At 43.3% G+C, this 72,089-nt stretch overlaps 2 protein-coding genes across 2 annotated transcripts; both read right to left on the reverse strand.

Annotated features, from left to right (window-relative positions):
* Positions 1-3,953: 3,953 nt before the first annotated feature.
* Positions 3,954-6,768, reverse strand: MRPS24 (mitochondrial ribosomal protein S24; the record flags this gene model as incomplete). Its single annotated transcript, XM_079711941.1, has 4 exons — positions 3,954-4,375; positions 6,330-6,441; positions 6,574-6,642; positions 6,730-6,768. The coding sequence occupies 4 exons, from the start codon at positions 6,766-6,768 to the stop codon at positions 4,092-4,094; spliced, it is 504 nt and encodes a 167-aa protein (XP_079568067.1). The 3' UTR covers positions 3,954-4,091.
* Positions 6,769-14,671: 7,903 nt separating this feature from the next.
* URGCP (upregulator of cell proliferation) lies at positions 14,672-17,958 on the reverse strand (the record flags this gene model as incomplete). Its single annotated transcript, XM_079711940.1, has 1 exon — positions 14,672-17,958. The coding sequence occupies one exon, from the start codon at positions 17,956-17,958 to the stop codon at positions 15,388-15,390; it is 2,571 nt and encodes an 856-aa protein (XP_079568066.1). The 3' UTR covers positions 14,672-15,387.
* Positions 17,959-72,089: the final 54,131 nt, after the last annotated feature.

Raw genomic sequence — 72,089 nt, forward strand, 5'->3', positions numbered from 1 at the left:
AAAAAAAAAAACACCCCTCAGCAGATTGGGTATAGAAGGAACATACCTAACATAATAAAGGTCATATACGACAAACCCACAGAGAACATTATACTCAACGGATAAAAACAAAGAGCGTTTGCTCTGAGATCAGGAACAGAATAAGAACGACTACTTTCACCAAAAAAACTGAAAGCTTTTGCTCTGAGATCAGGAACAGAACAAGAATGGCTACTTTCACCATTCTTATTCAATATAGCATTAGAAATCCTAACTAGAGCAATTAATCAAGACAAAACAAAAGCATACAAATTGGGAAGGAAGAAGTAAAACTGTTGCTATTTGCAGATCATAGAACTCTGTATATAAAATAATCTCTGAAACTCAACCAAAAAACCATTGGAACTAATCAACAATTTCAGTAAAGTTGCAGGATACAAAATCAACATACAGAAATCAGTTGCATTTCACACACTAAGGATGAAACACCTGAAAAAGAAATAAAAAAAACGATTCTATTCACAACAGCATCAAAAACAACAAAATACTTAGGAACAAATTTAACCAAGAAAGTGAAAGATCTGTATGATGAAAACTCCAAGCCTTTCCTGAAAGAAACCAAACTCACAAACAATTCAGAAGACATCCTATGTTTATGAATTGGAGAAAGTAATATTGTTAAAATGTCCATATTACCCAAAGCCACCTATAGATGCAATGGAATCCCCATCAAAATACCAATGGTATTTTCCCCAGAAACAGAAAAAACAATTCTAAAATTTGTAGGGAATCATAAAAGACCCCAAATAGCCAAAGCAATCCTAAGGAAAAAGAACAAAGCTAGAGGTATCAAATTTCCTGATTTCAAACTATACTACAAAGGTATAGTAATAAAAAAAAAAAACACAGTATGGTACTGGCACAAAAATAGACACATAGACCATTGGAACAGAATATAAAGCCCAGAATTAAACTGCTACTTATATGGTCAACTAATATTCAACAAGGAGCCAAGAGCACCCAGTGGGGAAAGGATAGTCTCCTCAACAAATGATATTGGGAAAACTGGAGAAACACATGTAAAGCAATGAAGCTGGACACCTATCTTACACCACTCACAAAAACTCACTCAAAATAGATCAGACTCAATACCTGATACTATAACTCCTCTAAGAAAACGTAGAGAAAAAGCTCCTTGACATTTGTCTTGACAATGATTTTTAAAATACGACACCAAAAGCACAAACAACAAAAGCAAGAATCAACAAATGGGACAACACTAAACTTTAAAGCTTCTGCACAACAAAAGAAACAAAAATGAAAAGGCAACTTGTACAAGAAAAAATGTTTGCAAACCATATATCAGATAAGGGGTTACTATCCAAAATATATAAAGAACTCACAGCTCAAAATCAAAAAAGGAACAACCTGATTTAAAAATGGGCAGAAGAAATAAAGCCATCTTTCCATAGAAGACATTCAAATGGCCAACAGGTAAATGAAAAGATGCTCAACATCACTAATCATCAGAGAAAATGCAAATCAAAACCACAGTGAGGCAACACTCACACCTGTTAGGATGGCTATCATCAAGAAAAGAACAGGTAACAAGTGCAGGCAAGGATGTGGAGTAAAGAGGACACTTACGCACTGTTGGTGGGAATGTAAATTGGTTCAACCACAACGGAAAACAACATGAACCTTCCTCAAAAAAAATTAAAAATAGACCAACCATATGATCCAGCAATTCCACTTCTGGGTATATAGCTAAAGGAAATGAAAACAGAATTTCAAAGAGACATCTGCACTCCTATTTTTATTGCAGGATTATTCACAATAGCCAAGACATGGAAACAATATAAGTATTCATCAAATGGATAAAGCTCTCTCTCTCTCTCTCTCTCTCTCTCTCTCTCACACACACACACACACACACACAGGAATATTATTCAGCCTCGAGGAAGGAGGACATTCTGCCATTTACGACATGGATGGACTTGCAGACATAGAAAGAGTATGACATCACTTACATGTACAATTTAACAAAGCTGAATTTTTAAAAATAAAAGTGATTAGCAGGGGATGAGGGAGTGGGGGGACAGACATTAAGAGTACACATTTACAAGTAGTATATAAGCCCTAGAGATATAATGCTTAGTACCGTACAACAGGGACAAAAATATTATAATCATCAAACTTGCTGAGACTATAACAATTTTTCCAACTACTAAAAAGAAAGGATAATTTTGTAATGAGATAGAGGTGCTAATTATTGCTACAATCACATTAAAATATAACAATGTCCTTAAATTAACATGTTGTACACCTTGAACTTATATAACTTTACCTGTCCAATGTATTTTGATTAAAAAAAAAAGGATCAGGGTCAAGGTCTGGATGAGTCACTATCAAGGCAAGGGTGAGCCTAAGGGTCACAGTCAGGTACAGGATTGGGCCAATGTCAGGTTGAGGATTTGAATAAGATTCAGTACGTGGGTGGATCTGGGTCATGAGGGTCAGGGACATAATCGAGTCCAGCTGTAGTTCAGTCAAGGTCACAGTCAGTGTAAGGGTGAGGGTCAGAACACCTTCTGGTCAGTCAGTATTATGATGCAAACGTGGAACAGGGTGAGGGTCAAATTCAGATGAAAAGCCAGGTCCAGGATCAGACTGAGTGTGAGGGTCAGTGTGAGAGTGAAGGTCAGAAGGGTCAGGGTGAGGATCAAAGTCAGGTTCAGGTTGAGGTTTGTCGTCAGGGTATCAGGGTGAGTCTCAGGGCCTGAATGACAACTTCAGGATTGTTGAGTCTAAGAATACGGTCATGGTCAGGGTCAAGAGTAGGGTCAGATCTGTGTGAGGGACAGGGTCTGGGTGACGGCTGAGTTTCAACGTCAAGGTCATAGTCTGGTTTAGTGATGAGTGAGGGTCAGGATTAAGGTCGGATTTAAATGACTTTCAGGTTCACAGTCAAGGTCCTATGAGTTTGGATGAGAAGCATAATCTGTCAAAGCGAGCATCAGTGTTACCAGTTAGGATGAGTTAGGGTCACCATAAGGGTCGAGACAGTGTTAGGATGAAGTCTTCAATCAAGTTTCTGACTGAGTCAGGGTTACATAAATGTAAGGGACACAGGGTCAGGGTCATGGTGAGTCAGTCAGTTAGCACTGGAGACAGGATGGGGCGGGGTGGGGCCTGGTTGGCACCCTCGGGTAAGAGTGAGACTGAGGGCAAAGGTCAAGTTGTGGGTAGGATCAGGGACATCAAGGGTTAGGATTAGAGTGGGTGTGTTAAAGTTCAGGGTCAAGTTAAGGGTACCAGGATCATGGTCAAGGTGAAGGTCATCAGTGTCAGGGTGAAGTTGAAGGTGAGCAATCCCTGTCCCATTTCCCAGCACCATGTGTGGCTTTTGCAGATGCCACTTTCTGAAATGTTCTTCCTCCATTTACCTGCATATCTATATTCCTCACCTGCTTGGAGTCTTCAATGCGGCCTAACCCTACCTGTCCCCTTCCGCTGGGATACAAGTATTATGAAGGCAAGGATCTTGGAATGGAATGTTTTGGTCATTGATGGGTTCCAAGCTACTCAGAAGAGTGTCTGGCACAGACTAGGTGCAGTTAAGCTTGTTTAATAGATGACTGTTTGCTACATTATTTCTGGGGGAATAAAAGTACACCTGGAATTACAACAAACTGTTCACAGTAGCTTTCTCTGGGGTAGAAGTAAGCTTCACGGCTGATGTAATACATGTCCATATTGTTTTATAATCTCCAAAAATGGCTCTTTCCATTTTAAGAGAAAACAAAGAACTTCAGGTAAAGTTCCTGACACAGTGATGGGCACAAGATACTCACTGAACCATAGCTATTACCTAAACCTCAGGAACTGGCAGCCTTCCTGGGAACCCTGGAGCACCCTCAAAGAAACCCTATTCTAGTTCTCTAGGCAGACCAAGAAGCAAGACAACATGGAGAGTCTATTTATTCAACAGCCAACTTCAAAGACAAAGCCTCAGTAGTCTGAGGGGATGCATTTCCCCTGTTTCGACTTCAGTCCTTTTCCACAAGTTTGTCCTTTGCAGGCTACAGTTTGATGCAAACAGGTTGGTTGTCCTAGATATACTTATACACAACCTTTGAGGGCACAGTTTGCAGGTGCAGATGCACAGGACACTTGTAAAAGTGGGACAGCAGAGTCTCACTGTAGCCCACAAGGAAGTAGAACTTATGTGCAGGTAGCTGCCTCAGGACCAGGGCACAGATCTCCAGCTGGTTAGCCCGGCGCTTTAGAACAAGCTGGTCGGCCAGGCAACCTGGGAAGGTGCCCAGCATAAATTTACGAAGGAAAACATCTTCCACTATTCTCTCTGCAGCATGGTCCTCCCCATCCAGGTTACCTGAAGAGAGAAGGGCACCATGGTGAGTTGGCCAAAACTCCAGAGGTTAACATCCAAGAGCACTGGGCACTCAGGTCCACACCCCACTCCAGCCTCTTCTCCTTTCTTCCGTAAGTGGAATAACACTCTAGAGTTCAAAGAACATTATTCCAATAATCCCCAAACAAATCCTGTGAAGTACGTATTATCATTATCCTTGTTTCACAAAAGAGAAGAATGAGGCCTTAGCAAGGGCACAAAACTCAGATGATTCTTCTATGTAGACATAGAGTGCCCCTCTCCTTCTTTCTTGACTGCCTTATAGAAGCACTGGTCATCCCACGGACCAGAGAGATGAGGCCACCAGCTACTTTTTTTTTTTTCTTAATTTATTTATTTTTGGCTGAGTTGGGTCTCCGTTGCTGCTCGCGGGCTTTCTCCAGTTGCGGCTCTTCGTTGTGGTGCCCGGGCTTCCTACCGCAGCGGCTTCTCTTGCTGCGGAGCACAGGCTCCAGGCGTGCAGGCCTCAGTAGTTGTGGCTTGCGGGCTCCAGAGCGCAGGCTCAGTAGCTGTGGCGCACGGGTCCAGCCGCTCCACTGCACATGGGATCCTCCCGGACCAGGGCTCAAACCCGTGTCCCCTGCATTGGCAGGCGGATTCTCAACCACTGCGCCACCAAGGAAGCCCTACCAGCTACTTCTGACACGAGGGATGTGAGCTCTCTCACTGACTATAGAGCCACGGCCTCAACCAGTGGATTCTCACTGTGGACCACGGAACCTTTGCACCTCTTACAGTATCTGTTAAGAGTCTCCACACTCACACCCAGACCTTAGTACTAGAACTTGAAAAGGTTGGGGGACAGAAATCCATATTTTAAGGTAGTTCTCTAGACAGGTGTATCTCAAACATTCAAGTTGAGAACCCTCAGAGTGAACAAAATACTGTGGATCCTCATCAACTCACAGTAGTTATGTTCTAGAACGTCACTCGTTATGTTCTATAAAATCACCATGAACAACGAATTAGCAAATGCTAAACCACTGCTCCTGGTGGAAATACAGTTAGGTTTCTGCAAGCCTTTGGTTACAATATTTTTATCAACAAAGTGATGTGTAGCCTTATTTTCTTTTTCTGCACTCTCTCCCAACAGCTCTGTAACTCATGCCTGAAGGAAGCTTTTCTAACAATCATGCCATGTAAGGTACATCACAGTCTTCTTGAAATTAGGAACACGAGACAGCACTTCAGCATTACAGGCTATTTCAAGGCAGTGGAATCACCAACAAAAAGTACAAAACTTGAAAACACGGCACTCATAGATCTCGAAAAGGGTACTTGTTTACAGCAAGCGGGCTGAAACTAGAAGGCAGGGCCTTGCTCAGCCACAGCTGGGAAGGTGCATGTGGGGTGCTTGCTCTGCCCACGTCTGAGAATGAACGTGAAAGCACCCAGAGTAGGCAAATTCACAAACATGGAATCTGCAAATAACCCGGGCAAACTGTACATACCTGTAGTGAAAGATTTGTGCTTCAATATTTACAACAGCCTTCCGGGTCATCGAATTCCAAGGGGTTTCACTCTCTTCACTGCCTCTGGGCTATTTTACATCCCTAAATTACACATAACGGGCAGCGACGCAAAACAACTGTCTTTAGGCATGCAAACAATTTCTGTGGAAGTTCAACCGAACCCTTGAACCCTGGACCCCCATGGAAAAAGCGTTTTGCATCCCTTTCAAATATATTTCAACGATCCTGACCACATACGTCTGTCTCTTTTACTCCTCTTTTGAAAGCGTCTGACTGATTTCTGAACCTCGCGTTGAGTACCGAGTTAAACACAATCTCCGACACGTGTTCACGTCGTGTTTATGTGACAGTCACGACTGAGAACGCCTTCCCTGGGGCCAGGGGTCGGGCCCACAACACGTCCTCGTCCTCTCCCGCCACCGCGACAAGCATCGCCCCCTCACCTGTGTGCAGCGACAGCCAGCCCTTGCGATGGGCGATGTGGTGCGGCGCGTGCGCCTCCTCGTAGGTCACTGGTTTGTCCCCCTTGCCCACTCGGACTCGGGCCGCCCGGTTCTGGAAAGAAAGAGGGCCCGTGACTCTCCGCGACCACAGACCCAGGGCGCGGCCTGGATCACACCCTCGCCCGCAGGTCCTACCCTCCGAGGCCGCGGGCGCCCAAACCCCAGGCCTCCACGCCGCACTTACCTTGGCGCAGACCGCGGAGGTGTGCAGGGCGCGCCAGACGCACGGCAGCTCCCGGTTCCAGGACAGGACCTGTAGGGAGAGTGGGGCATAAGACCGAAACTAGGGCTCCCCGCGCCCCGCCTCCAACCGCCGGCCCCGCCCGTGCCCCCCACTCACCAGCGGCCGGAGCCTCAGACCGCAAACGGGCGCCGCCATCTTGGGCCGAGAGGAGAGCGGGGCGGGGCGGCGTCGGGTTAAAGGTCAGGCGCGGGCGAGACCACACGCGAGACAGTGCAGGGGTGCGAGCCTCTCGGCCGGGCGGGGCCGCATGCAGTCCGCGCCGACCTGCTGTGGGTGGCGGTGGGGGTCCACGCTCCGGGCTTGCGAGGAGGGCGGTGTGGGGCCGGGAGGTGGGGGGAGCTGAACTCTCCGCCTCCCCCCGCAGCCCTGGACACGTCTTGCACCCCTCCGTCCTGCCCCAATCGTGGTTTGCGTCGTGTTTCAGATCCGGAAACTGGATGATGCGCAACGTGAGGTTTCGCGGTCCGAGAGCTCGCAGCGGCCGGGCGAAGAGTGTTTTGGCGGGGGGCGGGCCGGGGGAAGGGGGCGCCCACCGCCCCGCCCCTCCCGGGCGGCGGGGACTGTCGGGGGAGCGGAGCGTCTCACCACGTCCTAGAGATTAGGCTGCTGAGTTCTGTCTCCAAATAATATCCTTTAAAAAACAGAAGAAAAGAAAAGAAAGAAACACCCTGACTTTTATCCACAAATAGAGAGGAAATATGTTTTGGTTAAAACTTTACCTAGGGCTTCTCTGGTGGCGCAGTGGTTGAGAGTCCGCCTGCCGATGCAGGGGACGTGGGTTCGTGCCCCGGTCTGGGAAGATTCCACATGCCATGGAGCAGATGGGCCCGTGAGCCATGGCCGCTGAGCCTGCGCGTCTGGAGCCTGTGCTCTGCAACGGGAGAGGCCACAACAGTGAGAGGCCCGCGTACCACCAAAAAAAAAAAAAAAAAACTTTACCTAGTTCTTGGGAGGGGCAAGATAGGGGTAGGGGATTAAGGAGCACAACCTGCAATGTAAACAGAAAGAGGCTACAAGAAAATACTGTGCAACGCAGGGAATATAGAAAATTTTATTATTTTATAGTAAGTGAAGTATAATCTATAAAAATATTGAATTACTGTATCGTACACCTAACATAATATTATAAACGAATATAATATTGTAAACTCACTGTACTTTAAAAATCAGCCAGTTCTTCAAGGATGGGTTATGCAGAGGGTAGTGTTTCACATCTGACCATACCCTAGTGTCTGGTCCTTGGGGAAGGAAAATTTTAAGGGAGAAAGGGCTGATGGTCGCTTAATTCCTGGAGATGTTACAGAGCTGCTGTACTCAAACCAAAGCTTTGCCACTGTAATTTGTATCCAGTAATTATTTTCAGAGGGCAAAATAGCAGCACTGGATATCCTAGTTCAGAACTCACACATAGTAATGGAAAAAAGTGGACTCTGGATTTAGGCTCAGGTGTAACAATCTTTGTGCAATTGAGCCTCAGTTCCATAATCTCTATAATGGGTTTTGTTAATAATACCACTCATAGAGCTGTTATTCTGTTAGGTTGAATCATGTGAAATTGCCATGTGAAATTGGCCATTTTGACTGAATCATCCACCCTAATGCTCCTTACGTACTGCTGTGGTTTTCTATGGAAGGGAGGACTAGATTATCATCTATGTGGAAGGGAAATGGAGGCAAAGGCAGACAGTGAGCCGCCTCACATCACACTGGGGAAGGTCCAAGAGGGACTCTTGGCTTCAGTGCAGTACATTTTCCATGGTCAAGATTCCTCTGACCATTTGGAGATGATTTCTCCAAAAAGGGACAGCGTCTTTCATGTCCACTCTACTAGGAATATTTTATTTCTAAAATTTAAACTGTGGCCTCCAGCTGTTCTGCATATTGGATAAGGGGACAAAACAGGAATAAGATGTTCTCCAATCACAATACTATCCAAATATAAGAACTTTCAACTTTAACTGAAGGACCCTTTTTTAAAAATTTATTTTATTTATTTATTTTCGGCTGCATTGGGTCTTCGTTGCTGCGCGCGGGCTTTTCTCTAGTTGCAGAGAGCAGGGGTTACTCTTCATTGCGGTGCGTGGGCTTCTCATTGCGGTGGCTTCTCTTGTTGCAGAGCACGGGCTCTAGAGCGCAGGCTCAGTAGTTGTGGCGCACGGGCAGAGTTGCTCCGCGGCATGTGGGATTTTCCCGGACCAGGGCTCGAACCGGTGTCCCCTGCGGATTCTTAACCACTGCTCCGCCAGGGAAGCCCCTGAAGGACCCTTTTAAGCTGGTAGTCTTTTTTTCTTTTTAAAGTTTCCATAAAGTTTGATAATTTGATAATTTTATATAATTTTGTGGATGTGCTCCAAAGTGGTGAGGAACATGGGATCTGGTATCTGAAATACAGCTTCCTGGCTTTGCAATTTCAGCAAGTGACTTGACCTTGCTGAGCCTCAGCTTCTCTCATCTATAAAATGGGGACCATAATGATTGTTGTGAAAACCACACTGTAAAATGCCTGATGGAGTGAGCAGCTAATGAATGTTTTTTTTAAAAAAGGATCGAGTCCCTGCTATCTGCCTCCTCTTAGGGAGATGAACCAGCCATTGAGGGTCCATGAGAACTCACTGGAACACCACCAGAGGAAAGGAGAAGAGGCTGGTTCTCCATGCAGGTGACAATGGCATGGACTTCTATCGGAGCAGCAGCAGGCGGTGCTGTCCAGCTGAGCAGGGGCTGTTGTGCTTGGGGTTCAAGTTTTGCCACTCTTCCTTAGGCCTGAAGAGTCTCCCAGGAATTCCAAACTGATCTAGATCTTTCATTGGCCTTTTGTTTATTATCTTTGTTTTATACTATGCCTTGTTGCAAAAAGGGTTTCACCTGGTTCCTTGAAGGGGGGGGTGCAGAATGGGGGAAGGGTGTCACGTGAATGTGTTTGCATGATTTAAATAACTTAAAAGTGCATTTTAATGCATTCGTATGAACTTACATTGTTTTAAATCACCAACAGAAAAATTTTAGTAGGATATTTATTTCTATTTAAGAAAACACTAACAGTGTTTTGATGCACTTTTTGCGTCTCCCATCAATCCTGTAAAGGAGGCAGTATTGTCCAGGTTTGGCAGATCAGAAGATGGAGGCTCCGAGACTCCCCTGGGGTTCCAGAACTAGCCAAGGGTAGCAGCCTTCTTGTTCCAAAGCACGTGCACGTTCCACATCTGAGGTTCCACTGCACCACGGGGTGGGAGTGAGTGTTCAGAGCTGTGCAGGATGGAGGAATGGGCTGTGTGTCTGTGGCTGGACACAGACCACTCAGGACTGGCCCTGGGGGGACTTCCAGGGCTTGGAGAAGCCACATCTAGGAGCAAGGGACTCACATGAAGAGGCTGCCTGCTCCCCTGCTGGGGGCTCCAGACCAGAGCCTTGAGGAGACAGGGATGTCCAGCTGTTTATTCTCACACATGAGCCCCTGTGCTCTCCTCATGATAACCAGGAGGGTCCAGACTCCCTCTTTTGCTCTCAGAGCAGCGATTCTCCACGCCGGCTGCACATTAGAGCCCATGGGTCCCACACCACAAGGACAGTACTGGACAGGGCATGGCACCCGTCCTTTTTCAGTGCTCCTTAGATAATCCCAATATACAGCCAAGGTTGAGAACCAGCATCCTAAACTCCAGGTTTATGTCAGAGACCCCCAGAACCTGATCCGTAGAGACCCCTTTGCAGGAGAGGGATATTGGATGGTCCTTACAGCCCTTTCCTACCACCAGTCCTGCAAGGCCATCACAGCTCTTAACTCTGAGGGGACTGGGCCACAAGACAAATAGGGGGCTGCAGTGTGGTCTGGATTTTTTTGAAGACGGTCTGTCCCGAGGGCTCACCTGTATCAAAGGAGAGAACACTGGCCAGGCCGTGGGGTGACACTGTGCAAGAGGGAGACTCTGGGCCTACCTGGACTTGCAGAGCACAGTCCGGTCTAGAACATAGTGTTTGTTTCCTGGAACTCACCAGAATCCAGCCTCAGGGAGAGTTGCCCCAGGCAGAGACGTCTGCCTTCCTGTTGGCTGTGGGATTAGCGGAGACAACTCCACTCATGTTGATGCTCACAAGACGGACTTATTCTGATTCAGAACTGCTGACACTTCACATTTTGTAATCCTATGGTTTTTATATTACTCTTGCTAATTCGTTTTCTCCTAATAACCAACCCATTCACCAAGAAGAATCCCAGAGGTTCTCGCAACCTCGATTCCGGGAACTAAGCCAAACAACCACTGGGACCAAAGCAGAGTCTTGAACTGTCTTCTCTCTTGCATAGGCAGCCAGGGGGCTCTTACCCCATGTTTCCCTTGAGCTCCTGCTGCGTTCTCCTACCCCCACTCTGCTTCTGCTGAGGCGCAGGAAGAAGCGTCAAGTCCCAAGCTATAATTACGGACTTCAGCTTTGGGGCGCTGAGGAAGTCCAGTCTCCCGATAGTGGAACCAATTAGAAGCACCCTTTGCCACACCGGTACCCTGGGCTGAACGTCAGAACTCCAGGGCTTGGAGTAGATGGATAGGAGGAGTGGGCCTCATGTGTGACAGCCATGGAGACCTCACTCCCTGATTCTCAGATGCTGTGCTAGACCTGGACACAAAAAAAATGGGCTTGATACCCTTCCTTCCGATGGGGAGCACAGAGAAGCAGGCAAGCAAAAGGAGCTTAGATAAGGACCATGACAGGAACACATAAAGGCCCCTGACCCCCTCAGGTGGTAGAATGGAGGTGGGGCTGCCATCAAAGTCCGTCCTGAAGAAGTGCCAGCCTAACCAAGAACAGGTGGAAGGAGGCCCCAGGCAGACAGAGCATGAATGAAGCCACAGAGTCCAGAGTGTGTGGGTCCTGTGGGTGAGGGGTGGAAAGTCACAAAAGCCAGGACCAAGGGCACCTTGGCTCTCTCTTCTGTGGTTCTGACTTACTGGTACTTGTAAGGCTGCACTCTGATGTAATTTTGTTGAAGTTTTAGGAACTCAGGATAGGTGTGTAGCGAAAATCATTTTTTTATTACTGGCTCAGAAAGAAAGGATTTTTCTTTACTGTGCTAATTCACATCTGAGGAGCTGGGGAGAGCTACCAGATCAAGTTTACATTGGTACACATTTCTCAGCACCAGCCCTGCTAGATAATGTGTTTCAGAAAATCTAAGATAACATCGATTAGAAGACATTACTTGATATACCATTAAGAAAGACAAATGGACGCAAATTAATTTTAAGATACCACTGATCAATTACAAGATGAATCCTGTTTGGCCTGTTAAAATGTCTGAGGTCGATGTAGAAGGCACACAGCTTCCTTTGCATGAGCCTCATGGGTGCATAGACCGGTGTAGGCACAGCTTCGGGTGCCTTACTTATGTGCACAGGCTGGCTCCTCCAAAACCAGCTTTTGTGCACTCACCACAGAGCAGGTGCTAGTAGTGGGAAGTAAGGCTTAGAGAAGTTGAATGACTCGCTCAAGGGCCGTGTAATTAGCAGGAAGCAAGACCAAGTTCAGAACCAGGCCTCGAGTTCTGTATGCTGAGGGAGCTACTTCCCATCTCCAGGGAGAGGGACAGGGGCCCTTGTGCCCAGTCTTAGACTCCCAGGCCCATTTACTCCAAGATCACTGACGTGGTTCCTGCTTTCACCAAAGTTCCTGATCCCCCTGGGAGCAGCCCAGCCACCCTTCTCTCTCTGAGAGGCTGTCACATCACTAAGCTGGGCTCCAAGGACACTGCTGCCCAGTAGCCCCATAGCAAGTTCTGTGACCTCTCAGACCCTAAGATGTCTTCAGGTCTGATGTAGGGGGGCCCTCTGGCTGTGGTGAACACAGGAATGGCTAGGGTAGACTGATGTCTAGTGTTCTGGGCTCCAGGGCACCAGTCAAGACCCGGGTATTGTGGAAATTTAATTACAAGAGCGACACTGACTTCAGGGTCTGAAGGTGAACCCCTCTCTCAGGTCATGGAATTCCACATCAACCCCTAAAAACGGGTGATGGCAGCACCATAACTGACTCTGGAAAAATCACTTGCTCCAGGGCAACCTGTCCTGTTCCTGCACCTGAGAGAGGCAATGGTCTGTGGACACTGCCCAGGCAGTTGCAGAATACCTCAGTTGCTTGACTGTGAGTCCTCCAAGGCAGTCCTGCCTGGGGCTGCCCGAGGGCAACCTCTTGTTCAAGAGGTTACATTCAGTCTTCAGACTGGTCTGTTTTCAGAACTTTAAATACACTGGGCAAATGTTTGATGTGATTTCGTAGTTTCTTAGGTCCTAGGGATATATGGAATAACTTTCCTGATTACTAAGCAGTTATTAATCTATCTTGGATCCTGCATCCTTTTGAAAATCTGTTGAAAGCTATGAACTCTTCCTCCCCTCTCCCTTCCAAAAAAAGCACACACCTAATTTTCAGGAACTGAGTGACTGAACCTTATGTTTGGACAACGGACAGACCCAAAGTAAAGAATCCTCAGGAGCCACTAAAATAGGGAGCCACTAAAGCTGGCTTCCCTGTTTCAGATTTCAGCAATAGCTTGAATCAATTTTTAAAGGAACTGGTTGATAGTCAACAATTGTGAGAGAGATTTCCAGTGCCTGAACTTGGGGCCCAGGAATATCCTGGGTGAAATTCCTACAGTGCTAGAGAGGCAACTGGGTAGTTTTCATGGCTCTAGGGGGAAAAAGGAGAGGTATTGGTATTTCCAGGTGATCCAACATCTTAATATTTGTGTTATTTAATGATCCACGAAGAAATAAATTTGTAGTGCCTGAGGATTAGACACTTTTTGAGTTTCAGAAGTGAAAAGGTTTAAAGTGAATTTATTAGCAAAAGATTAGGTTTCGGGCTTCCCTGGTGGCGCCGTGGTTGAGAGTCCGCCTGCCGACGCAGGGGACGCGGGTTCGTGCCCCGGTCTGGGAAGATCCCACATGCCGCGGAGCGGCTGGGCCCGTGAGCCATGGCCGCTGAGCCTGCGCGTCCGGAGCCTGTGCTCTGCAATGGGAGAGGCCACAACAGTGAGAGGCCCGCGTACCGCAAAAAAAAAAAAAAAAAAAAAAAAAAAGATTAGGTTTCCTGAGTTCCAGCACTTCTTCCAGCCTCCGTTTCGCACATCAGAGCCAGGTTCCCGGAACACAGGGGCAACTTTCTGGACATCAGGGGAGCAGTAGGTGGAGCATCCTGGGGCCAGAGAAGGGGCTGAGAGCCTTGGAACCCAAAAAAGGGTTACAGTCCAGAGGGCTCCGTTTTCGAGTCTGGGAGGAGGAGTTCAAGGAATAGAGAGAAGCTCCTGGTTACCACCCGGGGGGCCTGATTTTCCTGGAATCACAATATACAGAGGGGAGGAGGCCCTAGGGCCCAAGCAGAGATTCCCAGAACTAGTGACACAGCTGGGATTGGGGTCTGAGGCCAGAGAGGTGACCCTGGCCCTCGGTAAGGGCCAGCACAGACGAAGGTTCCAGCTGGAGACTCAGCAGAGGAGGAGCTCCACGTTCCGGCTCACGGTGTCAAGTGGGCCGCGGATGATGCCAGGGAGGAGGCCTGGCGCTGGAGGCACGGAAGTGAGATGAAGGGCTGACACCCGGGGGCAAGGCTGGGGGTGAGCCTGGAAGCTGTGGCAGTTTGGGGAAGATGAACGGCCGGGCAGCAGAGGCGCAGAGCTGAGGGCACTGGCGTCCCCATCAGCTCCGCTCTACCAATGCAGGTCTGTGGGCTGGGCAAGCTGCTTAACTGCTCTTGGCCTCCTTGCCTCGTCTCTAAAACGGGGTAAGGATGGAGCTGTTTTGGAGCCACTGTGAATATCCTTAGTTCGGTTTTCCAGTAACAGCCTGAAGAATGGATCTCTGCTTAAAGAGAGGGGACGTGGTGGCATTTTTAAAGACACCTCTCTCAGGTATCCACTATTTCAGATGTTCTAGTAAGCAACCCCCTCAGACACTGTGATCCTCTTGGAGGAAACAGAAAAATTAAGGCACAGAGTGGAAGCCGCCTGTTACTATCATTTGTGCATTCACTAGTTTCATTCATTCAACACACATTTATTAAGTGCCTGCAGTGCGCCAGGCCCTGGGGGTACAAAGTTGGGTAGTGTACAGCCCCTGCTCTCAAGGAGCTCACAAGTCTAGGGGAGAGGCAGACACGTGCACAGGTAAGTCACGCTGCGCGTGCTCAGTGTTGCGGCAGAGGTGTGAACGGAGCGCTGTGGGCGCGCAAGAGCCCACAGGAACCCCTCCTGAGGCAGGGTCGGTCAACACAGAGTATCACGGTAGCCCTTGCCTACGGCGGGCCCTTTCCTCAGTGGGCAGGACCAGGTCACCGAGGCCGATGCTGAGGTTCGCTGGAGGGAAGGCCTACCTCTGCCTCCTCAGGGCAATGCCCCAACCCTGTCCCCGGTACCAGCTGCCTGGGCTGCAGTGCTCAGGAGCCACTCTCCACTCCAGAGGCAGAGAATGGGGCACAGCTGTACGAAAGGCCAAGCCACCAGGGGCCTCGAACTTCAGAGACAAAGGACAAGTTACCGCTTGTGTCTACACCTCCTGCCCCAGGGTTCTTATACTCCCGAGAGCATCTCTGAGCTGATCTGTGAGGTTACATCCTTCCCTGACACTGTGTAGGCAACTCCAGACCTGGGCCCCGTCCGTCACTTTGCTCCCCTCTCAGAAGCTGGGCACAGCCCCACGTGGACACCCCCATCAGAACAGGCTGCTCACGGCGGGCCTCTGGCAGCTGGACTCCTTTTCTTTCGATGCTTCACAGCCGTCGTACCAGCTCGATGAGCTGCTGAATGTTTTTGTTTTGGTTGGACAGGCCATTCCGGATGTTTTCCAGCAGGCACCTCTTCAACTCAAAAATGGCCTCACTGTAGCCCAAGCTCACAGCGGCCATGGGGGGCACTCCATGCCACAGGCCAGGGATGTGCCAAACGTGCTGCTTCTCAGGGTCACAAAAGGCCAGGCCCGCCAGCGTCCGGATCCCGCCGCCCTGATCCTCCATGTGCACCGTGGCTCTGCTCGCATCCCTGGGCTCGTCCGGGAACTGCTTCCTGTCTCTCGGCTTGGAGCCGGGGGCAGACGCATCCTGAAGGCTCTGGTACACAAACTGATAGTTGGGCATGTGCCCTGTTTTCTCCAGCCTCAGGAACGCATGCAGGATAGCCGGCGGGATGTCCCTCGTTTCGGCTAAACTGACCACGGTGACGTCGCTCAGCCCCATGATCAGAGTGGCCAGGGAAGCCTCCTGCTCCAAGCTCTCCCCTGCCTCAGTCAGGGCTCCACCTATCAAGCCCCCGGAGTGTATGACCAGGATGTGGTCACAGCCCAGGTCCTGGCTGAAGCTCTCGGCCACCGTCAGGAGCTGCATGAAGGCCCCTCGAGGAGCACGGCCCCTTCCCGTGGCAAACCGCAGCCCAAACATGGTGTTGAGGAGGGTGGACTTGCCTGTGCCCGGCACGCCGAGCACTGACAGGACGACCAGGCGCGACCTCCTGTCCAGGCGGACGTGCAACTCCTTCAGGAGCCCCGTGACCCAGCGCAGGGGGGCGCTCAGGGTGTTCCCGTCGATCAGCTCCAGGGGGAGCCCCTTCAGCAGCAGTTCCAAGGCCAAGCCTGGGAAGTGCGCGAACCGCCTCTGCCCTGCCGGCAGCTTCCCGGCCTCCACGAGACAGCTTTCGGCCTCGTAGAACTGCCCCATCTCCCGCAGGAAGTGCTCCACCCCCAGGGGCTCCGGCCAGAGGGGCTCGCTGACGTCCACGGCCCCACGGTGCTTTGCTCTCAGGGTACGCATCGTCTCCGGAGACGGTCTTGGCCTTGGCTGGGCCGCCCGGGCCAGTCCCCACTCCATCCACCTCAGGAAGTACTGCTTCTCGCCCAGAGAGGGGCTGCTGATGCCCGAGATGAACTCCTGAAGCCCCCAGGCAGGGTCGTGGCCGTTCTGCTGCGTTCGAAGTTCCAGCAGCCGATGCCTCAGCTCAGCCCTGCACCTCTCAGGGGGGTCCCCAGCCCACTGGGCCTGGCCGAGCTCCCTCTCCACCTGGGCCGCCTTTCTCCACGGGTCCCCCTGCAGCCGCAGCTCGGCCCGGCGGTAGGCGTCCGAGTCCTGGATCTTCCTGGTGATCTGCTCCATCCGGTCCTTCGCCCGCTGGCACTCGTCGCAGTCCTCGTCGACCTTCAGCCCCAGCTTGCGGGCCGCGTGCGCCATGTCCTCCACGGAGACCCTCCTGCAGGGGGCCCGGGTCACGTGCGCCACGATGGCGCGGACCCGGCGCACGAAGCCCGCGCTGTCCGTGCTGCTGACCTTCACCAGGACGTGCGAGGGGTCCATCTTCAGCACGGGGATTAACCTGTTGAGAAGCCGCAGGTTTGTGTTTCGCTTCCCGCGGTAGGGGCTCAGGATGAAGTAGTATTGCGTGGCCGACCCCTTCATGGAGCACAGCAGCTTGTATTCTTTCTTGCTGATGTTGTCGGTCAAGATGAACACGGCCGAGGAGATTTCCGCCAAGAGCTTAAACTGCAGCCAGTGAGAGCCGATGTCACCTCTCAGGTTGAGAAAGGCCACGGGCTCTGGGAAAATGTCCAAGTCCTCCCTGCCACTGGGAAGAAACCAGGAAATCTCCACCAGCCCATCCGCAATCTCCCGAGGGTTGGTGCCCAAGTTCAGATCCCGATGCCAGAAACAGTCCCGCTGCCTGTGGCCAGGGCTGAGCACGGCGTTGAGAAGCTGGGACTTGGAGTTGCTGCTGACCTCCATGCGCACGAAGGCGAAGGCGGGCGTTCGCGACAGGACCACGCTGTCTTCTCTGAAGCTGCCCACCGCCCTTGGGGGCTGTGACCCCCATGTCCGCACAGTCCCCCTCATGGCCCACAGCAGAAACGTGTGGTAGTGGTTTTCTGGGTCGGGCAGAACGAGAGGGAGTGCAAACTGGCAGAGGGACATTTTGAGCACGATTTCTTGTTGCAGGAAACTATCCGAGGAAAGCAGAAGGGCACAGAGAAGGTCCAAGGGGTTCACAGGCGTATCGGGTGTTGGCAGCTCGGAGAAGGAATAGATGTCCGCAGAGATGTCGTCGGCCGTGTCCCAGTAGATGATCTCCTCTTCCACCTGGCTCTCCTTCTCCACAGGCCTGGTGTCCGGGGGTACGTCCAGCACCATGGTGGTGTTCCTGGCTTCGGCGTTGAGCGCCTGCAGCTTCCTGAGGAAATTCCAGGGCAAGTCTTTGGGAGCCTGTGGAGCCCAGTTCTTCATGCTGTCACTACTGATCTGCAGGGAGTCCTGGAGGCTGAGTTTCTGTGCCTGGTATGTCTCGAGTCCCAAGAGGGACAGCATTTCTTGTAGTCTGCTCCTCTCCACTGTGGGGAGAAATGAAGATGTCAGCGCTTAGCCTGCGTGTCAGGGACCCAGGTTAGAGGTGGGGAGGGAAGAGCCCAGCCTGGCGTGTAGGAGGTGGCCTCCTTCAGGGTAAAATGCAGGCACCCCCAGGCCACCTGAGACCAAGACAGAAGTAACATCACCCACCCCAGATTCAAGTGGGGTCGGCAACATGTGACATGAGAGAGGGAAGAGAAAAGGACGTCTGGGGCAACTGTTAAGAATTGGGAGGATCTATGTAAAAAAATGTCTGGTTTCTCTTGAAACCTCCGAGACTGAGCAACACCAAGCCCAAATTTAATTGGCTGGAGTGAGCAGCTGTGCACCCTAGATGTGGAACACAGGCCCCATTCTCTGGCCACGCCTCCACTCCCTCCAAGTATCCCTCCAAGATACTCCTGTGCTTCTGGCCCAGCAGTGGATTCCCTAACCCTGTCACCAGGAACTCCCCATAGGGCACACAATCACTGATTCACTTTGGTTCTCTGGTTAATGTTCTTTGCTCTTTACAGACAAGTTGGAAAATGTGTAAAGGAAACAGGGAGTTACTACTGGGTACAGAGTAACAGAAATCACAGATAAATAACATTTTGCAAAACTGAGGTCAATAATATGGTTTTAAATTCTCACTGATAAACATATTTGGTAGAGATTATCACAAGTCTGTACTTATTTGTTCAGATTTTCAACCATAACATCCAATACAGTGTGAATTCTTACAAGAACTAGATGCTCAGGACAGTAAGGCCACCTGCAAAGGTTTCATCCACCGACCCCGTTCTTGGCCACGGCCTCTTATCCATTTTCATTGCATATAATTTCCTGCATATAATTGGTAAACTTTAAATGGTAAGTCTATTAACAAAATAAATCAATACAAATCCTGCTGAGCTCCAGGATTCTCTCCATTCTTTTCTCAAAAGAGGAAGCTACTATGTCTGTGATGCTACCTTAAATGTGGATATAAACCACAGGAGGAAGCGCAGGTGATCAGCCCTCTTCTTGTTTCCCAGGAAGTCATATGATGGGTTCAGGACCATGCCTGGTGAACAGCAGGACTCAAAGCACTGGAAAAGAGGGGTCTCATTCCCCTGTAGGGGTCCACTTGCTGCCTAATGTATCTCTTCAGAAACTCCACCCTCCACAGGGGCTGAGAGAGTTCTGTGGGCTGTGCCACCACCCCAGAGAGTACAGGAGCTGGCAAACTTGTTGCAGAAACAAAAGAACTCTATGGGGAGAGAGACTGTAGTAGAAATCCATCATATACGTAACTCGGGTTTCTGAGTGTTGCCTGAATGAAACCAGGGACACTGTTTTTCTTATCCAGACAGAGAACAACTGTTCTTCAGTAGCATGGTAGCTAAGTGCGACAGGGAAAAGCCAGAGCAAACAAACCTATTAATATATGCACTCATGCCCAGTCCAGGACCCTTGGCAGATCTATTATTGAAATCACTGGATCAGACGAAAGATTCCCAAACTTGGATGTGCTTTAGAATCACTTTGGGAACTTGTTAAAAATAAGATTTCTCGGCTTTACTTCCAAAGATACAAACTCTCTGTGTTAACTCTGTATCGTAACAGGTCCCCGGGGAGTTGTCTGTCTGGCAATATTATTTATGGCACATAAAGGGTTAATGGACTAGCAGTGATTTTGATGCAGTCAGGGGTTGGAACTACCAGCCCAGATGATGTCTTCCTTCAATAGGACAGGCAACGAGAGCAGAGAGAAGAAACATACCTGTTGGAAAGTCACTGTCCTGAGCCTCATTCGGACCATCTAAAAAAAAGCAAAGGAAAATGAAGTGTCAATCAAATCAGGTGGCTTGAATTGACACAAATTAATTTTGTGTCAGAACCCTCTCTCTTCCTTACTAAGATAGCAACTTCTTCCAATTGTTCAAAATCTAAAATCCCAGTGATTGTTCACTTTGCCCTCTTTCCCCAATCCAATCTGTTGCCAGATCCTGTAGTTTCTCTCTCCATAATGAAACTCACCATCATCTCCTTCCATTTCTCTCCATTCCAAATCTGGAAGAAAAAAACATACACACACAGTTAGTTTCATCAGCAAGTTAGGACCCTTCTACCAAAAAGTTCAAGTGAAGAGCTGGTAGCTAATGTTTATTTTGAATACTATTATTAGCTTCGGTTTTTCCTACATAAATTTCATTTGTTTACAACCCCAAAAATGACACAAAGTTGTAATAGCTACACACAAAATAATGATTTGCTCTATGATATACTCCTTGTAAAATTTACTAAATTTTGTGAAAATAAAATATAAATAACTTCATGAAACATACATAGATTAATCTTTGATTTTAGAAACTATTTAAAATATAAGTTGATATAAATTCTTTGGTTTAATTTCAAGATTACCTCCTACAAACTTTATTTTTATTCTAGCATAAGGAGTTCCTGTTATCACTTAAAATGATGCACATGTATGGGGGGAGGGCATAGAGTGGGGAATAGCTACAACTTACAAGTAGACATACTTGTTCAAAGTCTCTAACAGCATAATGTATTCATCAACACTAAGTACTTTTAATTACTGAATTATTTAATTTAGTGCTATTCAGATATTTACATTGGGAAAAAAGACCGTAAAACTCTAGATTTGCTAGCAAAAGGGGAATGATGGGAGCAAGACTTCTCTGTACATATTTTTATTGTTTCAACTTTTGATCAAAGTAAAAGTATCACCTATTTCAAAATTAAAATTTTATTTTTATTTTTTATTTTATTTTTTTTTGGCGGTACGCAGGCCTCTCACTGTTGTGGCCTCTCCCGTTACGGAGCACAGGCTCCGTACGCGCAGGCTCAGCGGCCATGGCTCATGGGCCCAGCCACTCCGCGGCATGTGGGATCCTCCCGGACCGGGGCACGAACCCGTATCCCCTGCATCGGCAGGCGGACTCGCAACCACTGCGCCACCAGGGAAGCCCTAAAATTGTATTTTTAAAAGCTTATAAATCAGGAAAAAATTATGACAGTTCCAGATTTATTCTCTCATGATTTCCATATAATCAGATAGATAAACAATTCAGTCTTCTTTAATCATATCTCTGGGAGATACACATGAAGAGCTGGAAAGAGAAAAACAAGAGAAGAGGAAGGGGGCTTTGGAGAGCATGAGCATGAACATACTAGAGAAAACACAGATGATTCATATAGATTGAACCATAGTGTTGAGCAGTCAAAAGGTTATTTTATTCACAGCGGACAAAAGACATCAGAAGAATACTTCCAAGGAGCCTAAAATGCCATCTGAGAAGGTACAATGGTTAAAGATGAGAACGGGACACCTAGAGAAGCCTGAGATGGGATCAAGGTGGCTCTGAGAGAGTAGTTTTGAGCTGGAAGCAAGGAATAAACTTCAGACCCAGAGAAGACAGGGCCTTGCTTTGCTAGTAACAGGAGATAGCTCTGATTTGGAACAGAGAGATAATAGGTGGATAAAGTCAAGGTGGATAAAGGTGGATAAATAGGTGGATAAAGTCAAGCACAAAGTGGCTGAAGGTCACGCTGTCAGACGAAGGAAATTGCTGATGAGGCATGGGAGGGCTTCTGAGTAGAGAACACTGGAAGCCAAGATAACCATTGGTCACCAGCAGACTACAGAAGAGGCAGAAGAGGAGGCACAGGGCTTCAGCCAAGGACACAAGTCAGCAGCAAATACAGGAGGCCAGCAAGGGCTTGGTACTGTGGGCCAAGGTCTCCACTATATTTTCTGTTGGACAAGAACTGGTCAGGGTGGGACAGGCTTGGGTTCCAACCCAGTGGGGATGTTGGGCTCAAATAGAACACAAGGGGCAGAATGTGGACAGGACCTACCACTGAAATGAACTCTAAGTGGGGCAATTAAAACCATCTCAGCCATCAAATTGAATGACTGTTTTTTTTCAATTATTAAAGTAGCCAGTACTCATGCTGTAGAGTTTTTCACCACATTTTGGAATGTTTGTTATTGGGCAGTAAATGGATATTTAAGACACTATTTGACACGTTGGGGCTGTTAGTGTTAAGAACGAGCTATGGACACCGACATGCAAAAGAATGAAGTTGAACTCCTACCTCACACCATATATAAAAATTAACTCAAAATGTATCAGTGACCTAAATATGAGCTAAAACCATAAAACTCTTAGAGGAAGACATGAGGGTAAATCTTCATAACCTTGAATTTGGCAATGGATTCTTAGGTATGACACCAAAAGCACAGGCCACAAAAGAAAAAACACATAAAGTGGACTTCATTAAAGTAAAAATCTGTATGCATCAAAGAACATTATCAAGAAAGTGAAAGACAACCTACGGAGTGGAGAAAATATGTGCACATCATATGTGATTGGGTCTAGTATCTAGAATACATAAACAACTCTCACAACTTCATAACAAAAAAGACCAAAAAAACTCAATTAAAAAATGGACAGGGCTTCCCTGGTGGCGCAGTGGTTGAGAGTCCGCCTGCCGATGCAGGGGACGCGGGTTCGTGCCCCGGTCCGGGAAGATCCCACATGCCACAGAGCGGCTGGGCCCGTGAGCCATGGCCGCTGAGCCTGCATGTCCGGAGCCTGTGCTCCGCAACGGGAGAGACCACAACAGTGAGAGGCCCGCGTACCGCAAAAAAAAAAAAAAAAAAAAAAAAGGGCAAAGAACTTGAATAGACATTTCTCCCAAAAGATATACAGATGGCCAACAAGCACATAAAATGATGCTCAACATCATTACTCACTAGGGAAATCAAATCAAAACCACAGTGAGATACCACTGCACACCTACTAGGATGGTGATTTTAAAAAAAGGATGGAAAATAACAAGTATTGACAGGATGGGGGAAAACTGGAACTCTTGTATCTTTCTGGTGGGACTGTAAGTGGTGCAGCTGCTGGGGAAACAGTTTGGCTCTTCCTCAAAAAGTTAAACACAGACTTACCATTTGAGTGAGTAATTCCACTCAGAGGTGTATACCCAGAAGAACTGAAAACAGGGACTCAAACAAGTACAGGTACATGCATGTCCATAGATAGCATCACTGTTCACAATGCCCCAAATGTGGAAACAACCCAGATGTCTGTCAACAGATGAATGGATAAACAAAATGTGGTCTACCCATGCAATAGAATATTATTCAACCTTAAAAAGGAACAACATGGACGAACCTCAAAACACAATGCTGGGTGAAAGAAACTAAACAAAAGAGGGCCCATATTGTACGACTCCATTTATAGGAAAATACAGAATAGATAAACAAAGGCTTAACATAGATTGGTGGTTCCTATAGGGACTGGGAGGAAGGGGGGATGGGAGAAACTGCTTAACGGATACCCAGTTTTACTTTCAAGTGATGGAAATGTTTTGGAAATGAATAGATAAGTGGTGATTTCACAACTTTGTGAATGTACTAAATGTCATAGAATTATTCGCTGTAAAATGTTTTCCCAATATTTTTCCTTTTTAAAAATTGTGTTAAGGGCTTCCCTGGTGGCGCAGTGGTTGAGAGTCCGCCTGCCGATGCAGGGGATACGGGTTCGTGTCCCGGTCTGGGAAGATCCCACATGCCGCGGAGCGGCTAGGCCCGTGAGCCATGGCCGCTGAGCCTGCGCGTCCGGAGCCTGTGCTCCGTAATGGGAGAGGCCACAACATTGAGAGGCCCGCGTACCGCAAAAAAAAAAAAAAAAAAAAATTGTGTTAAAATACACATAATATAAAATTTACTATCTTAAACATTTTTAAGTGTACAGGTCAGTGGCATTAAATATATTCACATTGTTGCATAGCCATCACCACCATCCATCCCCATAACTCCATTCATCTTGTACATATGAAATTCTATACCTATTAAACAATAACTCCTCAATCTCCCCTCTCCCCAGCTCCTGGCAACCACCATTATATTATACTTTCTGACTTTATGATTTTGACTACTTAACTCACATAAGTGGACGCATACATTATTTATCTTTTTGTGACTGGCTTATTTCACTTAGCATAATGTTCTCAAGGTTCATCCATGCTGTAGCACGTGTCAGAATTTCCTTCCTTTTAAAGTCTGAATAATATTCCATTGTATGTATATACCACATTTTGGTGGTCCATTCATTCACTGATGGACACTTAGGTTGCTTCCATGTTTTAGTTATTGTGATTAATGATGCTATGAACCTGGGTATACAAATATCTCTTTGAGACATTGCTTTTGATTTTTTGGGGTATATACCCAGATGTGGAATTGCTGGATCATATGGTAGCTCTATTTTTAATTTTTTGAGGAGCCTCCATACTGTTTTCCACAGTGGTTTCACCATTTTACATTTCCACCAACAGTGCACAAGGGTTCCAGTTTCTCCACATCTTTGCCAACCCATGTTCTTTTCTGTTATTTTTATAGTAGCCATCCTAATGGGTGTGAGGTGGTACCTCATTGTAGTTTTGATTTGCATTTCCCTAATGTAATTAGTGATGTAGAACATCTTTTAGAGTGCTTATTGTCCATTTGTATATCTTCTTTGGAGAAATGTCTATTCAAGGACTTTGCCCATGTTTGAATCAGGTTTTTTTTTTATTGTTAAGTTTTAGGAGTTCTCCATATATTCTGATATTAATCCTTTATCAGATATATGATTGCAAATATTTTCTCCCACTCTGTGGGCTGCTTATACTCTGTGGATAGTGTCTTTTTTTTTTTTTGTGGTACACGGGCCTCTCACTGTTGTGGCCACTCCCGTTGCAGAGCACAGGCTCTGGACGCGCAGGCTCAGCGGCCATGGCTCACGGGCCCAGCCGCTCCGCGGCATGTGGGATCTTCCCAGACCAGGGCACGAACCTGTATCCCCTGCATCGGCAGGCGGACTCTCAACCACTGCGCCACCAGGGAAGCCCGATAGTGTCTTTTTGATGCACAAATTTTTTAAATTTCCATGAAGTCCAATTTGTATATTTTTTCTTTTGTTGCAGGAGCCTTTGGTGTTACATTCAAGAAACTGTAGCCATATCCAAATTCACGAAGCTTTTGTCCAGTGTTTTCTTCTAAGACCGAGTTTTCAGTCTTACATTTAGGATTACATTCATCCATTATGAGTTAATTTTTGTATACAGTTTTAGGTAAGAGTCCAACTTCATCTTTAGCAAGAGAATACCCAATTTCTCCAGGACTATTTGTTGAAAAGACTGTCCTTTATCCATTGAATGGCCTTGGCACCCTTGTCAAACATCATTTGACTGTATATGCAAAGGTTTATTTGTGACTTCGTATTCTGTTCCATTGGTCTGTATATCTGTCTTTATGCCAATATCACATTGTTTTGATTACTGTAGCTCTGTAGTAAGTTTTGAAATCAGAAATTGTGAGCCTCTAGTTTGTTCTTCTTCAAGATTGTTTTGGCTATTCACTGTCCCTTCAGATTCCATATGAATATTAGAATGAATTTTACATTTTTGAAAAAACTGTCATTGGGTATTTGATAGGAATTGCACTGAATCTGTAGATTGCTTTGGGTAATATTGACATTTTAACAATGTTAAGTCTTCTGGGGGGAAAGGCAAGATAGGGGTAGGGGATTAAGAGGTACAAACTACTATGTATAAAATAAATAAGCTACAGGGATATATTGTACAGCACAGGGAATATAGCCAATATTTTATAATACCTATAAATGGAGTATATAACTTTTAAAAATTGTGAATCACTGTTGTACACCTGAAATTTATATAATATTGTAAATCAACTATACCTCAATAAAACAAACAAACAATATTTAGTCTTCCAGTCCATGAACTTGGTAACTCTTTCCACATATTTATATCTTCTTTAATTTCTTTGAAAAATGTTTTATAATTTTATTGTACAAGTCTTTCACCTCCTTGTTTAAGCTAATTCCTAAGTATTTTATTCTTTTTGACACTATTGTAAATGGAATTGTTTTTTTAATTTCCTTTTCAGGTTCTTCATTTTAGTATAAAAATGCAATTGATTTTTGTGTGTTGGGTTTGTATCCTGCTACTTTGCTGAATTCATTTATTAGTTCTAATAACTTTTTTTGTGGATCTTCAGGATTTTCTATGTATAAGGTCATATCATCTACAAAGATAATTTTACTTCTTCCTTTCCAATTTGGATGCCTTCTTCTTGCCTAACTGCTCTGGCTAGAATTTCCAGTACTAGATAGAATAGAAGTGGTAAGAGTGGGCATCATTCCCTTGTTCCTGATCTTAAAGGAAAAGCTTTCTGTTTTCACCATTAATGTTGTTCATATATGTCTTTTATTATGTGAAAGTAGTTTCCGTCTCTTCCTACTTTGTTGAGTGTTTTTTTTTTTTATGATGAAAGGACATTAACTTTTGTCAAATGATTTCTCTGCATCAGTTGAGATGATCACATGGGTTTTTTTCTCCTTCGTTTTGTTGATGTGGTATATTACATAGATCTATTTTCATATTGTTAAATCATCCTTGCAATCCAGGAATAAATCCCACTTGGTCATGGTGTATCATCCTTTTAATATATTGCTGAATTCTGTTTTAATATTAGTGTTTTGTTGAGGATTTTTGCATCAATGTTCATGATGGATATTGGTCTGTAGTTTTCTTTTCTTGTAGTGTCTTCATTTCGGCTTTGGTGTCAAGATTATGTTGGCCTTAGGAATGAGTTAAAAAATGTTCCCTCCTTTTCAATTTTTTGGAAAAATTTGAAAAGGGTTGGTATTAGTTCTTCTTTAAATATTTGGTAAAATTCACCAGTGAAGCCATCAGGAGCAGGGCTCTTCTTTGTTGCAAGGTTTTTTGTTTTTTTTTTTTTAATTATTGTTACTGATTCAATCTGCTTACTCCTTATAGGTCTATTCAGATATTCTATTTTTTTGTGATTTAGTCTTGTTAGGTTAGGTCTATTCAGATTTTCTGTTTCTTTGTAAATTTTGTGTTTCTAGGAACTGTCTATTTCACCTAGGGTTATCCAATTTGGGGGCATACAATTGTTCATAGTACTCTATTTTTTATTTCTAAATGTCCCCACTTTCATTTCCGATTTTAGTAATTTGAGTCTTCCCTATTTTTTTCTTAGTCCACCTAACTAAAGGTTTGTCAATTTTGTTGATCTTTTCAAAGAACCAACTTTTGGGTCACTGATTTTCTCTATTCTCTATTTCATTAATCTCCACTCTAATCTTTATTATTTCCTTCCTTGTGCTAGCTTTGCATTTAGTTTGTTCTTCTTGTCCTAGTACAACTTTAAGTTGTAAAGTTAGGCTGTTTATACGAGATGTTTCTTGTTTTTAATGTAAGCATTTATAACTATAGATTTCCCCCTCAGTACCACTTTTGATGCAGCCCATAACTGTTCACATGGTGTGTTTACATTTTCATCTATCTCTTCTTAACTATTTTCTGATTTCCTTGTGATTTCATTTTTGATCCACTGGTTGTTTAAAGGGATGTTGTTTAGCCTCTGCAACTTTGTGAATTTTCCAGTTTATGTTATTGATTTCTAATTTCATCCCACTGTGGTCAGAGAAGATACATTGTGTGATATCTGTCTTTTAAAAAACCACTGAGATTTACTTTGTGGTCCTACATATGGTCTATCCAGGAAAATGTCCCACGTGCACTTAAGAAGAATATGTATGCTGCTGTTGTTGGGTGGAGTGTTCTGTATAAGTCTATTAGATCTAGTTGGTTTATTGTGTTGTTGAAGCCCTCTATTTCCTCGCTTATCTTCTGTCTGGTTGTTCTATCCATTATTCTGAGTGGGGTATTGGAATCTACAACTATTATTGTAGAACTGTCTATTTTCCCCTTCAATTCTGTCAGTTTTTGTCTCATATATTTTGATGGTCTGACATTAGGTGCATAAATGCTTATAATTATTATATCTTCTTGCTGTTTTGAAATATTTGTTAACATGTAATGTCCTTCTCTGTCTCTTGTAACTGTTTTCGATTTAAAGCCTATTTTGTCTGAAATTAGTATAGCCACTGCCATTCTGTTTTGGTAATTATTTGCATGTAATATCTTTCTCCATCCTTTTACTTTTACAAGTTTGTGTCTTTGGATCTCAAAAGTGAGTCTCTTATACACTGCATATAGTTGGACCATGTGTTTTTATCAATTCTGCCAATCTCTGTCTTTTGATGGGAGAGTTTAATCCACTTACATTTAAAGTAACTACTGATAAGGAGGCACTTATTTCTGTGTTTGTGCTATAGAAACAAATTTTCTATAGACCTATAGCTTTTTGTCCCTCATTCCCTGCATTCCTCTCTTCTTTTGTGTTTAGTTGATTTTTTTTTTTTTTTTTTTTTTTTTTTGTGGTATGGGGGCCTCTCACTGTTGTGGCCTCTCCCGTTGCGGAGCACAGGCTCCGCATGCGCAGACTCAGTGGCCATGGCTCATGGGCCCAGCCGCTCTGCGTCATGTGGGATCTTCCCGGACCGGGGCACAAACCCGTATCCCCTGCATCAGCAGGTGGACTCTCAACCACTGCGCCACCAGGGAAGCCCTAGTTGATTTTTAAGTAGTGAAATGTTTGAATTCCTTCTTGATTCCCTTTTGTGTATATTCTATAACAATTTATTTTGTGGTTGCCATGGGGATTACATTTAATGTCCTAATGTTGTAACATTCTAATTTGAATTTATAGCAGTTTAACCTCAACAACATACAAACACTCTGCTCCTTTACACTCTGTCCCCACTGCTTTTGGGTTTTGATATCACAAAATTACATCTTTATATAATGCATGCCCCCAAACACAAACTAATAACTCTTTAAATGCATTAGTCTCCTAAATTACATACAGAACAAGATTTGCAGTTATAAACCAACAGTAATGCTAGCTATTACATTGATTTTTTAATTTAAATATATTGGTCTCTTAAATCATTTAGAAAACAAAAAATGCAGCTACAAACCATTGTTACAATAATACTAGCTATTATAATTGCCCATGTATTTGCCTTTACCAATATCTTTATTTCTCCGTACAGCTTAGGGTTATGGTCTAATGTTCATCTTTGCAGCACACCCTTGAGCACTTCTTCCAGGGCCAGTCTAGTGGTCACAAACTCCCTCAGCTTTTGTTCATCTGGGAATGTCTTGATTTCTCCCTCATTTTTCTTTTTTAATGTATTTATTTATTTTTGGCATTGGCAGGCAGATTCTTAACCACTGCGCTACCAGGGAAGTCCCTCTCCCTCATTTTTGAAGGACAGTTTTGCTGGATACATGAATCTTGGTTGACAGGTTTTTTTTTTAAAGCACTTTGAATATATCTGCCTACTATCTTCTGGCCTCCAAAGTTTCTAATGAGAAATCTGCAGATAATCTCTTTGAGGATCACTTGTGTGTAATGATTTGCTTCTCACTTGCTGCTTTCAAGATATCTTCTTTTTCTTTTTCTTTTAAAAATTTAATGATAATGTGTCTTGGTGTAGGTCTCTTTGAATTCATCTTACTTGGAGTTCATTGAGCTTCTTGATGATTACATGTATGTCTTTCTTTAGATTCAGGAAGTTTTCAGCCATTATTTCTTCAAATATTCTCTCTGCCTCTTTCTTTTCTCCTTCTGGGACTCCCACATGAGTATCTTGGTCCTTTTGATGATGTCCAGTAGGCTCTATGTGCTTTTCTTCAATCTTTTCTCTTTCTGTTCCTCAGCCTTGATCATTTCCATTGTCCTATCTTCAAGTTCCCTGATTCATTCTTCTGCCTGCTAAGTCTGCCTTTGAATCCTGCTAGTGAATTTTTCATTTCAGTTATTGTACTCTTCAGCTCCAGAATTTTGTTTTGGTTTATTTTTAGGTTTTCTATCTCTTCATTGATATTCCCATTTTGTTCACTCACCGTTCTCCTGACTTTCTCCATATCTTCCTTTAGTTCTTTCAGCATCTTTAGGATTGTTGTTTTAAAGCCTTTTTCTAATATATCTGCCATAGTCTTTTCAGGGACACATTTTGTTGATAGATTTTTTTCCTTTGAATGGGCCATACTTTCCTGTTTGTTTGTATGCTTTATGATGTTTTTGTTGAACACCTCTGAATGTAATAATGTAGTAACTCTGGAAATCAGATTCTTCCACCTTACCCAGGGTTTGCTATTGTTATTTTTTGTTTGTTTTTTGGTTTTGATTGTTGTTGGCTGTCTCTGTGCCGAGGATCAGCCTAAGGTGTAAACTTAAGGTCTTCTCTGGTCTTTTCTGAGCATTTTCCTGGGAATGCACAATCACTTTCTAATTTTCCCCATATATGCAGTTGTTTCTTGGGGGGGGGGGTGTTTTTTTTTTAGTTATTTATTTTTATTTTTGGCTGTGTTGTGTCTTCATTGCTGTGCATGGGCTTTCTCTAGTTGTGGCGAGCAGGGGCTACTCTTCATTGCGGTGAGCGGGCTTCTCATTGCAGTGGCTTCTCTTGTTGTGGAGCGAAGGATCTAGGAGCGTGGGCTTCAGTAGCTGTGGCACGCAGGCTCAGTAGCTGTGGCTCGCAGGCTCTAGAGCACAGGCTCAGTAGTTGCAGCGCATGGGCTTAGTTGCTCCGCGGCATGTGAAATCTTCCTAGACCAGGGATCGAACCCGTGTCCCCTGCATTGGCAGGCAGATTCTTAACCACTGCACCACTAGGGAAGCCCCTATGCAGTTGTTTTTGAATGTTCTAGTCTTTAATGTGTGGCTTACAAAAGAGGAATAAGCAAAAAATGATGCAGAGAAGGTGTTGGCCTTTTAATTCCCCTGTAAATCACTTCAGCTGGAGGGGGAGAGGCTTGCAACAATGTTTGGAGGTGTGACAACTGCTGCCCCCCTCTTTGTCTTCACTTCTGTGATCAGAAGCAGCAATCAGCAATTAGAGCATAGATACCTGATATTTGGAGGGCAGGGGTTTTTTGCCCACCCTCATTCCCACAATCTGTGTCAGGTTGCTCTAAGATCATGTGCACAGCTGCCTGCCACTTGGCTGGGAGTGGGAGATGGGTAGCTGCTACTGTGTTTAGAGCTGAAACTGACCAAAATTAACTGCAGTTTACCCTCTAATTCTTCCACTGGAAGTTGCAAGCCTTCAACAGACTCTAGAGTTCCAGAATAATTACATAGACAGATTCTGCCAGCACAACTGCTGTCCAGGTGGGGAGAGGGATTCCTGGTGCTTCCTGTGCCATCTTCCAGAATTCTCTTTAATGATTTAAAATAAATGTTTTAAAAGAATGAGTTATGAAGTAATTAGAGTCCTCAGACTTGAGATAAGGCAAATACATTCTATAGGATGATTATATAAAGCACAAACCAGGCAAAACTAACCCTACATCTATGCTTTTGAAAGTCTGGAGAGTGGTTACCCCTGGCAGAGGCAGGGTAGGAAGTGATTAGAAGGTGGACTTCTTAGGTGATGTTTTCGTTTGGCTTCTTCTCCTGGATGCTGGTTAACATAGGTCAGTTCACGTTTGTGAAACTTTATCAAGCTATGCACTTACAGTATGGGCACTTTTCCATATGTATATTATACTTCAATACAACTTTTTTTTAATCTTATAGGTTGAAGAGCTTACTTTAAGTCTTAAAAATAAAATATGTACTGAAGAGGAATTCACATACCTCAGGAAGAAATTTTTTAAAAATAATTACACAAGGCTTATTCACTGGAGAGACACACAAAGATAGAATTTGGGGGAAGGACCAGAAGGTCTCTGAGCCTCAGTTTCCTCAAATGAAACAAAGGACCAATAATAACTATCTTATGAGGCTGTTGTAATAGGGCAACCTAGCTCACAGTATACCAGTAAGGTCGTTTCTTTTCCTCAGCCCACTCTCAAATTTTCTTTCCTGGTTTTCTATAGCAATGCCCTCTAATAGAACGTCTTGTGATGGAGCAAATGTTATATTTCTGCACTGTTAAACATGCAGCCACTCGCTGTATGGCTACTGAGTACTTGAAATATGGCTAGTGTGAATGAGGAAGTGAATTTTTAATTTTGTTTAATTTTAAAGTGTGTGCCTAGTGGCTACTGTATTGAGTAGCCAAGATCTTGAGACACTGAAGGGCTCTGGGCAATTACTGCTTGATCCCAACTTTGCTATGAGCCTTGACCATGAACTCCCATAGTGCCAACCTTCTAGAATTTAAGTTCCATGAAGACCAGGACTTTTGGCCATTGTATTCACTATTGTTTCCTATATTCACAAGCCCTACAACAAGGCCAGCACATGGTGAATAGTCAATAAATATTTGTTTGAATGAGTAAAATAAAATTGGATTAACCCAAACGTATTTGCATATTTTTGTGGGGTTATTTTTGCATAACGCTATTAATATCCAATAGAACACATTCATTTTGAGAAGCACCAAACTAATGAAAGATAGATGAAAGATAGATCCAAAATGATATGAAAGATAGATCCAAAATGAGTTATTAAGAGAAATTAAGATGTCTAGAGTGTGGTCACCACACCTTAAAGCTGAAGTCATGAGGGGCAGCTACAGCCCCACCCCTCCAAATCCCCAAAGAAAGAAAAAACAGCTTATAAGGACCATGATCAGGAAGACTATAAGTCCCAGTCCCCTAGGGACAGTCCCAATTCATACCTCTTGTCCCAACAAAACACACTGTTCACTCTCAGGTGTGCCCAGTTTAGAAACTAGACAGTTGCCCTCAACACAGCTCAGAATGGCAGGAACAGCAACGTGCTGAAATTGGAGTGATGTGTTCCCGGTAAAACTGTGTGGTAAATACCTTTTTAAAAGTGAATCCTATTTTGAATATATGAGGGAAGCTTAAAAGACCCCTAAATGGGTCTTCTTGTAAAAGGGAAAATAAAAACCTTATGCTTATTTATTTTTGAGGTCCACGATCCACAGCCCAGGGTGGTGCTAGAATCTAGAATCCCAATGGGCCAGAAGAAACAAATCTGCTTCCAAATAGACACAAGCCCAACTTTACCTGCAATGGCCACAGCTGTTCGTCTCTCAGATGCTTTTATTTCTGGGACCACTCCTCCCAAATCTGAGTGTCTGAAACAATTTCAGAAGAAAATTATAATTAAATTAATGAAATACCACTTTCACCTATCAAATTGGCTGCACATCAAAATCTCTTGAGGAGCCTTTGGAAACTACAAATCCTGGTTACACTCCAGATCCTCGAAACTAGAATCTCAAAGCCAGGCCTGGGCATCTCTACTTTGAAAAGTGCCCACACTGGTCTAGAAAAACCAGCACTCTCAAAAACTGTGAGACAGAGCAAACAGCCATTCAGAAAAACATAAAACTATACGTATCCTTTGACCAGTAATTCCACGTCTACCCTAAGGAAATAATTAAAATTTAGTTACAAATATGTGGATGACAACTTTATATATAATAGTGAAAAACTGGACGCTTTTTTTTTGGCCATGTTGGGTCTTCATTGCTGTGCACAGGCTTTCTCCAATTGCAGCGAGCGGGGGCTACTCTTCGTTGCGGTGCACGGGCTTCTCATTGCGGTGGCTTCTCTTGTTGCGGAGCATGGGCTCTAGGCGTGTGGGCTTCAACAGTTGTGGCACGTGGGCTCAGTAGTTGTGGCTCGCGGGCTCTAGAGCTCAGGCTCAGGAGTTGTGGTGCACGGGCTTAGCTGCTCCGTGGCATGTGGGATCTTCCCGGACCAGGGCTTGAACCGGTGTCCCCTGCATTGGCAGGCAGGTTTTTAACCACTGCGCCACCAGGGAAGTCCCCTGGATGCCTTTCAAATCAAAGTACAATAATAGGAATTATGGTACAGTCTTATTCTGCAATCATTAAAAAATATTCTATGGATCTCATTTTGTGGACAAAAAGATGTTGTATGATATGTTATGGAATGATGTTAATGATATGTTCATTAGTGGGGGAAAGTCAGGTTATAGAAGAGTATGTACAGTGTGATTACTATTTAATAAAACTATGTCTGTTTATCTATACGTGTATACAGGGAGATCTAGAAGGATGTTCATCAAAGTTAATAGTGTGGGCAGGGAGGGATGATCCTGAATTAATTTAAGTAGGCTTGATAAGTACAGTCTATTTAAGAATAAACTATTTTAGGTATATCATAGGAATGAGTAAATGTGTTGATTTCATCAGAAGTCAGGGTTCCATTGTTGAAGAAAGGGTGTACAAATAAGGAATGGAAGAAGTTAGAAAAAGAATTCACAGAGCTACACTGGAACTGGAGGTCCTGGTGTGTACTCGTGATTTCTATATGCATGCTCGTTGTATACATGTGTATCCATTTGTGTAAACGTGCATACATTTCTTAGCTCTGTCTGAAAGGGCCACGAAGCAAAGACACTATAGTACCAGTGAGCATACCAAGCACCCTTTAATATCATTCCACACTAACAGATACCAGGTCTCCTTGGAGAAATTACAGATTCCAGGGCTGGAGCAGCAAAAGAACAAGATGAGCCTGAGCATCTTATTTCAGAAAATTAGGAAGTGCTCAAAAAAAGAAAAAAGAAAATGCTGGGGCATGTCACAGGACACAGGAGCCAGCTTGAAGGGGCTCCCACTACCAAGTGTGAGTCAATTTGGGCCTGAATATAATTAAATACAGTAATTAATTTAACACCATTGAAAAACAGATATTAATGAGCCTGTATAGATAACAAATAGATAAACAAATGGGGGGGGGATGAGGGCTCTTGTTTATAACAGAATGCTAATGTGAAGGGTGCTGCAGCTGGCACGGCATCACTTTCAGAATCATCCTAATCAAGAATGGTTCAAGCTGGCAACACCAATGAATGCCAATTCTTGCAGTAAAATGTTGACAAGGAGCAAGATACTTGCCCAGGCTCAAAATGTTTCCTCACAGATTGCTTAATAGGTGCTGGGAGAAAAATAAAACCTAGCAATTATACTTGGCTGGGTAATCAAAGCCAGTGACCATGAGGACAGATGGCTATGTGTGCCCCCAGCTGTGGTACCCTGAGGAAGGACACATCATCACCTATACAGCATTCTGGCTGAGAATGTAGAACCCTGATGTCATCATAAGGACAAACCCAAAATGAAATGTTATGCTAGAGGGGGAGAACAATATTATCTCAAAGTATGAATGTCACAAAAGAAAAAAGAAAGATTGAGGAAATGTTCCAGATTAAGGGTGCTAAAGAGACAAGAAAAAATGCAATACCTAACCCTAGACTAGATCCTGAACTAGAAGGAGGCAATTTGGGGTCTACTGACTAAATTGAAATATAGGTGCTGTCAATGTCACATTTACTGATGTTGATAACTGTACAGTGGTTATGTGAGAGAATATCTCTATTCTTAGGAAATAAGACACTGAAGGATTTAGGGATAAAGGGTGATGATGTATGCAAGTTACTCTCTAATGGTTAAGAAAAAAATTATATACATGTGTATTTATGTGTGTGTGTGTATACACATGCATACACATAGAGAGAGACAGCAAGAGAGAAAGAATGGTAGATGAGAATGGTAAATGAGCTAAAATGTTAAGAATAGGAGATTCTGTATAAGGGGCCTTTTTCATTTTGTAATTTATCTCTAAGTAGAAATTATTTCCAAATAAAGTGTTTTAAAATTAATAGTGGTTAGTTATTTCTGGGTAGTATGATACCCGTTTATTTTGTCTTATTTGAATTTTTTAAACAGAAGAGGCATGTATTGATTTAATAAAACTAAATGAGCTATTAAAGTAATGCTGTTAGTCAGGGTCAGGGCCAGAATCAGATATGTGTGTGCCCCAAGAAAACTTGGTAATCGGGCACCCCTTCAAACCAATGTTCTTCCAAGAGTGTACAGGTTTAAACTTTAGTTTGTGGCAGGCCCCCTCAGAGACAAGCAATCCAGTTCCATTTAATTCATCAGAAAGAGAACTGTTTTGTGTTAATTGAATCCACCCTCCTAGAGGAAAGAAGGATTTCAGGACGCTTGGTTGTTATTCCAGCATGTTCCCTGAAGGTCTCATCCTCAGCCCTCTCCGAAGGGAGTTCCAGTAACCTCAGTGGTCACTGTGTTCACGGCTGTTTTAGCCACTTTATCAGTGCAGAGTACTAGGCAACTCTCTGACTTAATCTGACCCTGATGCTGATAAAAATGGGACTTTTCATTGTCTTCTCTTCGTTTTTCTGAAACGAACATATATTGCTTTTGTAATAAGAAAAAAAGGTAACCTTAAAAAAAGAAAACATGACTGGTTAAAAATAGTTTCCCAGAGGGGAAGAAGCAGGCCCGCCCTGGTGGTGGCATGGAGCCCTGTGCTGAGACCCAGGTAGGACAAGGGCAGAGGACAAGTAGTTACACCCAGGGCGTTGCCTGGCCTCTTCCCACTGCACACAGGCTCTCAGGACACACTCGCCAGAATTTCCCAGGAAGGGAGCTTAACTCCAACCCTATATTTTCCATGCAAGAAAGTAGAAAACAAGAGTGAAATGATCACAGGGACAACCCTGAGTTTGTGCTAATTTCTGAAAATATACATATAAATCTGTTCTTCATTCTTGCCAACAAAGTTCACACCTAATTGAGTCTCTGTGTTGTAAACTGGAAGCAGAGGCAAGTCTTGCAAGAGAGAACAGCAATAGAATGTCACCTTTGTGCAATGCTTTTTAATTTACAACTCTGCTTTCAATACCTGTGTGGCCTGAATTGTGTCCCCTCAAATTCCTATGTTGAAACTCTTTTGGATATATGGCCTTTAAGGGAGTAATTCAGGTTGAATGAGGTCACAAAGGTAAGGCCCTGATCTGATGCGATTGGTGTCCTATGAGAGGAGGAGACCCCCAAGAGCTTGCTCTCTCTCTGCAGGTGCACAGAAAAAGGCCAGCTGAGGACACAGTGAGACAGTGGCCATCTACAAGCCAGGGAGAGACACCTCAGGAGAAACTGAATCTGCCTGCACTGGGATCTGGGACTCCCAACCTCCAGAACTGCAAGAAACGAATGTCAAGTTACCCAGACTGTGGTCCTTTGTTATGGCAGCCTAAGCAGCCCAACATCACCAAGCTAGGAAGCACAGGGCCAGAACCCGAACGTGAATCTTCTGGTTCCCTTTTGGCTCACTATTTGTAAGGCTCAGATAGGTTTTAGGTAACTTATAATTATAGCTGGTAATTACAAAAACCACAAAAAACAGCCCATCTGCCAACTCCAAGTCTTGCCAAGCCTGCTCTTGCCTCCACAGGCAGACAAGACCAAGGGAGTGAAAACAAGCAGTGCTTCCAATGGCCCCAGACGTGAGCAGAGCGGCCTTCTACAAAGCAGTTTTTGCAAACTGCTAATGTCTTTTTCTGATTCCAAAAATAAGACAAATATACAGAAAAGTACCAAGAAAATGCCTTTGCTCTTTTGAACAATTACTCAATATGTTAACCGATCCTCCCCGACCCCTGCCTCCTACTTCTGACCTATTCATGTTGCTGTAGCTCATTGCATTAATTGATATATAGGACTACATTCTCTGCATCCCGTTTTACTTCCTCATTAAGGGTTATTTAGATTTTGGTCTTCTCCTGAGGCCCATGTGGGTCCTTTCAAGACCCCAGGGCATCCAGCCAAAAGTGGAACCCAGCTCAGGCCCTGCCTGGGGGCCACCAGCACAGAGGTCCGGCCCAGGCATGGGCTCCTGGTCTCCATGCTGCCCAGGCCTGTAGCCTCGGTGCCGTGGCATCACGGCTCAACTTCCCTTCTGGGGGCACCTCCCCACACAGACTTCTCTCCAGGGCAAGAAGTGATCTGAATGCCACCCTGAGGGCCAAGCGTGTCTAACAGTTCTTTCTCACGAAGTTAGGAAGCAGACATCCTGGTTTGTGCACAGGGCTCCCTTCAAGTCTGGCAGGCAGAGTCAAGACCCTGACAACCCTAGGCCATCCGCCTCACTGGATGTCAGTCCTAGGAGACAGGGCAAGGCACACTTTCTCTGTCCTTCATTCTCTTTTTCCATTGCACAACAGAATTACCGGAGGAGCTTTTCTATTTATACCTGGAGATTCTGATTCAGGAGACCCATCTCTGAAAGGGAGATGCCTGCTACCACCTCAGAGCTGGGCACTCCTTGGACAGTGCCCCTCAAGGCCAAGAATAAACTGTCCAAACCTTGCGAGCAGGGCTAATTCCTAGCAACAAACCTGGCTCCTTCATTGGGTGGTGCCAATAAAACAAGATGGCATAGAAAATCTAACAAAAGGAGACTAAAAATGGGGCAGCTGCTTACCATAATGTAGTTGACAGTATATTATTAATAACTTTGGATAATAGTTTGACCCAATTTTTGCTGTTTGATGCTAATAGCTTTCAAGATCTTCCACTTCCTGACCTGCCCCACATCTGGGCCAGCAGACAAGAGAGCCTGAGGGCTCCTTTCTTTGGTGTTAGCTAGGGACCCTCACCCCATTACAACACCCCAAACAAAACAAAAAACAAAACAAAACCTGAGGCCAGTTGCTCTACCCAGAAAGCCTCACTAAATTAGTAATAAACTTTTTCAAACCCTCTTGGTGGGTTGAACTGTGTTTCCCCAGAACATATGTTCAGGTCCTAACTCGCTACTATGAATGGGACCTTATTTGGAAATGAGGTCTTTGCAGATCTAATTAGTTAAATTAAGATCATGTCATACAGGGGTAGGGTGAGCCCCTAATGCAATGAATGGTATTCTTATAAGAGGAAAATTTGGATACACAGGGAAAAAAACATGTGACGATGGAAGTGGAGACTGGAATGATGCATCTACAATCCAAGGAACACTGAGGATTGCTGGCAGCCACCAAAGGGTAGGAGAGGGGCTTGGGATAGACTCTCCCTCACAGCCTCCCAAAGGAACCAACTCTGCTGACACCTTAGTTTCAGACACCCGGCATCCAGAACTGTGAAAAAAAAGATTTCTGTTTTTTTTAAGCCTCCCAGTCTGTGGTACTTTGTTTTAGCATCCCTACCAAATGAAGACAATGGATGTGTGGCTCTTGACAGCTGTATTAGTTTCTGCCTCTCTTGACATGGGTTCTCCCCTGTATGTGTCCACATATCACTCTTTTTGAAAATATTTTTATTTATTTATTTTTTTGGCTGCATTGGGTCTTCGTTGTGGCACGCGGGATCTTCTTTGCAGCACGCGGGATCTTTTTGTTGTGGCGTGCAGGCTCTTTGTTGCGGCGCGTGAGCTTCTCTCTAGTTGTGGCGCATGGGCTTCAGAGCGTGTGGGCTCTGTAGTTTGCGGCACACGGGCTCTCTAGTTGAGGCACATGGGCTCAGTAGTTGTGGCACGGAGGCTGAGTTGCCCTGCGGCATGTGGGATCTTAGTTCCCTGACCAGGGATCGAGCCGAGGTCCCCTGCATTGGAAGGCAGATTCTTTACCACTGGACCACCAGGGAAGTCCCATGTCTGTGTCTCTTCTCTGCTTCTTTTAAGGGCACCAGTCACTAGATTCGGGCCCACCCTAACCCAGAGCAACCTCAAGTTAAGTAATCACATCTGCAAAGAACCTATTTCCAAAAAAGATCACATTCACAAGTACTAGGGGATAGGACTTCAACATATGTTTTGAAGGGAACACAATTTGTCCACAATATCGGAGCCAAAACTAGGGGCCATCCCACCTCTGCAAGGTGACCACACACTTTGAAAAGTTTAAAACTCACTGTGCAGCAGTGGGGACTGGCTGAGAAAACATACATGAAAAGTTTCCATCAAACAGCACATGAGGACAAGTAGATGTCAGTTATTATGACGTAGGTAATAGACAAGCACCGTGAAGCCTGGCACTTTAGTCCCTGAAATGTGCTGGCACATGCAGGGAGCGTGGCAGAGGGACCCACTGCAGTCCTGCCTTTATGCACCTAGAATTTCCTGAAGGCAGGAGAGGCAGCACACTGGGAAAGGACACCCACCTCCTATGTCAGGCAAAGGTGTCCTACCTACTGCTGATGCCCCTCCAGCAGGACCCTGGGCCAAAAATCATTGCTACACCCCAACCTAAGAGTGTTTCAAGGAGAGAAGCAGTGTAATGAGCAACAGGTCTTGGTCCCAGGTTCGTGCCATGTAGATTCACCATACAAGAGGAAACAGCTCTAAAATGCTGCCCCAGTCCTCCAGGAGTTTATCCTAGGGTTAGGTTGGGGAGATACTATGAACACTCATTACATGAACTCTACAAAATACAGGTATGTTCATCTTTTTTTTTTTTTTTTTTTGAGGTACGCGGGCCTCTCACTGCTGTGGCCTCTCCCGTTGCGGAGCACAGGCTCTGGACGCGCAGGCTCAGTGGCCATGGCTCACGGGCCCAGCCACTCCGCGGCATGTGGGATCTTCCCGGACCGGGGCACGGACCCGCGTCCCCTGCATCGGCAGGCAGACTCTCAACCACTGCACCACCAGGGAAGCCCCAGGTATGTTAATCTTTAAAACAAAGCTGGCCGTCCCTGTCCTGCACACCTAATCAGGTTGCTACAGGGACCCAGAGAGATTTACACATGTGAAGCAAGTTTATATAAGGCAGCGTTCTCTTGGATTTATCCACACATTTATTTCCCACTAGGAACTTTTCTAGGAGTTTGGGATATATCGGCGAAGGCCATAAATGTCTCTGCTCTTAGCTTACGTTCAGTGAGGGGGGGGAAACTGACAAGAAACAATTTTTGAAAGTTTTAAATAGAAGATACACTGGGAGGTGTTAAGTGTTCTGGAAGAAAGAAAGTGTACACTAGGATCAGGGGACCGGGCATGTGGTGACCGGGGACCGGGCATGTGGGGCACAGACTGCTGTAATTAGGTCAGGGTGAGCCTCCTGGAGAAGAGGACATGCAAGGGCAGGCTTGGTAGGAGAGGAGGGTGTAAGCCACACGGCTCCCTGGGGAGAGCGTTCCAGGTGCCACACAGCCCCGGAGGCGCTCAGGGATCCGTGGGAGGCCGGTGCGGCTGTTATGGAGTGAGCAGGAGGAAGGCAGTAGAAGAGAGAGGCCAGGTAAGACCGAACTATCTGGGCCATAGCAAAGACTCTGGCTTTTATTCTGGCGGATGGGCTGAGTGCAAGTCGACATGCCTGTTTGATGTTGAGAACAGATTAGAGATGACAAAGATCAGACCTGGGTGGCAGCACCAGAGGCGACAACACAGGGCTGGGCTCCGAAAGTCTCTGTGAAGGACTGGACAGAGTGTGTGAGAAAGACAGAGTCCAGGAAACCTCCAAATGTTCAGGTTCAGTAGAGCTGCTACTGTCTCAAATGGGAAGCTGTGGATGAGCATGACGGGACCATGAGCAAGCTAGTGCTCATGTTCTGGCCCAAGACCCGTGGACGACCTCCGTGGAGATGCTGAGCGGCACAGGGGCCGCAAAGGGCTGGGGCCGCTTAGGGAGGGCAGCACTCCACAATGTATCCAAAAGACCACTGTTGGCTCCCTTCTTACAGACACACAGTCTGCCCACAACAAAGGCAGAGCACCTTGCTATTGATCCATGAGAACAGAAAGAAACGATGATGTGGAAAAACTAAGAGATCAACTGGAAAACTGCTGTGAGCAATGAGAGAATTCAGTAAGCCGGGGATATACAAAACATTTTTTTTTTTAAACCCAATTGCCTTCTTATATACAAAGAAGTTTAGCGATGTGAAAGGAAGAGTCCCATTTAGAGTAACAACAAGAAAAAATTTAAGAATACACATATAAATGTGCAACGTCTATATGAAAAGAATTTCTAAAAACTAAAGAATATGAAACACTTGGACAAATGAAAAGCCATATCCTTTGGGGAAAGGAAGGCTCACTATAATTTTAAAGCCAATTCTCCCCAAATTAACCAATAAGTGAATTTAGGTTTGAAAACAGAGGAGCTGATTCTATTCAGAAATATTTGTGCAATAATAATCAGGAAAATTCTGAAAAAGAACAGTAATGAAGGCGGACAAAACCTGCGAGACAGTAAAACATAGTACAAGCCACAGTAAGTTAAGGCTGTAGCACTGGTTCATGAATAGACAGAGTTCAGTAAAAGAAGAGCCTAGAAACAGGCCCAAATACAGGTGGGAATTTTGTCCCTGATCCAGGCAGCTCTAAGTATCTGGTGATTATTCAATTACAACAACATGGAAAAAATAAAGGTAAATCGCTACTACTCCTTTCACCAAAATGAAAACTACCTGGATCTAAGAGGTAAATTAGAAAATGAAACCAAAAATGCACTGAAAGAAATATTAAAGACTTAAAAAAAAGATCTCAGAGCAGGAAGGCTTCATACAGTCAAAAGGTAAATAACAAAGGAAAAGCATTTGTAACACAAACAATGAAAGTTCGTTTTCTCAATGTACAAAGATCTACAAATCCATGAGATGGAGCCAAGAATCTAAACAGAAACAGAGTAACAAAAGGCATCTCCAAAAGGCATCCTGGGTTTAAAACAGAACAAGGAGGAGGACACCAATCCACACTGTGCCCTGCCTCCCGGGAGGATGCTTCTCTAAGGAGGATGCCAGTTTCTCAGACAGGAACAGGGGGCAAGGTGCCTGAGATTTCATTTATGTTCCTTTTATACCTTTTGAAATTTTTACCATATGCATATATTACTTGTTTTTAAAAGTAAGGCAACTAACAATTTTATAAAAAGTTACAACGTGGAGAATGTAGGACAGAACCACTACTTCTGAACTACATGCAGGTGGTCTCGCTCAGAATATACAGAACTCCCGGAGGGAATTCTTCTTTAAAAGAAAGAGCCGCCTCTAGGTTATTCCATGTTCAGCCATATTTCGTAAAAGCATAATTGAAAGTACAACCACTCTGCTAATACAGACAAACCAAGTGAATACAACAAACCAAGTGAATACATTCTTACTTCAGTTTCGTCCCGAGCGTGCGGGAGAGACAGGGCATGTGCTTTGTGATCAGAACAAAGTACTGAGTCCAACATTTTTGTTGTGCCTCAGTAACCAAATTTAAACCCACTATCCATAATGGGGTCATTTGGCATCAAGTTCTAACTTAAACTGCTTAGGTGGGCCTCAATTTCCTCATCCATACAATACAGATAATAACAGTACTTACTATAGCATTGTCGTGAAGATTAAATACCATATTATAAGCAAAAGCACTTAGAACAGGGCCTAACAATACACTCTTTGGAAGTAGGCAGGATCTAAGTTTAAAAGAACATTCCCTTGGGCTGGAAAGCCCCTGCCAGGGGCTCATGGTTGTGGATAAGAAGAGGCTCTCCTTGAGCTGGGGGAGAGGTTCGCCACACGGCACTCCATCTGATGAAGCATTGGCACATCTGTCACCTACAAGGAGGTAAGTGGGCTTTGGTGAGCTGCTCTGCAGAGCCAGGGATGATTCAGCTACAACACCCCTCCCAGTTCTCTCGTTTTCTCCAGTGGGGACACACTCGGGTGGTTGCTGGCTCACTGGGCAACCCCAGATCTACTGGGTAAGAGCAAGGTCTGCATCCCGCTGGCAAAGCCATGTGTGTTCTCTGGAAGCCACAGCAGCTCCTGAGCAGAGGCCAAGGGCTCCTGTTCGACCTCACCCAGAAGCAGTTACATACCTTGCCTGACTTGCTCAGTGTCTCCTCCCCGCAGTGTGATCTGTGGGCCTTTTCCTCCCCACCCCTGGCCTGGCTAGAGGACCCATCCTCCACCCACTGTGAAGAGCTTGGAGCTCTTGTGGCCCATTTGGACCAGGCTGGGCTTCAGTGGGAAAGCTGAGCCCTTCCCAGAAGGGGAAGCCCAGGATCCTTTCCCTCCCCACAAAATGTTGGTGTTGGGAGAGAATCTTCCTGGACAGGGAAGACGAAAGGTTGAAGTTAAGTCCGGGGTACTTTTAAATGTCCAGTGGATGTTAATGGGAGTGCTTTCAGTTCCAAGGGAGATGAATCCTGCGGGAGTGACCAGGAAGGCAGGTGAGGGGCTTGGTGGGGCTCCTTGCCTCCCACACTTTGAGTCCAGGACAGGTCTCATTACATCACTCCTGGCCCAGTGCAGAGACTACTTAAGTGCTACGACGACCACATTTTCTGAAACAAAAACCTGAAGGTGGGGCTTCCCTGGTGGCGCAGTGGTTGAGAGTCCGCCTGCCGATGCAGGGGACACGGGTTTGTGCCCTGGCCCGGGAAGATACCACATGGCACGGAGTGGCTGGGTCCGTGAGCCATGGCCGCTGAGCCTGCGCATCCGGAGCCTGTGCTCTGCAACGGGAGAGGCCACAGCAGTGAGAGGCCCGCGTACCGCAAAAACAAAACAAAACAAAACAAAACAAACAAACAAAAAAACCTGAAGGTAAGAGTTTACTTAAGGATATGGATGGTAAGAATTCGATGTTAGCAACCGGATCAAAGAAATGAGGACTGACTATTTCTGAAGAAATATAGGAGTCAGGGAGGAAGTTTCTATCTTTGAACATGGGGTGAATAAAGATCCCATTAGCTTCCTATTTCTTGACTCAATAATTCCACCAGACAGGCAAAACTTTTAAAGTCTGATGTCCTCACATGTTGGGAGGTGGAGAGAGCCCTTAAAATGTGGTGGTGGAAGGGTAAGGTGGTACAATCATTAATAAGCATACTTTGGTAGTATCAGCTAAAACAATGGGCTGGCCCTCTGACCACAATTCTTTGTATCTACTTCAGAAAACCACTTGTGCGTGTCCAGAGGGAGACACCAATTGTGCAGCATTATCTTACAAAGAAAACTGAAAACATTCTTAACTAAATAACATAACCATGACCCAGAATATTATATAAATGTCAAATTTTAGGTAGATCTGTTCTTTGTTCTCGCATGAAAAGCATTTCAAAGCATATTGCTGGGTGAATAAAGCAAGCTGCAGAACAGTATGAGTCCATTTATGTAAAAAAGGAGCAAATAAGTGTTTAAGGTGGCAAATTTTACGTTATGTGTAAAATAATAAATTTTAAAATTTGGGGGAAAAACAGAGCAAAGAACAAATATAACATGTAAATGCAACAGAAAATGTCTGTCGGGATACCTGCCTAACTAAGATAGGCAGGGAGGTTGGGGGGTAGCGGAGGGGGGAGACTCTAGTTGTATCTGTAAGGATATCTCTCTGATAAAAATAATGGCCTAATTTAAAAGACACCAAAATGTTTAAAGTGGTGGTCTACAGAAAGTCAGACTACACTTGATTTTTATTCTCTGTTTTATACTTTTTTTTGTTTTTCAAATTATCTACCATTAACAATCTGAAATATATATATATATTTTGCACAGTTAACTAGGTTTGCTATCCCTCTAGGTGGGTATGGATGGATGACTGTAAACTTGCTATGGCTAGGAGCCCCTTCGAGACAGGCTGCAGATGGCGAGGACTATAGACCTTGGTCCCCGGAAAATGCACACGGACCCCAATGCTGCATACGGTTTCAGGGAATGCAGGACCCTGGAAGCCCACCCAGTCGTGTACCCCAGGTTAAGAACCTCTGATTTGGACATTTAAAGCTGCAGAAATGGATGCAATCATGCAGAGAACGTGTGCTAGGTAGGAATTAGCAGAGATGGGCTACGGAACCCAAGGAAACCCCAACAATGAAGAAGCAGGCAGAGTAAAGAAGAGATGGGGGCCGTCAGGAGTGGAGGCCCGCAGAAGAGGGTAGACGGTAGCAGGCTGATGAGCTCCATCTCCCCTGTCCCCTCCGCCTCTTCCATACTGCTGTCACATGGATTCCCCAAGAGCCTGATGACAAATATCCTTCAGTGAACAGTGGGCAGTAAGCCCACAAAAGGAGGCCAGGTCCTGTAGTCTGGCCCTGCCTCCGTCTCTGGCCTTGTCTCTCCTTAATTCCAAACGCACTGGGCTGTGAGTCATCTCAAATTCTCAAATATATCTTTTCCTTTGATGCCTTCATTCTTGTCCTTTTCTTTTCCATAAGGGCTAGCACATTGGTAAGCTCCTCAAAAACTGTCAGAATTTCTTCTTTCCTTCCCAACTCTCTTACGGAAATTGTCACTTAGAAAAGAACACCAGATTTGGAGGCTCCTCCATGAACAGCCCAGCAGAAATCACGGCTCCCCTCCCATCCCGGCCCTGAATCTCTGGACTTGTTCCTGCAGCACCTAGTCTTACAGGCTGTATGTCTGCTGACTTGGAGAGGCCACAGAAGCTTAGGAAACCAAGTCTCCCTGGCTAGACTCTGGTCTACCAGCAAAGCCTGCAGACATATGGAGACGTAGACTGTCCCCAAATTTGTATATACCATAATAAGTACATAGTTCGTTCCATGAAATGACGTAAAGTATACTAAAAACGCTGTGACCTCAGCTTTGCAATGGGTACCCCTCAGAAGTAAGTACCAACTGCAGACTCATGAGATCCCTCAAAAATAGTCAGGACTGCAAATATCAAATCTGCACTTACATGACCTTCCACAGAGACACAGTTTAGGGACTACTGGCCCACAGAAGGGCACACCAGCCGAGCATTAAGTCCGCCTCTGACTTAATGTAGTGGGCTGGGATACCCAATGAACCATCACTTTTTAAAGGCTTCAAGGCAGCCCCACACAGGCTCAGCCACCCACTACTGCCTCCGGTGCGCCCTGCCTCACCTTTTCCTGATACGAGGGCCAGGAACCCAGTGGGACCTTGAACCTCTGGGTGACAGCCTGGCATTCTGAGGGATGAGCTGTTTATTCTAATTACAAGCTCAAAGTACTGGGTACTTCTGACCGCTCCTCCCCAAACCTAGACAGACAGCAGGTAGATGGGAAATACCCATGACTTGGCTGGAGTCAAAACCCAGCTCGCTCCATCAAGGCCCACTGCACTGAGCCAGTTCACTGCAGTGAACTTCCCTCACCTGTAAGGGGCCTGATATCCATCTTCTCTGCCTCTCAGCCCACCATTCCCCCCACCCCACCCCATGCGCTAGTAAAAGCCCTCTGTGATGTGCAAGGATGCGCAGCGAATTGCTACCATAACCACTAGGTCTGAGACACACTGAATGGTGGACAGCAGTCAAATGAAGCCTGTTACCAACTAAGCAATGACCTTGACACTAATTTTCCTCCTCTGTGAAGTGTAGCTGTTGCATTAACTCTTGTCATTCCCAGCTTTCACGACTAAATTACCAAAACAAAAAGTAATCATAATGAATTGCTGAGGTTTTACTTTGCAAAAAAAAAAAAATTTTTTTTTTAAATTACAAACTCAGTGGGTCACCATCATTTCCTAAAAGAAAGAACATTTTCACACCAAGACAGTGGAATGGAGGTGATGTCGGAATAGGGGCAGCCACTGTACCCGGGCCCGCGGCCCAGCCCAAGCTGGAGGCCCGGACCAGGCCGAGGCAGGGTCTGCCCCGGCCCCTGCTCCGGACGTTCGGGGACATCCAGGCTGCATCCCGACGGCGGTGAGAACCCAGCATCAACTCCAACGCGAGCAAGCGGAGAAAACAGATGCGGAAGGCAGGGCGGCAGACGCCGGGCGAGCACCAGACGCCGCGGCTCCAGGCCGGGGGCGCCGCTGGGAGGTGGGGGGCTGCCGCTCCCGCACGCCCTCCCGCTCCGCCCGCCCCCCACCGCCGGCCTCCGCGCCCCGGGCCCCGGAGCCCGCCCCCGGAGCCGAGATCCTCAGCCCGCCCCCGCCCGGGCCGCCTCCGCCCGAAGTCGGCGGGAGAGGGCCGCGGGGCCTGGTGGGCGGGCGGGCGGGGGTCCGGGGCCGCAGGCCGGGGAAGGCCGCCAGCGGCGGCCCGCAGCCCCCACCCCGCAACCCCCCGCCACGGCGCGGCCGCGAGCGCCGCACTCACCCGGGCGACGCCATGAGCGCGGCGAGGTCTCGGCGCTGCCGCCGCCTCCGCTTCCTCCGAGCTGAGCGACTCCGCCGGGGAGGGGCCTCGCACCGGCCGCCGGCCGCCCGCCCGGGCAGCTCCAGCGGCGGGGGCGCGGGGAGGGCCCCGGGTCAGCCGGAGACGGGTGTGAGTGGGCCCGGAGCCGGAGGAGAGTGAGGCTGGGTATCGGCTCCGAGCGTGGGGGAGCGGTGGAGACTCGGGGAGGGGGCCCGGGGTCGGCCTGGAGCTGCCTGGGGGCGGCGGGGGCGCGGGCGGCACGGGGCAGGCACCGGGGACGGGGCGGTCCGCGACCCGCAGCCCGGACCCGCCCACCTGCCCAGGTGCCCAGGTGCCCGCAGGCCGGGACTCGCCGGGAGGCGCCTTTGGTGCCGCACCAGCCGAGAAACTGCCCCGGGGGCCACGAAGCAGCTGCAGGACCCAGGTGAAGTCACCACCTCCCTGCGAGATGAGTTTGATTTCCTTCAGAAAAGCCTTTTCTTTAGCTCTGGAGGACGAGGCGTTATTATTAGTAAGCAAAACGATAACTTTGCTCTATCTTACTTGGTATGCTGCCTTGCCCGAGTTGCTGGCCTCTCAGAGCCGGTTACCCATTGTAAAAGGTGTGTCAAATCACACTGAAGCCCTAAGGACTGTGGAGGCACTTTTTATTAGCCTTTACATTATATTATTTACCAATAATAATGAGTCTGTAATTCCTGCGGTGGGTTTCACAGCATCAGCGATGGGTACTTGAGCCTCAGTTCCTGTCTCGGCAAAATGAGTTTTCAGAGATAAATGAGCTCTTGTAAGTAAAAACACTTAAAAAGCTCTGGATAATGAAAACCACTGTTGATCACATTCTGTGTTATATTAAATATTATTAATAATCATTACTCTTATTTTTACTACTGATAAGAACAAGAGACAGTAAAGCTGTGACTGAAAGCCTTGGCTCTGGAGCCAGACTACCTGGGTTGAAATCTGAACTCTTAACCAATTACCAGCTCTGGAAGCTCAGGCAAGATAGAAGCTTCCCAGGGCTGTAGTTTCCTCAGTTGAAAAATGAGGATAATAGGTCCCTTCCTCTCTCTGAGGATTGAATGAGTTAATATTTGTAGAGTGATTAATACATTGCCTGGTAAATGGCCTCTTAACCTCCCGTGAATCCATCACATCCTTCTTTCCTTCAGTAAAATGGAATCTCAGAATTGCTGCCTTGAGTTCAGAAGATAATGCTCTGTAAATGTGAGCTGATAAGTAAAGCCACGGGGGTTTGTGAGACCCAAAGTAGGTATAAATCTAAGAGGACCAGGGTTAAGGAAGAGTTTGAGGAGTGGGCAACTGCTAAATGGCCTGATGCAAGGCAGTAATGACTGCCATTGGAGTGGGGGAGGTCAGGTACTTTTTAAAAATAAGCTGTTGGTTTTAAAACATGTTTTGAAATAATGAATAGTGTTAATTCAGTGAAATTATTCTTCCTCAGTATGAGTTTTACTAGGTATGTAGCATTTCACTGCATGGTGGACCATCATATGTTTTAACCAACCCCTATTATTAGACAAAATTTTGCTGCCAGTGTTTCATTATTATAAAGAATGTGGACAGTAAATATTCTTACAGCCAAAACTCCCCATATACATCCATGAGTATTTCCTTAAGCTAAGTTCCCAGGAGTCAGATGATACTAGTATTTTAAGCCTTTTCAGATACATATATAATCTCTGTATGTGTTTGTGTACTTATACACACATACACAAACACATATATACTAATATACATATACACAGATACTTACATATATACATACATGTATACGTATACACACACGTATATATACACACACATAGAGACTGCTGTCCCAGCATAGTCACCAACACTGATGATAGTGCCAGTTTGCCAAAAGTCTCAATAAATTTCACAGTTTCTTTATCACTGCAAATTTGATAGGTTAAAAAACAGTATTTTGGCAAAATGGCAGGCTAGGAAGTTCCAAGCTCACCTTTTCCCACGGAAACATGAAGAAAACAACCAGAAGCTGTCTGAACTAATTTTGTAGTGTCTCTAAAAAAGTTAAAGGTTTACAGCAACCAAGCAAACATTCAAGCAAGAAAAAGCCATCCTAAAAGTGACAGCAAAGTTTTGTGGCATTTTCACTTGCCATCGCCCCACTTCTTCCCCAGTGTGGCAGTGGTCTTGTTCTTGAGAAGGTAGCATCCTGTTTCCCAGTCCCCACGTTCCTATCACCTGGAACTGGAAGGAGCAGAGCTGACCTTATTTGTATACTACCTGACCTGTAAGAAATGGTAAAGGTAGTCCTTCAGTTTGAAAGGAAAGGATGCTAGACAGTAACTCACAGCAGTATGAAGATGGAAAGATCTGACAAAGAAATACATGGGCAATATAAAAGGCAGCATTACTTTAATTTTGGTAGCAACTCCACTTTTTTATTTCCAACAGGACCTAAAGGACAAATACATTAAAATACTTATAAATTATAAATCTATATTATTGGACACACAACATATAAAGGTATAATTTGTGACATTAATAACATGAAGGGGAAACAGAAATGTATAGGAGTAGTAGAGTAAAACATGTCATTACAAAAAAAAATCAGCTGAACACAAAAGGCGGTAATAAAGACAAATGCTGTAAGACTTTTTTATTAAGTAGCAAAGTGACAGTAGTAAGTTCCTCCTTAAGTGTAGTTACTTTAAACGTAAATAGATTAAACTGTCTGATCAAAAGGCAGAGATAGGCAGAATGGATTAGAAAAATGATCCAAATATATACAGTCTGTAAGAGACTCACTTTAGCTCTAAAGACAGAAGATTGAAAGTGAAAGGATGGAAACATATTCCCTGTAAATATTAACTAAAAGAAGGCTGGGTAGGCTATACTAATTCAGACAAAATAGACTTCAGTTTAAAAACTTACAAGAGATAAAGAAAGACATTATATATTAAACAAAAGTTAATCCAACAAGACGATTATAAACATGTATGTACCAAAAAGAGCCCCCAAATATATGAAGCAAACATTCATAGAATTGAAGGGAAAAATCATTCCACAAAAACAGTTGAATACTTTAATAATCATTTTCAATAGTAGATAGGAGAACCAGACAAAAGATCAATAAGAAAATAGAGAACCTAAACAATACTACAAGTCAATTGTACCTAACAGATGTCAACTGAAAAAAATGCACATCCTAAAAGCAGACAATTATGTTTTATTAGGACTTTCTGAGGACTTAAGCCCAGAAGACAGCCTCTCAGATAGCTCTGAGGGGCTGCTCTGAAAGGGTAAGGGAGGAACCAGGATACATAGAAGTTTTGCAACAAAAACCAGGTAGTTGGAACATCAAAAGATTACTGTTAATTAAAGAAAATCCAGACATATCAAGTTAATGAATTTAGCACTTTTCTATGTATGGCAAGATGCAAAACTATGGTCTCATTGAAATCATTCCTTTGACATGCACCTTAACTATCTAAGGCCAGTATCCTGTTTTTAACGATCCTGAATTTCCTCAGGGTACACAGTCTGGGACGGCTGCAGGGGCTGATGGCTTGGTGGCTGCAACATACTTTGTTTACTGGTATGGCAGTCCACACAGACATATACAGAACACTCCACTCAATAACAGTAGAGTACACATTCTTCTCAAGTGCACATGGTACATTGTTTGGAATAGACCATACGTTAGGCCACAAAACAAGTCTTAATAAATTTTAAGAGACTTAAATCATCTTTAAAGATCTTTAAAGATACTACAAAGTTACTTTTCTGATCACAGTGGAATGCAACGATACCAAAAGAGAAGGAAAACCAGAAAATTCATAAATATGTGGAAATTAACACACTCTTAAAAATCCAATGGATTAAAGAATAAATCATAAGGGAAATTATGAAATACCTTGCTAAAAATAAAAACAATATATCAAAGCTTATGTGATGCAGCAAAGTCAAGGCTAAGAGAATTTTATACCTGTAAACATCTATGTTAAAGACAAAGAAAGATCTCAAATTAATAACCTAACTCTATGTCTTAAGGAACAACAGCAACAACAACAAAATGAAGGCAAACCAAACTCAAAGCTAGCAAAATGAAGGAAACAAAGTTTAGAGCAGAGAAAAAATAGACTAGAGGATAAACAATAGAGAAAAATCAATGCAATAAAAAGTTGATTCTTCAAAAAGATCAGCAAAATTAACAAATCTTTTGCTCAACTCACTAAGAAAAAAGGAGGGAAGACTCAAATTACTAAAATCAGAAATAAATGTGAGGACATTACTACTGATTTTACAGAAACAAAAATAATTTTAAGAGAACATTATAACAGGTGTACACCAACCAACTGGATAACCTAAATGAAAAAAAAATTCCTGGAAACACACTATCAACTATAACTCAATAATGAAGAAAGAAAAAATCTGAATGAATCTATAACAAGTAATGACATTGAGTTGGTAGTCAAGAAACCTCCCAACAAAGAAAACTGTGGACCAGGTGGCTTCACTGGTGTATTTCACCAAATACTTAAAGAAGAACTAACTCAAATACTTCTCTAACTCTTCCAAAATGTTAAAGAGCACCTCCGATTTTATGAGGTCAATATTACCCTGATACCAAAGCCTGACAAAGAAACTATAAGAAAACTACAGATCAATATCCCTTATGAATATTGATACAAAAATCCTCAACAAAATCCTAGCAAACAGAACACAGAAACATAGAAAAGGATTATACATCATAACCAAGTGGATTTATTCCTGGAATGCAAGGATGCTTCAAAACATGAAAATCTATCAGTGTAATATATCACATTAATATGATGAGGGAAAAAAACCACATGATCATCTCAATTCATGCAGGAAAAAAACATCTGACAAAATTCGACAATCTTTCACAACATAATACACTAAAACTAGGAACAGAAGGAAACTTCTTCAGTATGATAAAGGTCATATATGAAAAATCCAGAGCAATGATGAAAGCCTAAAAGTTTTTCCCTAAAATCAGAAACAAAAAACAACAACCAAAAAAAAGAATGCTCTCTTTTGCCACTTTTGTTCAACATAGTGCTATAAGTCCTAGAAAGAGCAATTAAGCAATAAGAAGGGGAAAAAAGGCATCCAAATCGGAAAGGAAAAAGTAAAATTATCTCTGTTTTCAGATGACATGATCTTCTATGTAGAACATCCTAAAGACTCCACCAAAAACTGTTAGAATCAATATATGAATTCAGTAAATTTGCAGGATACAAAAGTCAACATAAAAATCAGTTGCATTTCTATACACAAATAAAAACCTATCCAAAAAGGAAAGTAAAAAAACTAAAAATCTCATTTAGGATAGCATCAAAAAGAATAAAATACTTAGGAATAAGCTTAATCAAGGAGGTGAAAGACTTGCACACTAAAAACTATAAAACACTGATGAAAGAAATTAAAGAAGACACAAATAAATGGAAGGACATCCCATGTTCATGGATTGAAAGAATATTGTTAAAATATCCATACTACACAAAGTGATCTATAGTTTCAATGCAATCCCTATCAAAGTCCCAATGGCATTCTTTACAGAAATAGAAAAAATAATCCTAGAATTCACTTGGAACCATAAAAGACCCTGCATGTCCAAAGCAATTTTACACAAGAAGAACAAAGCGGGAGGCATTACACTTCCTGATTTGAAAATATATTACAAAGCTGTGGTCCTGGCAATAAAACAATGGAACATAGTAGAGAGCTCAGAAATAAGTCCACACATCTACAGTCAACTGATCTTCGAGAAGTGTATCAAGAATACTGGGAATTCCCTGGCAGTCCAGTGGTTAGGACTCTGTGCTCTCACTGCCGAGGGTCAAGGTTCAATCCCTGGTTGGGGAACTAAGATCCCACAAGCCAGGTGGTGCAGCCAAAAAATAAATAAATAAATAATACAAAATTGGGAAAGGATAGTTTCTTCAATAAACAGTGATGGGAAAACTGGATATACACATGCAAAAGAATGAAGTTAGATCATTGTCTCACACCATATAGAAAAATCAACTCAAAATGCATTGAAGACATAAACATGAAACCTTTATACATAAAGCTCTTAGAAGAAAACATGAAAAAAGCAAAATATTGGACTTTGCGATGATTTATTGGATATGAAACCAAGAGCTCAGGCAACGAAAGCAAAAATAGACAAGGAGAATTATATCAAACTAAAAAGCTACTGCACAGCAAAAGAAATAAATAACAAAATGTAAAGGGAAGCTATGGAATGGAAGAAATATTTGCAAAAGACATATCTGATAAGAGGTTAATACCCAAAATTAGAAGGAGCCATTAAAAATTGGGCAAAGAACCTGAATAGACGTTTCCCAGAAGAAGACAAACAAATGTCTTCCGTTATACAAACAGGCATATGAGAAGGTGTTCATCAGGGAAATGCAAATAAATTAAAAAATGAGATATCACTTCACACCTGTTAGAATGGCTATTACCAAAAAAAATTAAAAATAAAAATAAAAGATAACAAGGATGGTGAGGATGTTGGTGAGGATCTTGAGAAATGGGATGCCTTGTACACTGTGGCTAGGTATGTAAATTTTTGCAGCCACTATGGAAAACCTATGGAGGTTCTTCAAAAAGCTAAACATAGAAATACCTTATGATCCAGTAATCCCACGTCTGGGTATATATCCAAAAGTATTGAAATCAGAGTCTCAAAGAGATATCTGAACTCCCATATTCATTACAACATTATTCACAATAATCAGGATATGGACACAGCCTAAATGACTATCAATAAATGAATGGACAAAGAAAATGTTGTATATAAATACAGAATATTAGCCTTTAAAAAGCAGCAAATTCTGCCATTTGGAACAACCTGGATGTAACTGGAGGACGTTATGCTAAGTGAAATAACCAGACACAGAAAGACAAATCCTGGGACTTCCCTGGTGGTCCAGTGGTTAAGAATCCACCTTCCAACACAGGGGATGCGGGTTTGATCCCTGGTCAGGGAACTAAGATCCCACATGCTGCAGGGGCAACTAAGCCCGCACACTGCAACTACTGAGCCCCTGTACTCTGGACCCTGTGTGCCACAGCTACTGAGCCCACGCTCTCTAAAGCCCGCACACCACAACTAGAGAGAAGCCCATGTGCCAAAACGAAAGATCCAGCATGCCGCAACAAAGATCCCACGTGCCGCAACTAAGACCCGACGCAGCCAAAAAAATAAAAATAAAAAGACAAATATTACATTATCCTACTTTTATGAGGAATTTAAAATAATCAAATTCAGAACCAGAGCATACAATATTGGTTACCAGGGGCTGATAGGAGGGAAAAATAAAAGAGGTGTTGGTTGGTGAAAAGGCACAAAGTTTCAGTTACACAAAATGAGTAGGTTCTGGAGATCTGCTACACAACTTAAGCCCTAACAATAATATACGGTATACTTAATCTGCAAAGAAAGTAGATCTTACGTTAAGTGCTCTTACCACAAAAGAAAAAAAATGTATGATAAATATATAAGTAAACAAATAAATAAATAATAAAATTAATAAATGAATGGAGTGAGAGGAAACTTTAGGAGGTGATGCATAAGTTTATGGCCTTGATTGTGGTGATGATTTCACAGGTGTATACTTATCTCCAAACTGATCAAGTTGTATACATCAGACATATACAGCATTTTTAAGTCAATCATACTCAATCAAGAGGTTAAGAAAAGGTCAGCTGCATTTCCATACACTAAAGATAAGTAATAACTAAAAAGAAATTGAGAAACTAATTGTTTATATTAGCATCAAAAAGAAAAAATATTTAGAAACAAATTTATCCAAAAAGGCAAAACATGTGAACACTGAAAACAACAAAACAATATTGAAAAACATTAAAGAAAATATAAATGGAAAGACATCCCATTTTCACATTGGAAATCTTAATATTAAGATGTCAGTACTAACAGCAATCTACAGATTCAATGAAATCCCTATGAAAATTCCAAGCATTTTCTACAGTAATAGAATAATCCATCCTAAACTTCATAAGGAATCTCAAGGAACACTGAATAATCAAAACCATTTTAAAATAAAGTACAAAGTTGGAACTCACACATCCTGATTTGAAAACTAACTACAAATCTACAATGATCAAAACAGTGTAGGGTTTCCCTGGTGGCGCAGTGGTTGAAAGTCCGCCTGCCGCTGCAGGGGACACAGGTTCGTGCCCCGGTCCAGGAAGATCCCACATGCCGCGGAGCGGCTGGGCCCGTGAGCCATGGCCGCTGAGCCTGTGCTCCGCAACGGGAGAGGCCACAACAGTGAGAGGCCCGCGTACCACAAAAAAAAAAAAAAAAAACAGTGTAGTACTGGCATATAGGACAATGGAATAGAATAAAGAGTCCAGAAAATCTCAAATATATTGTCATATATATAATTGAAGTATATTTGATTTACAGTATTGTGTTAGTTTCAGGTGTACAGCAAAGTGATTCATTTATATATATATAATATTCATTTATATATATATTATATATAATATATATTTTTTCTGATTATTTTCCATTATAGGTTACTACAAGATATTGAATATAGTACCCTGTGGTATACAGTAAATCTTTGTTGCTTATCTATTCTATGTAGAGTAGTTTGTATCTGTTAATCCCATACTCCTAATTTATCACTCCCCCCTTCCCCTTTGGTAAATATCAGTTTGTTTTCCTATGCCTGTGAGTCTCTTTCTGTTTTGTGTATAGGTTCATTTGTATTATTTTTTATATTCCACATGTAAGTGATAGCATACAATATTTGTCTTTTTCTGTCTGACTTACTTCACTAAGTATAATATTCTCTAGGTCCACCCATTTTGCTACAAATGGCAATATTTCATTATTCTTTATAGCTGAGTAATATTCCATTTTATATATATATATATATACATATATATATATATATACATATATATATATATATATATCACATTTTCTTAAGCCAATTGTCTGTTGATGGGCACTTGGGTTGTTTCCATGTCTTGGCATGGGGTGCATGTATCTTTTTGAATTAGAGTTCTTGTCTTTTCTGGGTATCTACCCAGGAGTGGGGCTGCTATATGATAGCTCTATATTTAGTTTTTTAAGGAACCTCCACTGTTCTTCATAGTGGCTGTACCAATTTACATTCCCACCAACAGTGTAGGAGGGTTCCCTTTTCTCCACATGCTCTCCAGCAGTTGATATTTGTAGACTTTTTGATGATTGCCATTTTGACCTGAGTGAGGTGATAACCCATTGTGGTTTCAATTTACATTTCTCTAATAATTAGCGATTATGAGCATCTTATCATGTTGCCCATCTGTATGTCTTCTTTGGAAAAATGTCTATTTAGGTCTTCTGCCATTTTTTTCATTGGGCTGTTTGGGTTTTTTTTTTTTTTGATATTTAGTTGTATGAGCTGTCTGTATATTTTGCATATTAACTCCTTGTTGGTTGCAACATTTGCAAATATTTCTCGCATTCTGTAGGTTGTCTTTTCATTTAGTTGATGTGCGAAAGCTTTTAAGTTTGATGTAGTCCAGTTCGTTTACTTTTGCTTTTATTTTTTTGCCTTGGGAGACTGATCTAAGAAAATATTGCTACAATTTATTTATGTTCGAGAATTTTTGCCTGTATTCTCTCCTAGAAATTTTATGGTATCATGTCTTGTACTTAGGTCTTTAAGCCATTTTGAGTTTATTTTTGTATATGCCGTGAGGGAGTGTTCTAATTTCATTGATTTACATGTAGCTGCCCAGCTTTCCCAATACCACTTGTTGAAGAGACTGTCTTTTCTCCATTGTATATTCTTGCCTCTTTTGTCACAGATTAATTGACCATAGGTGTGTGGGTTTATCTCTGGGCTCTGTATTCTGCTCCATTGATCCATATATCCCTTATTGTACCAATATCACGCTGCTTTGATTACTAGAGCTGTGTAGTATAGTCTGAAGTCCAGAGGATTATGCCTCCGGCTTTATTCTTTTTCCTCAGGATTGCTTTGGCAACTCTGAGTCTTTTGTTTTTCCAAATAAATTTTAGGATTATTTGTTCTATTTCTGTGAAAAATATCATGGGTATTTTGATAGGGCTCACATTAAATCTGTAGATCGCTTTGGATAGTATGGCCATTTTAACAATATTAGTTCTTCCCATCCAAGAGCATGGGATATCTTTCCATTTCTTCGAATGGTCTTCATTTCCCTTATCAATGTTTTAGACTCTTCAGTGTATAGTTACTTCACTGCCTTGGTTAAGGCAGTGAAGTAACTTCCTCAGAGAGGCCTCGCCACCCCCTGCCCACTGTGGACCCGCCAGTACATGTGAGGTGATGCTCTGTCCTTTCCCACAGTGCTCACCACCTTGGCAATGACTGGATCTCCACTTCTGCCTCCCCCACCAGGTGGTGAGCCCCCCGAGGGCCAGGCTGGCTGTCTCGTTGACAATTGTGTCCCCAAAGGCAGTGAAGTAATAAGTAATAAGTATTTTATTATTTTGGACATGATTTTAAGTGGGATTTTTTTTGGCTGTCTCTTTCTGACATTCCATTGTTAGTGTAAAGAAATGCAACAGCTTTCTGTATATTAATCTTGCATCCTTCTACCTTGCTGAATTCATTTATTCTAATAATAGTTGTGTGGACACTTTAGGGTTCTCTATATGGAGTATCACGTCCTCCATAAATAGTGACAGTTTTACTTCTTCCCTTCCAAATTGTACTAATTTTGTTTCTTTTTCTTGTCTGATTTCTGTGGCCAGGACTTCCAGTAGAAGTTGAATAGAAGTGTTGAATAGAAGTGGTGAGAGTGGGCATCCTTGTATTTTTCCTGAATTTAGCAGAAAGGCTTTCAGTTTTTCACCCTTGAGTATTATGTTGGCTGTAGGTTTGTCATAAATGGATTTTATTATGTTGAATTATGTTCCCTCTATACCCACTTTGGTGAGTTTTTAATCATGAATAGATGTTGAATTTTGTCAAATGTTTTTCTGCATCTATTGAGATGATCATATATTTTTTGTCTTTCCTTTTGTTAATGTGGTGTATCACATTGATTGATTTGTGTATGTTGAACCATCCTTGTGAACCTGGGATGAATCCCACTTGGTTGTAGTGTATGATCGTTTTTGTTTTGTTGGCTTCAGTTTGCTAATATTTTGTTGAGAATTTCTGCCTCTATAATCATCAAGATATTGACCTATAATTTTCTTTTTCTTTTCTTTTCCTTTTTTTTGTTTTTGTTTCTGTTTTTTTAGTGTCTTTGTCTGGTTTTGGTAACAGGGTGATGGTGGCTTCATAGAATAAATTTGGGAGTGTTCCCTCCTCTTCAATTTTCTGGAATAGTTGGAGCAGGATAGGTGTAAATTCTTTGTATATTTGGTAGAATTCCCCAGAGAAGTTGTCCAGTCCTGGAATTTTGTTTGTAGGGAGTTATTATTATTATTATTATTATTATTATTATTATTATTATTATTACAGAATCTATTTCACTTCTAGTGATTGGCCTGTTCAAATTACCTGATTTTTCTTGACTCAGTTTTGGCAGGCTATATATTTCTAGAACCTTGTCCATTTCTTCTAGGTTGTCCAATTTGTTGGCATATAACTGTAATAGTATTCTCTTTTGATTTTTTTTTTTTTTGTATTTCTGAGGTATATGTTGTTATTTCTCCTCTTTCATTTCTTATTTTGTTTATTTGGGTCCTCTCTCTTTTCTTCTTGTTGAACCTAGCTAGAGGTTTGTTGACTTTACCTTTTGAAAAAAAAAACAGCTCCTGGTTTCATTGATCATTTTTATTGTTTTTAATATATATATTATTTATTTCCACACTTATCATTATTATTTCCTTCCTTCTGCTGACTTTGGGTGTTGTTTATTCTTCCTTTTCTAATTCTTTTAGGTGGTAGGTTAGGTTTTGTGTTTGATATTTTTCTTGTTTCTTGAGGAAGGCCTATATCACTATGAACTTCCCTCTCAGAACTGCTTTTCTGCATCCCATAGATTGTGTAATGTTGTATTTGCATTGTCATTTGTCTTGAGGTATTTTCTGATTTCTCTTTGATTTCATTGTTGACCTGTTGGATTTTTTAGTAGTATGTTGTTTAGTTTCCTTATGTTTGTTATTTCCCCATATTACTTTTTGCAGTTGATTTCTAGTTTCATATCATTATGGTCAGAAAACATGCTTCTTGTAATCCCTATCCTCCTGAATTTGTGAGGCTTGTTTTGTGACCTCCTATGTGGTCCATCCTAGAGAATTTTTCTTGTGTGCTTGAAAAGAATATGTATTTGGATGTAGTGTCCTGTAGATATCAGTTAAGGCCAACTGGTCTATTGTGTCATTTAGGACCTCCATTGCATTATTGATTTAATTTCTGGAAGATCTGTCCATTGGTGTCAGTAGATTGTTAAAGTCTCCTACTATCATTGTATTATTGTCCATTTGTCCCTTTATGTCTGTTATTATTGTTTTAGTATTTAGGTGCTCCTCTATTGGGTGCATGTTAATGAGTGTAACATACTATTCTTCCCTTTATCATTATATAATGTCCTTCTTTGTCTTTCTTTATGGACTTTGTTTTAAAGTCTATTTTGTCTGATATAAGTATTTCTATCTCCAGTTACCTGTCATTTCCATTTGCATGAAATACATTTTCTCATCCCCTCACTTTCAGTCTGTGTGTGTCTTTCACTGTGAAGTGAGTCTCCTGTAGGCAGCATATTGTAGGGTCTTTTTTTTTCAGTCTGCCACTCTATGTCTTTTGATCAGAGCATTTAGTCCATCAACATTTAAAGTAATTATTTATTGGTATATACTTATTGCCATTTTAAACCTTGTTTTCCAGTCATCTTTGTAGTTCTTTTTGTTCATTTCTTCTTTTTGTTTTTCCTTTTGTGGTTTGTTGATTTTCTTTTGTAGTACACTTGAGTTCCTTTCTTTTTGTTTTTTGTGAATATATTGTCTGTTTTTGATTTGTGGTTACCATGGAGTTCAAGTATGTTGACCCATACTATAATATATTTGCTTAAAACTGATAGTTGTTCAACTTCAAACACATTCTAAAAGATGTACCTTTTTATATACCCCTCTGCCACATTTTGTGATTTTTATGTCCTATTTTACAACATCATGTTTATTCTTTTGCTGTTAATTGTAGTTATCATCACTTTTACGGATTTTTAATTGCTTTTTAAGCAATCCTCAATTCTTTCATATGTTGCCTTACCTATTGTGATTTCCCCTTTCCTCTATTCTTGTTTCTTTTCTTTCATTTTAAATTTATTTATTTATTTATTTATTTATTTATTTATTTATTTATGCCTGTGTTGGGTCTTTGTTGCTGCTCGCAGGCTTTCTATTGTTGCGGTGCATGGGTTTCTCATTGTGGTGGCCTCTCGTTGCAGAGCATGGGCTCTAAGCGTGCAGGCTTCATTAGTTGTGACACACAGGCTCAGTAGTTGTGGCTCATGGGCTCTAGAGTGCAGGCTCAGTAGTTGTAGCACATGGGCTTAGTTGCTCCATGGCATTTGGCATCTTCCGGTACAGGGCTCGAACCCATGTCGCCTGCCTTGGCAGGATGATTCTTAACCATTGTGCCACCAGGGAAGCCCCTTGTTTCTTTTCTATTTGGAGAAAACCCTTAAATATTTCTTTAGGCTAGGTTTAATATTGCTGAATTCTTTTAGTTTTTGCTTGTCTGAGGAATTCTTTATCTATTCTTCTATTCTAAATGATAATCTTGTTGGGTAGAGTATCCAAAGTTGTAGGGTTTTCCCTTTCAGGAATTTGAATTTATTGTTTGACTCCCTTCTGGCCTGCAAATTTTCTACAGCAAAATCAGCTGATAGTGTTATAGGCGTTCCCTTGTGACCTACTCTTTGTTTTTCTCTTGCTGCCTTTAGAATCCTCTTTTTATCTTTAAATTTTGCCATTTTAATTCTTATATGTCTTGGTATGGGTCTGTTTGGGTTCATCTTATTTGGGATCTTCTGTGCTTCCTGTCCCTGGATATCTGTGTTCTTGTTTACACTTGGGAAGTTTTCAGCCGTAATTTCATCAAATACATTTTTGATTCCCTTCTTTCTCTTCTCCTTCTGGAACCCGTATTATGCATCCATTGACATGTGCTGTATTATCCCATAGATCTCATATATTGCTTTTTTTTTCTTTTGTCTTTCTGTCTGCTGTTCTAGCTGGGTGATTTCCATTTTTCTGTCATCCAGATCACTTATTCATTCTTCTGTGTCATTTAGTATGTTATTCATTGCTTCTAGATTGGTATTTATCTCAGCAACTGAATTATCTAATTTTGGTTGGTTCATCTTTATAGTTTCTAGTTTCTTGTTACAATGCTATGCATTTCTAATGATAATCTTTCTTAAGTCCTTTAGTATTTTTAATACCTCCTTTTTAATTGGGTTCTAGTAAACTGAGGTCTGTTTCATTATTTGTTCTTTCAAGGGATTTCTCTTGTTCTTTTTTTTCCTTTTTTGCGGTACGTGGGCCTCTCACTGTTGTGGTCTCTCCCATTGCAGAGCACAGGCTCCAGATGCGCAGGCTCAGTGGCCACGGCTCACAGGCCCAGCCGCTCCGCGGCATGTGGGATGCTCCCGGACCGGGGCATGAACCCGCGTCCCCTGCATCAGCAGGCGGACTCTCAACTACTGTGCCACCAGGGAAGCCCCTCTTGTTCTTTTAATTGGGAATAATTCCTCTGCCTTTTTATTTTACTTAACTTTATCTCTATGAATTTAGGAGAAACAGTTGTCTACTGTGATCTTGAAGGGGAATTTTTATGTGGGAGCATCCCTGTGTAGACTGTGTGTGTCCAATATTTTTGGTGCAAGGGCTGGTTTTGGTATGGATACCAGCCACATCTTTCCTCTGAGTGTGCTGGCTGTTATCCCCTTGATAGGGGATGTGGTTGGTGTTTCAGTGTCTAGAGCCTGTGCTGGATATGAGGTGGTTCTTTCTCTTTGTTCATGGCTGTCACTGCCCTGCTGGGGGCAGGGTCCATTTCCCAGTTGGAATAGAAGCCTTGAGGGTTGGGTTTCATCAGGCTCTGTTACCCTCGAGTGTGTCGCCTGCCCCAAAGTTTGTAATTGCTGAAGTAAGTGAGGCCTGTGTGGTCACAGCTAACCTATGGGTCACCCATGCAGGTGTCCATGGTTCCACTCAGAAGCATCCCAAGGTTCCGTCCCTTTCTCTGTTATGTTCATCCCACATTTAGTGCAGGGCTGTGGTGTGGAGTAGGCTGGGACTGGGGGTTGGGGCATTGTGGCTGCAGGAACTGAGGTGACTGTGCTTCTTCTGAGATCTGGGCTGCCTCTTTGGCAGACTTCTCCAAGGACCTGTCTGCCCCAGATCTAGTGCTAATCTGTGGTGTGTCTAGTGCTAATCTGTGGTGTGGAGTGGGTGGAGTTGGAGCACTCATGCTAGGACATAAACCACTGTGTACTCCTGCCCAGGGCCAGTCTGCCTGAGAGTCAGTGCTTAGCGTTTGTGCATTCTTATGGCATTACCCAGTGTGTGTGCTGACAATGTCTGCCCAGCTAGGCTTGGTGCCCCAGTGCATGTGCTGACAGTGGTCTCTGTGGTTCCACCCAGATCACACCCCAGGTGCCCTGGTCTGTCTCTGCATAACTAGACTGATCTTTCCCCTGATCTTGTGCCAGGCTGTGATGTGGAGTGAGCAGGAGTGGGGTATTCATCCTTTTGGACTGGGAAGAGTGGCAAGGTAGCAGCAGCCAGTACAAGGCTCTCTCCACCCTGATTCTTATCAAGCCAACAGGCAGGCACTGCTCACAAGTAGAGTCTAGGCTTCCTCAGACCTTCTATCTGTCTCAGCGGATTTCCCAGCAGACAAGGGGGCTTGTCTCCTCCCTGCAGGACCCCAGAACTGGGATGCCCATATTTTTAGTCAACCTGCTCCCCAGGGTGAGAATTCACCTATGTGGACTACTGTTCCTTACAGATCCCTGCCAGGGGTGCAGGTTCTGACCCAATGCCTTTGTTCCCCATCCTGCACAGTTACATGGACATCTTTCTTCCAGCTTTGGCTGTATAGGAGTTCTTTTGCCAGTTTCCAGTTAGTTTTCCGTGATTATTGTTCCACATGTAGATGTACTTTTGATGTGTTTGTTGGGGGAGGCAAGCTCCATGTCCTCCTACTCTGCCATCTTGGTCCCCCTTGGCCCAATATATTTTTGACTTAAGTACTAAGGCCATTTAATGTGGAAAGGATGGTCTTTTCAAAAATGGTGCTGAGAAAACTGAATATCCACATACTGAAGACTAAATTTGGACTTATACCCCACATCATATACAGAATTACTCAAATGAATCTAAGACCTAAACATACAAGTTAAAACAATAAAACTCTTGGAAGAAACATAGGGGAAAAGCTTCTGGGCATTGGATTTAGCTATAATATTTTGGATATGGCACTGCAAGCACAGGCAACAAAAGAAAAAATAGATAAATTGAGCTTCATCAAAATTTAAAATTTTTGTGCATCAATGGACACTATGAAAAGAGAGTGAAATGGCAACCTATAGACTGGGAGAAGATATTTGCACATCACATATCTGATAAGGGATTAATATCCAAAATTCATAAGGAAACCCTACAACTCAACAACAAAAAAACAACCCAATAAAAAATGGGCAAAGGGCTTGGCTAGACATTTCTCCAAAGCAGATAGATATACTTAAAGCCTCCGAGTATATGAAAATATGCTCAACACAATTAGTCATTAAAGAAATGCACATGGGGAGCCGGAGGAAGATGGCGGAAGAGTAAGACGCGGAGATCACCTTCCTCCCCACAGATACATCAGAAATTCATCTACACGTGGAACAACTCCAACAGAACACCTACTGAACGCTGACAGAAGACCTCAGACCCCCCAAAAGGCAAGAAACTCCCCACATACCTGGGTAGGTCAAAAGAAAAAAAGAATAAACAGAGACAATAGGTTATGGACGGGACCTGCACCAGTGGGAGGGAGCCGTGAAGGAGGGAAGGTTTCTACACACTACAAGCCCCTTCGAGGGCGGAGACTGCAGGTGGCGGAGGGGGAAAGCTTCGGAGTAGCGGAGGAGAGCACAGCAACAGGGGTGTGGAGGGCAAAGCAGAGAGATTTTGGCACAGAGGATCGGTGCCCTCAGGCACACACCAGCCCGAGAGACTTGTCTGCTCGGCCGCCAGAGCGGGCGGGGCTGGGAGCTGAGGCTCGGGTATCGGCTTTCAGTCGGAGCGCAGGGAGAGGTCTGGGGCTGGCGGCAGGAAGAGACCCTGAAGGGGTTAGTGCTAGCCCGGAGGGAGTCCGGGGAAAGGGTCTGGAGCTACCGGAGAGGCAAGAGACTTTTTTCCCTTTTGTTGCCTGGTGCGCGAGGAGAGGGCATTCCCCTCCCTCCCCTCTGCCTGAGTGAGCCAGAGCCCCCGAATCAGCGGCTCCTTTAAACCCGTCCTGTCTGAGCGAAGAACGGACGCCCTCCGGCGACCTACGCGCAGAGGCGGGGCCAGGTCCAAGGCTGAGACCCGGGAGCTGTGAGAGCAGAGACAGGGAAATCTCTCTGTGCAGCCTCCGAGGCAGCGGATTAAAGCTCCACAGTCCATTTGATGTGCCCTGCGTCTGTGGAGTGCATGAATGGACAGCGAATCATCCCAAATTGAGGAAGTGGACCTTGAGGACAAGATTTAAGACTTTCCCCCCCCCCCTTTTTTTCCTCTTTTTACAACGAATTATCTCAAATTAAGGAGGTGGACTTAGCAAGATTTCAGACTTTTCGCCCTTTTCCTCTTTTTACAACGAATTATCCCAAATCGAGGAGGTGGACTTGGAGAGCAAGATTTTTGATTTTTCCCCCTGCTCTCTTTTTGTGAATGTGTATGTGTAATCTTCTGTGTAAGATTCTCTCTGTATAGCTTTGCTTCCACCATATGTCCCAGGGTTCTTTCGGTCCGTGTTTTTTTTCAATAATTACTTTTTAATTTTAATAACGCTACTATATTTCATAATTTATTCTATTTTACTTTACCTGCTCTTTCTTTTTTTCCTCCCTTCCCTTCCTCCCTCCCTCTCTCCGCTCCTCCTTTCCTTCTTTCTTTTTCTTTCCTCCATCCCTCCCTCCCTCCCACCCTTCTTCTTTCCACTTTCTTTTTCTTTCCTTCCTCCCTCCCTCCCTCCCTCCTGTCTTTCTTTCTTTCTTTCTTTCCTTCCTCCCTCCCTCCCTCTCTTCTTCCATTCACTCTTCCTTTTGCTTTCATTCCTCCCTCCCTCCCTCCTTTCTTTCCTTTCTTTCCATCCTTCCTCCCTCCCTCCTTTCTTTCTTCCTTCCTTCCTTCCTTCCTTACTTCCCTTCTTCCTTTCTTTCAATCTCTCTTTCTTTCTTCTACTAATTATTTCTTTCTACTTTTTCTCACTGTTATTCTGAGCCGGGTGGATGAAAGGCTCTTGGTGCTGCAGCCAGGAGTTAGTGCTGTGCCTCTGAAGTGGGAGAGCCAACTTCAGGACACGGGTCCACAAGAGACCTCCCAGCTCCACATAATATCAAGCAGCGAAAATCTCCCAGGGATCTCCATCTCAACACCAGCACCCAGCTTCAGTCAACGACCAGCAAGCTACAGTGTTGGTCACCCTATGCCAAGCAACTAGCAAGGCAGGAACACAACCCCACCCATTAGCAGAGAGGATACCTAAAAACATAATAAGGCCACAGGCACCCCAAAACACACCACCAGACGTGGACCTGTCCACCAGAAAGACAAGATCGAGCTTCAACCACCAGAACACAGGCATTAGTCCCCCCCCACCAGGAAGCCTACACAACTTACTGAAACAACCTTAGCCACGGGGGACAGACACCAAAAACAACGGGAACTACGAATCTGCAGCCTGCAAAAAGGAGACCCCAAACACAGTAACATAAGCAAAATGAGAAAGCAGAAAAACACACAGCAGGTGAAGGAGCAAGATAAAAACCTACCAGACCTAACAAATGAAGAGGTAATAGGCAGTCTACCTGAAAAAGAATTCAGAATAATGATAGTAAAGCTGATCCAAGATTCTATTTCCCAGATCCAAAATCTTGGAAATAGAATAGACAATATGCAAGAAACAGTTAACAAGGACCTAGAAGAACTAAAGATGAATCAAGCATCGATTAAAAACACAATAAATGAAATGAAAAATACTCTAGATGGGATCAATAGCAGAATAACTGAGGCAGAAGAACGGATAAGTGAGGTGGAAGATAAAATAGTGGAAATAACTGATGCAGAGAAAAATAAAGAAAAAAGAATGAAAAGAACAGAGGACAGTCTCAGAGACCTCTGGGACAACATTAAACGCACCAACATTCGAATTATAGGGGTTCCAGAAGAAGAAGAGAAAAAGAAAGGGACTGAGAAAATATTTGAAGAGATTATAGTTGAAAACTTCCCTAATATGGGAAAGGAAATAGTTAATTAAGTCCAGGAGGCACAGAGAGTCCCATACAGAATAAATCCAAGAAGAAATACGCCAAGACACATATTAATCAAACTGTCAAAAATTAAACACAAAGAAATCATATTAAAAGCAGCAAGGGAAAAACAACAAATAACACACAAGGGAATCCCCATCAGGTTAACAGCTGATCTCTCAGCAGAAACTCTACAAGCCAGAAGGGAGTGGCAGGACATAATTAAAGTGATGAAGGAGAGAAACCTGCAACCAAGATTACTCTACCCAGCAAGGATCTCATTCAGATTTGATGGAGAAATTAAAACCTTTACAGACAAGCAAAAGCTGAGAGAGTTCAGCACCACCAAACCAGCTTTACAACAAATGCTAAAGGAACTTCTCTAGGCAAGAAACACAACAGAAGGACTATACCTACAATAACGAACCCAAAGCCATTAAGGAAATGGGAATAGGAACATACATATCAATAATTACCTTAAATGTAAATGGACTAAATGCTCCCACCAAAAGACACAGAGTGGCTGAATGGATACAAAAACAAGACCCATATATATGCTGTCTACAAGAGACCCACTTCAGACCTAGAGACACATACAGATTGAAAGTAAGGGGATGGAAAAAGATATTCCATGCAAATGGAAATCAAAAGAAAGCTGGAGTAGCAATTCTTATATCAGACAAAATAGACTTTAAAATAAAGACTATTAGAAGAGACAAAGAAGGACACTACATAATGATCAAGGGATCGATCCAAGAAGAAGATATAACAATTGTAAATATTTATGCACCCAACATAGGAGCACCTCAATACATAAGGCAAATACTAACAGCCATAAAAGGGGAAATCGACAGTAACACAATCATAGTAGGGGACTTTAACACCCCACTTTCACCAATGGACAGATCATCCAAAATGAAAATAAATAAGGAAACACAAGCTTTAAATGATACATTAAACAAGATGGACTTAATTGATATTTATAGGACATTCCACCCAAAAACAACAGAATACACATTTTTCTCAAGTGCTCATGGAACATTCTCCAGGATAGATCATATCTTGGGTCACAAATCAAGCCTTGGTAAATTTAAGAAAATTGAAATTGTATCAAGTATCTTTTCTGACCACAATGCTATGAGACTAGACATCAATTACAGGAAAAGATCTGTAAAAAATACAAACACATGCAGGCTAAACAATACACTACTCAATAATGAAGTGATCACTGAAGAAATCAAAGAGGAAATTAAGAAATACTTAGAAACAAATGACAATGGAGACACGACGACCCAAAACCTATGGGACGCAGCAAAAGCAGTTCTAAGGGGGAAGTTTATAGCAATACAATCCCACCTTAAGAAACAGGAAACATTTCGAGTAAACAACCTGACCCTGCACCTAAAGCAATTAGAGAAAGAAGAACAAAAAACCCCCAAAGTTAGCAGAAGGAAAGAAATCATAAAGATCAGATCAGAAATAAATGAAAAAGAAATGAAGGAAACGATAGCAAAGATCAACCAAACTAAAAGCTGGTTCTTTGAGAAGATAAACAAAATTGACAAACCATTAGCCAGACTCATCAAGAAAAGAAGGGAGAAGACTCAAAGCAGTAGAATTAGAAATGAAAAAGGAGAAGTAACAACTGACACTGCAGAAATACAAAAGATCATGAGAGATTACTATAAGCAACTCTATGCCAATAAAATGGACAACCTGGAAGAAATGGACAAATTCTTAGAAATGCACAACCTACCAAGACTGACTCAGGAAGAAATAGAAAATATGAATAGACCAATCACAAGCACTGAAATTGAAACTGTGATTAAAAATCTTCCATCAAACAAAAGCCCAGGACCAGATGGCTTCACAGGCGAATTCTATCAAACATTTAGAGAAGAGCTAACACCCATCCTTCTCAAACTCTTCCAAACAATATCAGAGGAAGGAACACTCCCAAACTCATTCTACGAGGCCACCATCACCTTGATACCAAAACCAGGCAAGGATGTCACAAAGAAAGAAAACTACAGGCCAATATCACTGATGAACATAGATGCAAAAATCCTCAACAAAATACTAGCAAACAGAATCCAACAGCACATTAAAAGGATCATACACCATGATCAAGTGGGGTTTATTCCAGGAATGCAAGGATTCTTCAATATACGCAAATCAATCAATGTGATACACCATATTAACAAGTTGAAGGAGAAAAACCATATGATCATCTCAATAGATGCAGAGAAAGCTTTCGACAAAATTCAACACCCATTTATGATAAAAACCCTGCAGAAAGTAGGCATAGAGGGAACTTTCCTCAACATAATAAAGGCCATATATGACAAACCCACAGCCAACATCGTCCTCAATGGTGAAAAACTGAAACCATTTCCACTAAGATCAGGAACAAGACAAGGCTGCCCACTCTCACCACTCTTATTCAACATAGTTTTGGAAGTTTTAGCCACAGCAATCAGAGAAGAAAAGGAAATAAAAGGAATTCAAATTGGAAAAGAAGAAGTAAAGCTGTCACTGTTTGCAGATGACATGATACTATACATAGAGAATCCTAAAGATGCTACCGAAAAACTACTAGAGCTAATCAATGAATTTGGTAAAGTAGCAGGATACAAAATTAATGCACAGAAATCTCTGGCATTCCTGTACACTAATGATGAAAAATCTGAAAATGAAATCAAGAAAACACTCCCATTTACCATTGCAACAAAAAGAATAAAATATCTAGGAATAAACCTACCTAAGGAGACAAAAGACCTGTATGCAGAAAATTATAAGACACTGATGAAAGAAATTAAAGATGATATAAATAGATGGAGAGATATACCATGCTCCTGGATTGGAAGAATCAATATTGTGAAAATGACTCTACTACCCAAAGCAATCTACAGATTCAATGCAATCCCTATCAAACTACCACTGGCATTTTTCACAGAAGTAGAACAAAAAATTTCAAAATTTGTTTGGAAAAACAAAAGACCCCGAATAGCCAAAGCAATCTTGAGAACGAAAAACGGAGCTGGAGGAATCAGGCTGCCTGACTTCAGACTATACTACAAAGCTACAGTAATTAAGACAGTGTGGTACTGGCATAAAAACAGAAAGATAGATCAGTGGATCAGGATAGAAAGCCCAGAGATAAACCCACGCACATATGGCCAACTTATCTTTGATAAAGGAGGCAGGAATGTACAGTGGAGAAAGGACAGCCTTTTCAATAAGTGGTGCTGGGAAAACTGGACAGGGACATGTAAAAGTATGAGATTAGATCATTCCCTAACACCATACACAAAAATAAGCTCAAAATGGATTAAAGACCTAAATGTAAGGCCAGAAACTATCAAACTCTTAGAGGAAAACATAGGTAGAACACTCTATGACATAAATCACAGCAAGATCCTTTTGGACCCACCTCCTAGAGAAATGGAACTAAAAACAAAGATAAACAAATGGGACCTAATGAAACTTCAAAGCTTTTGCACAGCAAAGGAAACCATAAACAAGACCAAAAGACAACCCTCAGAATGGGAGAAAATATTTGCAAATGAAGCAACTGACAAAGGATTAATCTCCAAAATTTATAAACAGCTCATGCAGCTCAATAGCAAAAAAACAAACAACCCAATCCAAAAATGGGCAGAAGACTTAAATAGGCATTTCTCCAAAGAAGATATACAGACTGCCAACAAACACATGAAAGAATGCTCAACATCATTAATCATTAGAGAAATGCAAATCAAAACTACAATGAGATATCATCTCACACCAGTCAGAATGGCCATCATCAAGAAATCTAGAAACAATAAATGCTGGAGAGGGTGTGGAGAAAAGGGAACACTCTTGCACTGCTGGTGGGAATGTGAATTGGTACAGCCACTATGGAGAACAGTATGGAGGTTCCTTAAAAAACTAAAAATAGAACTACCATATGACCCAGCAATCCCACTACTAGGCATATACCCTGAGAAAACCATAATTCAAAAAGAGACATGTACCAAAATGTTCATTGCAGCTCTATTCACAATAGCCCGGAGCTGGAAACAACCTAAGTGTCCATCATCGGATGAATGGATAAAGAAGATGTGGCACATATATACAATGGAATATTACTCAGCCATAAAAAGAAACGAAACTGAGCTATTTGTAATGAGGTGGATAGACCTAGAGTCTGTCATACAGAGTGAAGTAAGTCAGAAAGAGAAAGACAAATACCGTATGCTAACACATATATATGGAATTTAAAAAAAAAAAAATGTCATGAAGAACCTAGGGGTAAAACGGGAATAAAGACACAGACCTACTTGAGAATGGACTTGAGGATATGGGGAAGGGGAAGGGTAAGCTGTGACAAAGGGAAAGAGAGGCATGGACATATATACACTACCAAACGTAAGGTAGATAGATAGTGGGAAGCAGCCGCAGAGCACAGGGAGATCAGCTCGGTGCTTTGTGACCGCCTGGAGGGGTGGGATGGGGAGGGTGGGAGGGAGGGAGATGCATGAGGGAGGGGATGTGGGAACAGATGTATATGTATGACTGATTCACTTTGTTATAAAGCAGAAACTAATAAAAAAAAAAAAAAAAAAAAGAAATGCACATAAAAACCACAATGAGATACCACTCCCCACGTACTAAAATGGCTACAATCAAAACAACAGAAAACCCCAAGTGCTGATGAGAATGTAGAGAAATTGGGACCCTCAGACACCATTGGTGGGAATGTAAAGTGGTTCAGGCACTGTGGAAGACAGTTTGGCAGTTGTTCAAAAAGCTAAACATAGAAATTCCATATTATCCAACAGTTCAACTTCTCGGTATATGCTCAA

Source organism: Hyperoodon ampullatus, assembly GCF_949752795.1.
Source record: "Hyperoodon ampullatus genome assembly, chromosome: 9".
NCBI lineage: Eukaryota > Metazoa > Chordata > Mammalia > Artiodactyla > Ziphiidae > Hyperoodon > Hyperoodon ampullatus.